At 37.0% G+C, this 72,089-nt stretch overlaps 2 protein-coding genes across 4 annotated transcripts in view; one reads left to right on the top strand and one right to left on the bottom strand.

Moving 5' to 3' along the window:
• Positions 1-6,858, top strand: part of SPATS2L (spermatogenesis associated serine rich 2 like) — a 235,957-nt gene extending 229,099 nt beyond the window's left edge. For both annotated transcript variants that reach the window (XM_027865958.1, XM_027865959.1), the window contains exons 10-12: positions 658-760; positions 4,251-4,468; positions 5,981-6,858. In XM_027865958.1, the coding sequence (XP_027721759.1) occupies positions 658-760; positions 4,251-4,468; positions 5,981-6,376 (717 nt within the window). In that variant the 3' untranslated portion in view covers positions 6,377-6,858. The remainder of the gene's footprint in view (positions 1-657; positions 761-4,250; positions 4,469-5,980) is intronic.
• A 6,909-nt stretch (positions 6,859-13,767) lies between these two features.
• Positions 13,768-43,009, bottom strand: KCTD18 (potassium channel tetramerization domain containing 18). Of its 2 annotated transcripts, XM_027866016.1 has the most exons (7): positions 42,913-43,006; positions 39,256-39,459; positions 36,761-36,972; positions 34,951-35,138; positions 25,233-25,327; positions 22,951-23,053; positions 13,768-18,676 (listed from the first exon to the last, which is right to left on the bottom strand). In XM_027866016.1, exons 2-7 carry the CDS (start codon positions 39,410-39,412, stop codon positions 18,163-18,165), a joined length of 1,269 nt encoding a protein of 422 aa, XP_027721817.1. In that variant the 5' UTR covers positions 39,413-39,459; positions 42,913-43,006; the 3' UTR covers positions 13,768-18,162. The 2 variants fall into 2 exon arrangements, with proteins under 2 accessions (XP_027721817.1, XP_027721818.1); XM_027866017.1 differs by lacking the exon at positions 39,256-39,459 and having other exon boundaries at positions 42,913-43,009.
• Between the last annotated feature and the right edge of the window lie 29,080 nt (positions 43,010-72,089).

Genomic DNA, 72,089 nt, shown 5'->3' with positions numbered 1-72,089 from the left:
AAGAGAGGACTTGAAATAGTTCCAAGCAAGGCAGATGAGCTGCCATCTTCAGAAAAGCTCATCTCTGCTCAGTTTACCATAAGCCTAGTTTGAGAGAAGACTCTGGGAGGAATGAGAATGTAACAGTTTTCTCCCCGCTTCTTTGGGTAGGTATGGCCTTATAAATAGGGGAGTCAGGACCTACTAATATGAGGTCATTTGAGGGGCATCAGGCAGAGAATATCAGCAAAAACGTATCACCTAGAGCCTGTAAACGTTATTGAAAGTCTTCTGTTAGTGATTCATCCTGCTGACTTCAGAGAGCTTTTAGAATTTCCAGAGTCCCTAATTAAAATGCAGATTCTCTTGGAATAGGTAGTAAGAGTAAGGATCAGCTGATCCCAGCTGAGGGTAGAGAATCATAAAATTCCAGACAGGAATCTGGAGTTAGGAAGACAACTGGAAGTGTTAGGAACAAGGCGGGGGGCCGGGGATGGCGTGGGGGAAGCAAGTTCAGGGAAAATCAAAACTAGTGTCTCCATGGCATCTTATTACAAATGAGTTGGAGTGTGATTCATCATTGATGACTTTACTATTCTTATACCTAGAGACACTGAAGAATATTTCCACTAACATTTTTTTACCTTGATGTCTCTGTTTAATTGTCCATGTCTTAAGCACTTTGTCAGTGAACGCAAATACGATGAAGAGCTAGGAAGATCTGCCAGGTTCTCCTGTGACATCGAACAGCTAAAGACCCAAATCATGCTCTGTGGAGAAAGTGAGTCTTGCATACTAAATGAGTTCTGTGAACATACTTTATGGTCTTCTGTTATCTACAATACCCACTGTCCTCCTCCAAACAACCCCAAAGCGTAGGTCAGTATTTTAATCATCCTTTTACCAAAGAAGATTAAATTGTAGTTGGTGGTGGGGAATATATGTATGTGATTGCATATGTATAAAGGAACTTACATGCTAGGTACCCATTTAATCCAGATCATCCCCTAAAAGCAAAATGAAACAGATTTAACAGCATTTCTATAGGAATCTCTTAATGTAAGTGAAACCATAACCACGTTTGGACTCAGACATCCCTAACATACAGGGTGTTACATGATAAAGTAAAAATTACATGAATGAAGATGAAGTCAGGAGGAGCAGCTGCTGGACCCAATTATGTATATACAGAAGAAATCAAGCACGAAGTTAGCAAAATTTTGGAGGCACTCAGGGATCAGTTTTTAAGATATCTGAAAGAGAAGATGATTTCAAAAGAATGGAAAAAAATCATGGACTATTTAAAAGGATGATCTACATACATATTGATGAAGATATGAGAAGGAGAAAGAGAAGGGTCTGATTTCCCACTGCGTACTATGTCTTCAGAGTCACCTGATTGACTGATGTGTATAAAAAATACAAAATTCCAGTGAATTTATTGTTTGTAAATGTTGTATCTGTTCACTAGAGTACACAATTTAGCTCTTCTTTCACAAGGTGTCTCCTATGCATATATTACACGCCTACAAGATTTCTTGATAGATGTAACAACACACATAACTGTTCAATAGTCCTCTGTTTCTGAATATCAAGTGAGGCATAAAACAGGTCAAGATGTGTGCAGCTGTCAAGGAGGATGTCTGCACAAACACCAAACCGAAAAGGGATACTGTGTGATTGGTAAGGTACTTCAGATGCTCCTATTTATAAATTACATTGTGCTGACTGCATCAAACTCAGAATACATATTGGGACTTTCCACAAATACTCAGAAGGAATTAGCCTGACAAACCACATAGGAGAAATTAAGTGGATGAAAAATGCCTATTGCCCAGATCATGGTATGCAGTTAGATGGGCAGTCCAATGAGTTAATCCATCTGTAAATATCTTGAACAGATACTGAAGATAGATAATGAGTTGGGCTGGAAATTAAATAAGATGAAAAGAACCAGCTAGATTTTGGAGATTGAGTATCAGTTTGAGGATCCCAGACTGCATACACACACACACACACACACACACACACACACACACACACACACACAATTGTTTAAACACAGACATTTAGCTAGTGATATTAAATGGCTCCCAAAAATGGATTACCACAATCTCCAGTGAACTAAACTGCAGCTGATGCAACAGACAATAGAGAAAAAAGCATGATCAATTTATATAGGATACATGTTACCAACAATGATTTGTGTGTTAAAAATGGCATAAAAGATTTCTACCAAAAAATTTATAATCAAGAAAAGGTGTTCCAATAATGTAGCAGGAGTGAGGGAGAACAGAGGGACACCTGGAGTGCTGACTGCTGCTCAAGAAATATATATACACACAAATACATATGCAGAGCCATTAAATTATTATACCAGTAAGACCTGTAGAGATTGTTCTGCTTAAGATCCTATAGCAGTTCCCAGAAATGCCAGAATTTTAACTCAGGATCCCCAAATGCCAGTATGCCATGGGGAGTTTTTATGACTAATTATATGGAAAATAGACAAGTCAACTGAAGTTTGCACCTTGTGATGTACATTTTTTTAAAGAACAGAAAGTTAAACTATTCTTCTGATTTAAAACAGCTGAGATTCTGCATTCGACATACGATGTTGCTTAAAGAGTAAGACTTCCTAGTAAGTCTGATAATAATTAGTTGTGCTGTAAAGTGTTCCAGCTGCTATCTGTGAGCTTAGAGTCTACTCTTTTCTGCAGTCAAAGGCAACCTACAGCTACTATTTGTGAAGTCCACAAATAGCTCAAAGACTTCATTTCAGATAATTAGCTTGCCTTGTCCCTCATTCTTGACCTAACAGTCAAACTTTATACACTGAGTTTCCTAATTTCAGCCCACTCTCCAGTGGAAGTGGGAATAAATATTCCCACTTATAAGTAATTCCCACAATAAATAAATAAAGGGGATCAAATATAGCAGAAGGAGGGAAGAAGGAAAGCAATGACCTGGAAGATCTACAAACTAGTAAATTTGCACCCAGATAACTGAGAATTGACTGCACCTTCAAAAGATTGTCTTCTTTTCTTTATTCTATCTAAATTTCTTATAAAAAGAATCTACCTCCACTCTCCATCCTCTTTCTGGATTTTTTCCCTGAAAAAAAATGAGCAAAGAGTATAATTCCTCATTGAAAGCTTGACCGTTTGTCATAGTTTCCACCCGGGCTTTCTGGATAGAATGAAGTTAGTGCTCAGTGACTGTGTCTTCAGCCTTCTGAATCTCCAATGATTCACAGCTCTGCTGAGGCATCATCTTCACTCCAGTGCCATCTAGTGGGGAGAAAGATGCCCTTGCCAAGTGGTCAAGACAAGAATCCACTCTCAGTGGATGGGAGTGCTCCTTTCTTTCCTCAGACCCAATTAAAGAAGGTTCGGCAATAGTATGCTAACAGTGGTATTGTGAAGTTCTCACATTGTGTATGACAAGGACTGCTAAGAAATACAGATTTTAAAGGGAGCATAGAAAAGTAACCAACATGGAATGTAACGACTACCACTCCTGTGGGTTTTTGTTGTTGTTGTTGGTTTCCCGTCTCCAAGATTGAATCAAAACCGACAATTATCAACCCCAGGGGAAAGTTCTAGGCTACGCCATTCCTCATCGAAATCAAGATCTTCTAAAATCTTCGAAATCATATCTAAGAATGAAAGAAAAATCTTATATTTTAAGGTCTAGTAAATGTGTCCAGAATAGTTAATAAAAAAAAAAACTCATGTGAACTCTGAGTTGTAGAGTACTGCTATTCTTGCTCTCTTTCCTAGGACCTATAAGAAAAGTCACCATTATTTGTCAGAAAAGCTACATTTTGGAAAAACATCAGGAACTACAAATATTAAGTGTCTAGCAATCTTACCTAACTCCAAAGAGTCTACCAGCTTAGTTTGTGCTGTTTAAGTGAGCTTTGTAATCAGTTATGGTTACTGGATAGACGCTATATTGGGTGGTAGGGTACATGAGAAAAGGAATTTCTCTTTAGTAAAGTGCCTGATAACACGGCATTAGTAAATTTAAGATATTTTAGAAATACTGGTCATTCTGAACCATAGCATCTAGAAATGGAAGGTGTGCTGAAGGTTGAGAATTAACTCCTAACAGGTCCCCTTTCCACCAACTGACAGTTTCTTCATCTACAAAATAAGCAAGAGAAATATATAATTCACTGGTGAGTTACTAAGGTACCAATACTAATTTCATGCCCTCTAATACCAATGTTATTTATTGTTGTTGTTGTTGTTGTTGTTGTTTTTCAGTTTCACATCCAAAAAACAATTACTCCTCAAGAACACCCTGTAGCTCACTGCTGCCTGTGGTGAATGCACACACCACAACATCTGGAAAACAGAATACCTATAATCGAAAACCACCAAGTCATAAGACCTCTGACAACAAAGCAGCTATCAATAAAATGCCAAGTAATCCTCCAAACACCAATGAAACCTCTCCTCAAGTCATACCAGCTACCAAACAGGTAAGGCTATATAGTCAAGGTCATTGTTATTGTTGTTCAGTCATGTCCAGCTTTTTGTAATCCCATTTGGGGTTTTCTCTGCAAATAGACTAGAGCGGTTTTCTGTTTCCTTCTCTAGCTCATTTTATAGATAAGGAAACTGAGGCAAACAAGAGTAAGTGACTTATCCAGAGTCACATAGCCAGTATGTGCCTGAGGCCAGATTTGTACTAAGATCTTCCTGACTCCAGGCCTAGCACTCCGACTACTGCACCAGCTAGCTGCTCTGTCAAAGTCATCAGGTATTACAAGTCTCCTAGTATCATCTAGTCCTTTACCTAATATCTAGTGGACTAGCTCATTCTTTTCGAGTGGTAGTGGGAGCATCAACTGCTAGACACTAAATTCTAAAGTCCCTGCCTCCTTAACTCACCCTTCAAGTGGTATGACCAATTTCCATTATTCCTGTCTCCTTGAAGCTCCATGCAGCAGACTGGCATCATGGGAATTTTCCAGAATTTCCTATACTCAGAAGGCCTAACTTCATATGTGCTTTGACAGATGGGGGTGGTGAGAAGAGAGTATCTGCATAGATTTGAAAAAAAAACTGTTAGCAAAGAATCCATTCAAATATATATTAATTAAGTTCCCAGTTACCACCATAATTTGGCCTCTAAACTTTTTCATAGGTGAAAGAGGCTCATGCAAATGCAGGATGGGATTGTAACTAGGACCACATATACCTTATTTTATTTGATTATTATGTACCCATTTATGTCTAGTTTATGGATTATAAGCCATACTCATTTTTCCTTTTGTTGGATATAGAATTTTCAAGGAGGATCACATATCAAAATGACATGAGCTGTTCTTATGACTTCTACCACATAAGCAAATGGTCACCTCCCCATTCCTATCTAACACAACATAGAAGCCTTAAACACAGTTCCAAGGGGTTGTCTTCTTAAATTTCCTCCTGCTCCTTTAGTGTCTCCTTGAGAGATAGTGTCTATCTCACTTTCACAGTGTAATAAATGTAATTTAATATTGATGTTAATCAAATTCAGTCAAAAGGAAAAAAAGCACTGTTTCTTGTTATCTTTAAGAAGGCTTCTTAGAACTACATAATGCTGTATCTCTTACACCTGCTAAATTGACTTATTAATTTTTGTGAGCCTGTTCTTACAGAATCCTTATTATCAACTAAAAACAGGTCCTCTTTTCCCTAAATTTCTTCACAAGTTTTAAACCAGCATATTAACCTGAGACATTTCATCTAATCATTCTAAAGGATACAGATTTTTATTTGAATTTGTCTAATTGTGCTTTAAATATAGCTCAACAGCTAAAAGTTTTGTTCTTTGAGAGCCAAGATTTTTAAGCTGTCATATTCTTCTAGGGAAAAAAAGAGAAAAAAAAAAACATGTGTTGACTTAGAGATGATACTCATGGTTTGGGTGTTTTCCCTGCAGAGTCTTTAAGCTTACACAAAGCCAAAGCTATCTAACAGCTATCTGTTTTCCTTCTTGGTAGAATGGCCCTTCTAGCCAGAGACGAAGATTTAATCCACAGTATCATAACAACAGGCTGAATGGGGCTGCCAAGTCACAAGGCAACATTAATGAAGCAGATTATCCCATAAAGGGCAACCCGAGGCATGATCATAGAAGACAACAGCACAATAGCTTCCGGCCGAAAAATAAGGGCATCACCAAAAACCAAGAGCCACCCATGGCAACCAAGGCCTCTGAGAACCTGGCCCATTCAGAAAAGCCCAGGCGAAAGCAGCATGCTGTAGACACCCCTGAGGCCAGGCCTTTCCGTGGGAGTGTTGCTAGGGTTACTCAATGTAATCTCTGTCCCACAAGGATAGAGGTATCAGCAGATGCTGCAGTTCTCTCTGTGCCAGCTGTGACTTTGGTGGCCTAAACTATCATTCCTAAGAAAGAGAAAAGCAGCTTTCACCCAGTTTTGGTTCCCTGCCCAAGGTGCTGATCTAATTGCTGCCAAGAGAGTTGATCAGAGTATGCAAATCCTATTATCGTCAAGACATCTTCTCTTGATAATTTGTACCCATTCTAATAATCAGCTATAGCTTGCTTCATACCTTTCATGGCTTTGCTTGATGCGTTGAAGCTTCTTTTCATCAAGACATTGCAGCATTTTAGCCAAGCAGTATTTACTCATTCGTTAGGAGAATCAAGATGTAAACTAAAGATCAAATGCCCAGTAGCAACTTTATTATGTCGTAGCAGTTGTATCAGTATGTTGGTTGTTTTTAGAGAAGTTAATGTTGCAAAACAAATCCTGAAGATCAGGCAAAAGTGATCCAAGATATGCGCTTTTGTAGAATTTAACATCTGGTGTTTTCTGAAAAATTATATACATATATTGCTTTATTAAAATTGCTACATTTGACATTTGCTTGGGTCTTATGTGAATGGGTATTCTTCTGTCAAGCTTACTTTTTACTGAAAGCACTATACATTATGCTCTGTTGGCAAACTATCAATCATTTGAGACACCACACAAAGTTACATATAATATCTCTTGGAAGAATACACTTACTTTCTGCAAAATAAACTCCCCTTTCATGTAGACCAAGATATCTCACACATAGAAACACAGCTCAATTCATATTATCTTGGCCACCCTACCAGGTATGAAGAGGGGAAGCTGATCAGTGATATAAGCTCAATGATGTATTTATTGAGTGCTATAGTCTGAACAAACTCATCATTCACTTAATTAGACCGTCCTCTCATCATTTCCCAACTCTAACTATACTGCTTCAGTCAGACTTTGGTGTATGCAGAGGTCTTTCTGGTCAACCTCTTTGCACAACTTCTTGCTTTCAGTTCATGGTGATCCACAAGCATTTCAGCATACCAAGTTCACCAGCTCTCTTCACAGAAGCATCATGCACTCAGTGCAGCATCAGAATCCTTGCTTTGCCAAGTACAAGAGAATGTTGGCTCTCTCTGTAGAAAGTTTTTAGAAGCACCTGGGACACCCATGCATTTAAAAGGAATTCAAAGTGTCAAATCACACTCAAAGAATGAAGAATTGTTTATTCACGCACATAAGAAAAATAACCAGCACCACAATCAGTGTTTTCCCATATTAAATTTCAGACCCTCGAGTCATAATCTTTGAAGGGCTAAGTCCATATAAGACAAAAAGATTTCACACAAGTCTGCCTACACTTCTGTAGAATGAGACTCTAGTCTTACAATGTATTCACCATCAGCATTTTGCAGCATAAAATTTTCAGCCTTGAAGATAAATCAACAAATTCTAGGATCAAAGCAAAAAATGGGTTTACCAGATTGTAATATATACCAGAGTTCTCTGCCAAAAACCTATGAACCTACTTTCTCCTACAGTTCCTTAGATTAAGAGCAAAAACTGGCTCATAATACTGCAATAAAGTCCATATACACACACATATAAACATGTATCAGTATACACACATATATACAGGTTGCAATGTATGCCAGTGTTGTCTGCCAGTACTGTACAAGCCCACTGTCTCCTACAGTTCCTTAGATTAAAAGCAAAAACTGACTCCTAACAGCAATAAAGTACACATATATACACATATGAACATATATATGGGTATATACATATGCATATATAGAAATGTTGAAAAGTAGCATAATTGATTACATTTATTCTCAGATTTGATTTTTAACCTGTAGCTTGTAAACTTATGCTAATTTGTTCTTACAGTAATTTCAACAATTTAATGCAAAAGTTATTTTATTAAAATACATCCTTAAATGACTTCAACTAGTAAAAATTATTCATATGACACTGGGAGCCTTTGCCACCCTGTGTGATGTTAGAAACTTTAACCCACAACAACCAGTCTAGGGATGGTTTAAATTTTTATTTTTGTCTAGTTCACAAAGGGTTAAAAAATTCTTTTAAAAATACCTATGAATCTGGCCTCAGACATATAACACTTACTAGCTGTGTGACTCTGGGCAAGTCACTTAACCCCAATTGCCTCGCCAAAAAAAAAAAAAATACCTATGAAGATATAAATGAAAACAATATGTATTAAATACCTGTTGTAAGCTGAATACTATAATAGGCATTGGAGAATAATAATCATAATCATAATCATAATCATAACTAGAATGCTGGACTTGAAGTCAGGAAGACCTAAGTATAAATCCTGACTCTGACACTTACTAGCCATGCGACCCTGGGCAAGTCATTTAACATCTTTCAGTCTCAGTTTCCTCATATGTAAAATGGTGATAATAATAAAATGGTGATAATATAATGATAATAAAGGGTTGTTGGGAAGATCAAATGAGATATTTGGAGAATGCTTTGCTAACTTTTAAACACTTTATAAATTACTATTAGATTACTAAATTACTATCACTATTATATAGCATTTTTAAAGTTTGCATAGAGCTTTACATATGTTATTTCACTTCATCCTTATAGTAAGTCTGGAATATAAGTACTTTATTACCTTCATTTTATTGATGTGGAAACTGAAGCAGACAGAGGTTAAATGACTTGCCCAGGATCAGATGGCTAGTAATTATATCAGGCAGGATTAATATTCAGGTCATCCTGACCAAGTCTAGAATTGAGCTACTCGGCTGTCTAGATTTAAAATTTAGATAAGATGTGATCCTTGCTTTCATGGAACTTGTGGCCTGGGAGAATCAAATAACCAATACTAATTGATAAAACATGCAATATTACGTAACAAGTGCATTTGAGTTACAAAACAAAGTGTAGTATGAGGTCTGAAGCAGAGGAGCAGGAAAAACAAACTGAAACCTTCAAAATATTAGAGTATAATTCACCTATAATTAAACAGATTTTTTTTTATCCAAAGCTCCATCTGTGAAATTTAGGGGTCTTCTGAATTCCAAGTTACCCCTGAGGTACAGTTACAATGAGTTAGAGAATCAAGAATGTCACTCATGTTCCTGTTACATTAATATTCAAACTGTACCCTTTTAAACCTGGTCCAAAAAAACTTAATAAGGCTCAACAAATTAATGCAAAATTCACTGCTCTTAGAGGACAACAGTTTGGATAAGAAAATGCAAACATATCCAACAATATATCTTTAAAGGGTTTAATTTACATGTCAATTACCCATACTAGCATCAGCAAAGTAAACATATCTGTCCATGAGGTACCTATAGGGAATCTGATCCAAGTGAGACTAAGGCAGAGCTACCAAATCAGAGACTAAAAGTAATTAAACATCTTGGCCAGGATATTAACTGTGTGATTCCCGACTACACAAAAGTTAGGGTTGAACTTAATCTTAGTAAAACTACAAAAAGTTGAAAGTGGAGATCTGGTCAGCTTTTTTACCTAGATCATGGGTTATCAAGCAGATAGCTAAGATTCATCAACAAAATGTTATAAAAACAATAATAAAAATTTTTAAACTTTAATAATAATTTAGTAATTCTAATTAATATAATGCTAGTTAGAGTCCCATCGTATGTCTCTGATGTTGGAATGTTAGAGTGCTAATATGATTTGTGATGGTAATCCTTTCACACTTGTTTCTAAAGCAACATAGAGCTAGCTCTAAACAGTCATAGGTGGATCAACAGCAGCAGGTTTTACATCCTCATTGCTTAGTTTTGGTACTAAGAGAGCATATAGCTAAGAACTATGATAGCAAACATAAAATAAAAGTTGGGAAATTTGTGTTAAGTAAATAAAGGTAAACCAAAACTAAAATTTTGTAAAAGGGAAAATACAATTCCACAAATATTAAGCACCTCTTCCTATGTGTAATACACTGGCTAAGTGCTGGGGAAAGATGCAGCTATGAGTAAGACACAATCTCTGCTCTGATGGAGCTTGTCTAACTACAATCTAAAAGGCTTAAACTTCTAAGAGATGTATATTTGTTTTTCCAATTTATGACTATCAACAGCAAAGAATAAACTAGTCTGCCAGTGATGAATGCATTGTTTGAATATGCTACCAAAAACCTTGATTTTTAGCTGCAATTCTTAATTTTGCAGATAAAATGAAGAAACTAAATTATTAAGCCTCACCCATTGCTTCCCTCATGAGTTCAATCTACTCACATTTTAATATTCTTCATAGTATAATATGACATTTTCCCATCCTCCTCTTCCCTGAGCCATCAATCTCACTGACATTGTGTCCATTTTTTACTTTACTATCAGTAACTTACTAATTCTTAGTTGTTATGGTCTTGGACTGCGCTACTAAAGCAGTCATCTAGATAAAGGCTCTTTGGGAAGACTCCAGCATTTTTTTTTCTGAGAAAACCTTTCATGTAAATCTTATTACAACTTATTCTTAAAAGATAAATTAGTTCTTTCATGGCATATTTTCATCATATTTTGTTTGGAGAATCAGTTTTCATAAGCCCTTTGGATTGTGGGCTCTAACCCTTACAAAAGCATAGGAATAGCCCTTTTATGTGACAAAACAGTATTCCAAAGAAAGTAAATTTTAATAACATCAAGTAAGTTTCAAAAGAGAAAATGCCACCATCTTGGAACTGGCTTTTCACAAGATCATCGGAAAGGGCTGTGGCCTTAAAGATCCTCTAGCAAAAGTGGAGAATCTGTGGCCTCAAGGCCACATGGGGCCTTCTAGGTCCTCAGGTGGGGCCTTTTGACTGAGTCCAAGTTTTACAGAACATATCCTTTTATTAAGGGGATCTGTTCTGTGAAGTTTGTATTCAGTCAAAGGGCTGTACTTCAGGACCTAGAGGGTCCCATGTGGCATCAAGGCCACAGGTTCCTCATCCCTGTATCTAGGCCAACCTGTTGTGGATAATTAAGTGAAATGAAATAAATTAGTATGACAGAGCAAGTGTATACATTTCTTGAAGAAATTTTATTTCATTGTAGATGATCACTATACTAAGCAAAATTAGTACTACTACACATGATTTTTACAGAAAATTAGAATGCAAAAAATCACTTCTTGGTAACAGAGTCTACATTAATGGTTTTCAAGCCTCAGTAACACAAGGCTTTTTCCTAGACTTCTGATATAACACATTTTTAAAAGTCTTGCCAAAAAATCACACACAGGAGAAATTGATTAGCCCACTTTCAAATTCTGGCTCTTCAAAAACCTTTCTGAAAGACTTTGAAGGCTTGTAAAAAGCTAGAGTTCAATTAGAATGAACCCATGCACTAACTCCAGAGAAGAGAGACTCCCATCCATCTAATCCAACAAACATATTATTAAGCATCTCCTATGTTCAATGAACAATGTCATGGGCTAAGGATATAAAAATGAAGTTTGAGAACAATCCCTTCCCTCATGTACAATCTCAGCAAGTTATGACATACAGAAATAACTATGAGACAAGGCATGGTTGTGATAAGTGTAAAGAAGAATACAGTGCCAGGAAAAAGTTGAGGAGAGGAGGGTCATCTCTAGCTTTGGGTTTTTGAAAGGACTTGCCTTTTTAAAAGGCAAGCGGAGAAAAGGGGAGGAAGGAAGATTACCTTAAGTCCTCTCTAGCTCATAACTAAGGAGTGATATGGATGGAGAGCATGTCTGTGTAGCATTTTTGCCATAAATGTTCATGAAACAGTATCTAATGTGTTAGGGAAGGCAGAAATTTAAGTATTGCCTTTAATAATATATTTTAAAAGGCCCAAGACTCCTTTCTCTCCCTTCATTTGCATCTTTAAAATACCAACCTTGCTACCTTGCTCACCTGAAACCATTAGCTGTCTTCCCTGTCATTCACTTGCTGAACCAGAGGAAGTAGTGACTGAGAGAGGAAGGTGCTAAGATTGTTTTGCTTAGAATATTTCATCTGATGGGGCTTGGACATATGATGTGGAACAGTCTATGAGTGGGAGAAAGAGATGAGAACCTTCAGGAACAGAAACAGAACCTCTAAGAGCAATGGTAAACAGGCCAAGCAATCAAGAGTAATAGTCAAAGACTATTTTGTTGTACTTCAACCATACCCTGCTGACCTATTGAAAATGACCATATATCAGATTGATAGCTGAAACGGTTGTCAGGAGCTAACTAGTCTAATCCCATTGATCATATATCTGATGAAATGGGAGCTGAGTGACTGGCCCAAAGTCACACAAGTCAACGGGAAGACATGGACCCAGGCCTACAGACTCCACAGCCAGTGCTACCTCCACTATTACTTCCACTTCATTGATTCAGCTACAGTCCTGAACATCTGAATTCAACCACATAGATTAAGCACCTACAATTAGGTCACTGTCCGAGGTGCTAGGAGAAATAAAGGCAAAAACTCAAGGAGCTCATCTACTGGATGAGCTTCCTTCCCTGCCTCCTTTAGTAGAAAAAACTATTATTTCCAAATGTTTTAGCTGCAGTGACAAAAATAAGAGGTGCTGGATATCAGTATTCTCCCCCCACCTGATGCAAAGAAATTGTCATTTTAAAAAAATCCTTGTCTGAAGCCCTCAACATATTGGGGCAACCCTTGGTTCTCAAAAATTATGCCAAGAAAGCACAAGATCTGGCAAACTGAAGAGACTTAAGAATTATGAACTATCATCTAAGAGCCCACCTAGTTAAATTTTCAGAATGTCATTAATTCTAAGGCTGGTCACCTGATTTTTTTGCCCACAGTAATTCAAGAACCTACCAATGGGGCAAGGAAAGGCTGTGATACACATCAGTGGACTCAATATCCATAATAATGAAATCATATTTTTGATGTATGATAGAAAAATATATTCAGTATATATACTCTCTCCTAAGACACTATACTCATTAGTTTTACATGCCTAAGGAGGATTTTACTAGTAGAATGTAGGGTTTGGGATCACAACAGGAAATGGATTAGTAAAACAAAGCTACAAAGCAAAAAGTCATTGTCATAGACAAGTTAGTATACAACACTGAGTGATCGTTCGTATGAAAATCTATTGGCTTAAAATGCAGCTGCCTGCATCAACTTTCAATGTAGAAAATTTTAAATACATATGGTCTTTTTGGGGCAACATATGTTGAAGAAAGACTGTAACAAAGAAAAATTAGGTTTTCTATAGCAATATATACTGTATGTATCTCGAGAATTTGACAAGAATACAACTGAAAATGTAGCCTCATTTTACTAAAGACTGCATCATCATCCAAATTCTATGAATAGTGAATTCTGGAAGCAGCTGGAAACAAAGCAATTTTTTCATTAGGTATTCATGTTTCCTTTTGACTACTGAATGTTCAAAATTCTATGTACTAAATGCAAAGCCAACTTAAAGAATCATTCACTCACTATTCAGTAAGAAAAGAACATATAGCATTTAATTGATGATATTCAATGGGTAGTTTCAATATATAAATACATATGGAAAAACCTTGCCATCATTATTAAAAGTTCTTAGACAACTAAAATACACCATCTGGAATAGACTTAAATACTTATAAGCATAGAAATATACATGAAAAAACCTCACCATCACCTTTAAAAATCCTTAGTTACCTGATAAGCACAATGCCTGAAATAGATAAGTCATTTAGAATATTTCTTCTCATATTTTGTACGGCTTTTCTCTCCTCATTTCACTAAGTACAAGCTTGCAGAATATAGTATTCAGATCAAGATCATGTACCAACTGTTTCAATGTAAACAATAAACATAAATCCTACAGTTTCTCTCTTTACAAAGTGATTCACCAGTAACTTCACTTAATGAGTTCACTCAGTACACTTACAATTTTTGAAACTTTTTTTTTGATAAAGCAAGGTATACTTATATAGTTATTCTCTCTCAATTTTTATTTAAGTAGAGCCTGGCAAGTCTGTAAATCTTTTTCGAGCATCAATACAATGTAATTTTGTTTAACTTGTGGTGAATAAATAAATTGCCTCTGGGAAGGCTTCGAAGACAAGAGCCTGAGCTTTTATGATTATCATAGGGAATATGACACACTGAATGGCCTGCCAACAAGTCCCTAGAAGTATCAGGTTCCAGTTTTTCATCAATAAATCAGGCCTATGTCACCTACCTACCTCATTGAGATGTAGAGATGAAGCTTTAGAGGTCTCTACATGGCTCTAAACAACATGGGGGAAAAATGACACCTGAGTATTAGTTATGTATCAGTTCTTACTAGTAGTAATTATAATAACTGGCAAAAGTTATAATAAAGCACTATCACATATAAATGCCATTGATCCTTACAATTATGTAGATGTATAGCTGCCTTAACTCAATCCCAATCCAACCACTGTCACATTCATCCTCAAAACTCATTTTCATCATTTCTCTGCCTACAAAATAAAGTTCAAACTTCTTAGCCTGACATTCAAGGCCCTCTATCTCTGGCCCTAACCTTTCGCAAACTTACTGCTTACTACTCAAACCCTCTGCTTCAGAACAAGTACTCTCCTTTCTCTGAACATAGCTCATGTCTTTCCAGCTTCTTGTCATTGCTACTGCCATGTCCGCAAAAGAAATGTCCTTCCTCCCCATTGTTTCTACAAACCTTTCCAATCCTCCAATGGCCAGCTAGAAATCTCATCTCTTCAGTGAAACCTTCCCTAACTACCTGCAGGTGGAAGTTATTTTTTCCTTGCTGGTAATCCCTGTAGGAATTATTGCTCATACTAATCATTTGGAATTTACTTTTTGCCTGTTTGTAACTGTTCAATTGTCATCTCCCTAGCCATACTGTAACCTTTTTAAAGATATTTCCTTGTATTGCCTTTTGCAGGAGACACTAAACAACTATCTGATTCCCAATTAATAAATGGAAAATCTGCACTGCACAGAAGAGTACTAGAATTCAAGTATACTAAAACTCCTTGCCCAATGCTCTAGACAATGAGTCTGAAACTAAAATGTTTTCATTCTATGAGATGTGTTGTTGTGTTAACCTGACTTGAACACCAGTTTGAATCAACACAATTCACTGGGTCAGCTTATATCCAGAACTTAGTCAAAAGTTATCTACCTACTTTATCTAACCCTATCTACTTTAATTCCTCCACTTAGTTTATACTGGCATAGCATTTCTTTTTTTAATCTGTTGTGCAGCTATTTGTTGTGATTACTTCAACTAAAGATGCTTTTATTTATAAAGAACAATTTAAGGACCATGTTGGTAATAATTTGCAATCTTTTTTTTTTGGCAACTCAAAAACGAATTTTTTAATCTTGGTAAGCATACCCTTTTCAGTCTTTTTTACTGAACTGATATAATATACTTTAAATCCAACTTAAGGTCAGACCTCAATATACCAAAAATTACTATGATTTTCTTAACTTTTTTTGACTAACTCCAAATCCTCTCCTCCAGTGGAAGTCTTTATTTTATCTGTGTAAAATCATTCCTCAAAATATAGATTTCATGAAGAAAACAAAGTAAATTAAGATTACTTTTGGCCTGAAGGACATCAACATATGCATGTCATTGATATAGATTCCATTACCTGACCAACTGCAGGGCTACTGGAGAAGCATGCAAAACAAAAATATCAATAACCCACAATCTATAAGACGTGCTTTCAGGTCATTTTCCCAGGAATGGCAGATTGTATCAAGCTATCCACAAGCTTACCCACTTTCCCTTATAGAGGTATTTACATTTGTGAAGTTATATCAGATTTTAATTAAGGATCTTTGTACTTTGCTGTTATGGGAATTTATTTTGTTTTGTTTATGAAACTAATGATCATGTCAAGATAGGAAAACAAAAAGCTTAATAAGACCAACACCTTTCATTTGACTTTGTTTCCTGGCACCAGTTTTAACTATCCCTCCCCAATCATGGTTTCTTCAGTTTCCTTTACATTTTGCCCCAAATAAATTCTCAAAGGAACCCAAATAAAGGATTGTTAAGCTAAATTGATTTCATTTCGCATATTTAACAAAAAAGGCACAGGATTGCTAAACAATTCAAATTATCTTTTGTCTTGTAAGCAAAAGCCCTTCTACACAGCTGCTAGTTGCCTTTATTTAAACATACTGACAACTTGTCAACAATACAATCTACCTTTCTCTCCCAATACTGGCCCCTCTGGATAAATATGAGAACTCAATATATTCTTTAAAGTTCTGAATACCTATATTCTGATGTATATCTTTTCAATAGTATTTGAAACCAATTGTATTTTTTCAAGGACTGCATGCTTTAAACACATAGAATATGGGAGACTGTTACTTTGTGGCAGCACTGTCATAGATCTTCAACATTCTACACCTATTAAAAATTCTACACCACGAAAACTCCAATTCAAAGGCTTTGGTATATGTAAATATAATCTATTGTGATAGCATACTTCTCTATTTATGTTTAATTATTTTCTGCATTATTCAAAGTCAAAAGAAAAGTTCCCAATCTACATAACTGCAAATGTGATTACTATCAAAGGGCAATGAGACCTAGGAAAATGCATTCACAAAAAAATCATCACAATTTCTTTTTCTGGAAAAGTTTTATTTTATTTTTGTAAAATTAGTCCTCTTAAGGATCTTTAGCTTATTCTTTCAAATCGATCCGAATATTCTGATGAGTAGTGAAGTAGAAAGTATTGTTTTATGAAATTAGTTGTAAAAACACAAAAGGCATACTATCCCTTGAAGGTAGAAAGACTTCAGATATAAAATAAAAAATGTAAAAGGTAAAATATATGCAACTGAATATTCATGGAAAAATAGATGATTAATCCAAATATTCTGTAAAAAAATCTTAAATTCATCTTCCCATGTGGAAAGTTATATGCATACAAATTATGTTGTGTAATGAGTGCCTTCCTTTAGTGTTTGGTCATTTTTTGAAAAATATTAGCTTTATTTTAGAAGACAGTTAAACTTCCAACTTCTATTGTTTCAAAGAGCCTTTAAAATGTAAAAAAAAAAAAAAAAATTCCTGTTAACCAAAATAAGAGAAAACAACCTCTTATCAAATCATTCTAAAGAAGTACCCTATAATTTATGCCCTAATAATTCCCCTTACATTAAATCCAAACAGATATGTAAAAGGAAAGCAGTAAGAAAGGTCGTGTGTGTGTGTGTGTGAGAGAGAGAGAGAGAAAGAGAAAGAAAGAAAGAGAGAGAGAGAGAGAGAGAGAGAGAGAGAGAAAGAGAAAACACTCTTTAAAATTTTAAGAGTCAAGGTATGATCTCAAAGTATTGTCTTATATGTCCTCCCTTCCCATATTTTCCTGTCATACAGCCTAGACTGGATGGGGGTTATTTCCACTTGAACAAACCTAGGAGTTCTACATTTTGTTTTCCAATCTTTTAACTAACACAGAATATAGTAATATAGATACCAACTGCTGTCCATTAACACTGTGACATACTCCAAGCCCTGGCTTTCAATAAATATGAAAATATGAAAGTGCTCCAGTCCCAATCAAAGTTTAGATTTATCATTTTTTTTTGCCTGAATTAGTTAGGACAAAGATTATCTGATGACTACTTTGCTTGCCTCTGTGTCATAAAAAAATTAAAACAAATCCAGCAATTCTTTTAAAATTTGAGATTCATAACTATGCCTATGTAAAAACTAAATGTTGCAAAATTTCAAAAACAACATATCAGTCCTAACCATTTAATCTTTCAGTCAAAACTCCTATTGCCCACAAACTCCCCAGTAACTCTCAAATTTGTAGTTTCCATGACTACCGTATCAAATGATACTTATTGTACCATACAGGTTAGAAGTTCTAAAAAATAAAGACAAGAAATTTTAAGTCCACACTGGTTACTGTTAGTTATTCTCATTCTTCACATTTTGGGCCCACACACTGGAAGTATTGGGCATTTCAGCAGACGGGGCTTCGGGATGGTTTGTTTTATTCATTCCTGGAGAAGACAGGTGAGGTGTTGCGGTACACAGAGGAGTCCGCTTCAGTTTGATCACTCGAGTAGGGGTAGGCTTCTTTTCTGACAGGGAAGCCTTCACTGGAGATGTATGGGTTTCACCATTTTCTGCACTTCCAGTTCCATAGGGTGTTTGTGAATTCACAGCCACTGAAGAAATGCCAGGGTCAGGTATGGTTTTTGACCCTGCATGGCATCGAACTAAATGACTGCCACTACTGGGCCGCTTAATTGTCATCTGGGAAGAGGTTTTTGAAGTATTAGATGTAATCACCTTTACTGAAGAAGAATTCTTGACTCTGATATGTGTGCTTGTTGAAGGACCCAAAAATCTAATGGGTTTAGGTCCTGCTTTACAGTTCACACCATCCTCTTCTTCTTCATTCAAGGCTATCAAGCGCCTGTAAATATAAAGGACTGTCATTTTCAAGATTTTACACAACCCACAGTAATGAATTAATGTCTCCAAAGTTAATCTTCAGGCTACACAAAAAGGTTTCTTTCAAGCCCAAAGATTTTTTAAAAATTGGTAAAGCTAATCTCCTGTATAAAACCACACACTAAATAAAGTTAACAATCTCATAAATAACTGTCATTACTTTTATAAGAAATGTTGTTTTACTTACTAGCTGTGTGACCCTGGGAAAGTCACTTAACCCCAACTGCTTCACCAAAAAGCCAAAAAAAAAAAAAAAGAAATGTTGTTTTAAATGACAAATTTCAAACAATATAAACAACTGAATTATGAAACTGGCATCGGGGAACAAAGAGGCTACTCAGTCTGCTGTTCAATTGAAAGAACTACAAAATATATCACTACATACCTGAAACAGGATTTGATCCTCAATTGAACCAAACCCATGGTATGGTGTGATATATAACAGAATCACACATTATGGCAAGTCAGAGATGGAACGGGCCTTAAAAAACATTTGAAGATCACTGAAGAAGCAATACAGTATGAAGTAGAGAACATTAGACTCAGGTCAAGAAAAACTTGAGTTCAATTTCCACTTGCTGATAGAGACAAGCTCTATAACCACAGACAAATCATTTCACATCTCACAGCCTCAGTTTCCACATGTGTAAAATGGAGATAACATGCAGACTACTTTCTGACTTCAGGACTGTTGTGAGGAAAGAGTTTCATAAATTGTGGAGTGCTGTACAAAGAGCAGCAATTATCAGTTAGTCTTAATTTACAGATGAGGAAACCAAGATTCAGAGAGGCCATATGACTCATCCTTGACCAGTTCAGTGGCTGAGCTAGAACTCAAGTACTGCTCAGAATCTTTCTTTTGTACTCTTTCCACTACACAATGATATTCAGGGAAATATCAGACAAGTTTGGGAAAGATAATAAACTAAGAATAAGGATTATCATAAAACCAAAAATGGAACAAGAAAAGCAAGATGAAAAAGGTAGAAAACAGCTACCTAGTGCTGTATGCCTAGTCTTCCCACTGTTTCCATCACTTTCTTTTGTATTTAGTTTCTCTTCCTCTTCTTTTAGAAATATTTTTTACTCTATTAATTTCTTCCTATACATGAAGTAATTGCTTATCAAATATTGGATTTGATAAGATTCCTCTAAATCTTTCAACTAAATTTACTAAACTATAAACTTTTTAAGAGCAGGTATTATGTTTTATCTTAATTCTCCATCTACTCCAAGCCTAGAATAGCGATCTACATAAAAGAGACATATAATTTTTGCTATATTGTATTTATTATATTTAAACAAAATTAGCTTCTAAAACACAAGAAGATAAAGAGTAAACTGTTATCTGGAAATGTCAGGAATGAATCTAGTTAATTAAATATTCTGGTTAATAAAATTACCATATATATCACATATGGATTGGCAATACTCAAAAAAAATCAAAAAATATTAAAATATAATTAACACTAAGAACTATGATAAATATAACATAAAAATATTCTGATGATTCAGGAGGAATTTCAGAATTTTCTACAAATTCAGATTCATCATTATGAATTGGTCAGAGGTTAATAGAATCTCAGTGAATGGAACACTTGGATATAGCGTAATATACATTCACCCTAAAATTTAGCCCTATTGACTTTTTACTTATCTATATTGCAGATTTCATTATTTTGCCCCTACTAGGTAGGGAACCGGTTACCTTGAGTGCAACCCTTTGACTCAATCCAAACTTCGTAGAACAAATTCCCTTAATAAAAGCACTTCTTCTGTAAAACTATGATCAAAAGGCTGCACCCAAGAACCTAGAAGGCCACATGTGGCCTTGAGGCCGCAGGTTCCCCACCCCTATGCCTAGACCTTCTAATAATTTACTAATTTTAGAAAGCATGTTCAAAAAAACAGTTAAAAAAAAAAATAAGAGGTTCTAAGAAATAGGAGATAACATATATAGAAAAAAGAGCTAACATAGGTCTGAAATAAATCCACTCTGAACATCTGTGAAAGACAGAGAAAGTAGATATTAGAAGACAGACAAAACCTTAAAGGACACTAAAGGAAATAGAAATCTCACTACACTAAGTGATCAAGAAATCAGGAAATGTGAAGGAGAACAGCATTCACAGAACCAGATGACATCTAGCCCAGAACCGGAGGAAAAACACATAAAAATATGTTTTAAATACAGTTGAATTCAGAGCTGTATGAGAGTGGATCTAATGCTAATTTTTAAATGGATAATTTATTCACTCATAAAATCCTACTAAATAAAAAATTTTGAACTATTTGATGATAGAAGCAAAGAATATTTCCGGATATATCATTAAGAATTTCCAACATTCAAGATGCAAAAATTATTCTACATGTATATAATCCAAGAGATATGACCAGGTTTTTCATGTTGTACAAAAACAAAAAATCACTCATCTAAACTTCTATTATATCAGAATCTTTAATAAAAAAAAAAACCAACATATTCTTCTATCAAAAACATATTGTAGACATAGTTTAAATAAATCAAATTCAATTTCCATAAAGCTGTATAACCTCTTTCGCAGTAGTTTTATATCTATTTCTAAACCTATGATTCAACTGGTGTGAGGAACTTCCACCACCAATAAAGACAGGTAACTAGAATCATGATAGTTTGTTATGTACCCAGAGACTAGAAGACCTGAGTTTAAATCCTACCTCATATGCTTATTAGCTGTGTGACCCTGGGAAAGTCATTTAATCTCTCTCTGCCTCAGTTTCCTCATCTATAAAATGGGGATAATAATAGCACCTACCTCCCTGGGTTGTTGTGAGGATCAAATGAGATAACATATGCAAAACATTTTGAAAACCTGGAAGTACTACATAAATGGTAGCTATCACATGATATGAAACAGGAATCCTAGAGAGCTGCCTGGGACACTGAGAGTTGAAGTGACCTGGCCAGGGACACACAACCAGTGTTTTGTCACAAGCAGGACTTGAACCCCATCTTACTGGTGGCAAAGTAGCCTTCTATCCACTAAGGTAACACTGATTCTCATCTATTTCAATGATAAATGGAATACATAGGTATACTGTTTAAATACTTTCTTTGATTACAGAGTATATACTTATAAATAAATGTATTTATTAAAATAAGTGCCAGTATATGCCACCCCAATAATGACGTTAAAATTTTAGGATAGACTAAAACAATTCCAAAACACTCATGATGGAAAATGCTGTCCACATCCAGAGAAAGAACTATAGAGTCTAACTGCAGATCAAAGCATCCTATTTTCTCTTTTCTGTTTGTTTTTCATGCTTTTCCCCTTTTGTTATGTTTCTTCTTTCACAACATGACTAATGTGGAAATATGTTTAACATGATTGCATATATATAACCTATATCAGATTGCTTGCCATCTTGGGGAGGGGGATGAGAGAAAGGGACAAAAATTTGGAACTCAAAATCTTACAAAAAAAAGGAATGTTGAAAACTATCTTTACATGTAATTGAAAAAAATAAAATACTATTCACAAAAAAAAATTTAGGATAGAAATCTTATTACTGAGACAGGATAGAGTAGAGGGGATATAGGACTTAGAGTATGAAGATCTAGGTGAATCCCCAGCTCTGTCTCTTAATAGCTTTGTGACATTGGGCAAATTCCTAATTTTCCTGAGCTCCTCATATATAACCTGGGAGTGATTGTATTTGTAATATACATTTCACAAGACTGTTGTTACACATACCAAAAGATACAGTATACATAAAGCGGTGCACTACAAAACACTCCATAAAAATAAGATGCAATTATAGTTATGTGATTTTTTAAACCAACTGAATTAACGTATCTTTAATAACAATAGCTACCATTTATTACAGAACTTTAAGGGTTACAAAGTGTTTCACATATATTATTTCATTTGATGTTTGAATCTTTCTTTAAATCTGATCTTTAAATCTCTCTCCTGATTTCCAATACTCTCTTTTTCCTTTTCCTGACCCTTAGTGGAGGTGGACCAAATTTTGTTCAGTTAAAATAAATCTAAATGAATGTGACACAACATAGGTAATTTAGTAATAAATACAAAAAAGTCTAAAAGATAATAAGAGAAAACACAAATTATATTTCAGTCATTTCAGAACTTATCTGAAGAGAAGCAAGGATTATTTTCTCTTTTTAAAAAAAACAATAAAAATGTAGATCCTTGACCAAGATGGCAAAGAATAATCAATAAAGGAAATAACCTTTTTCTAATTGGAGCCATGTGACGAAAATTTCCCTGTAAAGGTCGCTCTTCAAGAGTCCAGCATTCTATCAATTCCTGTGGAACACGCCAGTAGCTAACACCTACAGTACAAAAGCAAACATTAGAATGAGATCCCATATTGAAATACTGAGCATCAAGAAGCCATATAAGATCAAGCGGAATCGTTAATTTCGCATATTCTACTACAACAGAAGCACAAATATATAAATGTAAATTGCACAACAGATTTACAACCAAATCATTAGGGAGAGGGAGGCTGGCACAACAGAAAGAACACTGCATTAGGATTATGAACATTTGGGTTCAAATTCCAGCTCTGACACTGTGCCACCTTGAGCAGATCACTTGCCCTTCTCTAGGCCTCAGTCTACTCTACAAAATGAGGAAGTTGAGCTAGAGGGTCTTTAAGGTCCTTTCCATCAAAAAGACTGCCATAAGGTACTATTATCAGTCTCTATCTAGAAGGGAAATACCATAAATGTTATTTTATAGTAATCACTGAAGAAAGGGGACAGGAATTCAGCATAAAACATGTAGGCTCTATGAAAATATCTGAATATTTCCTAAGAGTAAGGAATATGAGACATAGCATGGCAGAGAAGATAGAGAGCTGGCCTCAGAATCTGATCCATACTGGCTGTAGGACACTAGGCAAACTCTCTAAGACCATAAATTACACAGAAAGTGCGAACCTCCATAATAGAGAAAATTTCATCATCCAGAAGTTCCATAAAACAATGAAAATGCAGTTCTAGTTTCTTTCTCCAAGGAATATCAAATAAAATTAGCTCTTCAAAAAGTATACATAAAACACTCCTTTTGTTCTACCATCCACATACCAAAGCACAGAAGTGGGCAGGAAGAACCACTAACACATTTGTTTCATTTTCTATGGGCATACATGTAAGAGTTAAGATTCAATTATATTATATATTGTAAAGATAGTAAGTTCCTTTTGTTCACTAATGATTCCCCTTGATCAAAAAACTAGGCCAGGATCCTTTTTAGAATTCTAAATCCTAAGTGGTCAAACAGGATGAAAAAACAGATCTCAAAAGAACTGCAAACCAGGAACAATCATATGAAAGATTATTCCAAATCATCAATAATAAGAGGAAGTGCAAATCAAAATAATTCTGAAGTTCTACTTCACACACAGTCAATTGCTAAAGAGAATATAATATAGGAAGAGTCAATGTTGGAGCAGCTACAAAAAGATAAGCATACTAATACACTGTTGGAGCTATGAATTGATCCAATCATTCTAAAAAGCAATTCGAATTTCTGCTTTAAAAAAGGACTAAAATGTCAGTACCCTTTGACCCAGAGATCCCATTGGTAGGCAAAAACCCCAAAGGAGTCAAAAACTGAAAGAAAAGTCCAATAAACATTTAAATATTCATAGCAGCACTTGAGTATCAAAGAAGTGGAAATAAAGAGATTCCCATAAATTAGGGAATGGTTAAAAAAAAACAAGAATGTAATGTAATATTTACTGTACCATAAAAAATGATAAATATAAAGAAATCAGAGAAACATGGGAAGATATATATGAATTGATGTATAGTAAAGTAAGCAGAACCAGAAAAACTACATACAACAACGAAGGGAACAAAAACAACAAAAAAAGGAAACTAAACACTGTGCAATTATAATGACCACACTAAGCCCAGAAGAAATGAGGAAATGCTCCTCCTGCCCTTCTTTGCAGAGCTGAGGAACTAAGGATATGGAATACTATATATAATAACACTTGGTTGATGTGTTGGTCTGTTTTGCTCAACTCAATTTCTCCCCTCTTCATTATTCTTTGGTACAATAGATACTTTGCTAGGTAGGGGAGAGGGAAGGACACATTTGGAAATAAAAGTGAATTCAAAAACAAAATGTATCAATTAAAATTAATTTTTGATGAATCCTCCTAAAAAACAATCTAATTTCAAAAATATGTTTTACAAATTGGAATGTGTCATTAAAATATTAACTGGCTTTGGATCACATTCTCTAAAACCAAAACAAATTGCTGAATTGAACTGAATGATAAGGTAATAAAAATAGGCTAATAATGACAACAAGCAACTCATGACACATGGCCTTATAACTAAACCACCTTAGTATATTATCCTGAACAATCTGACAATTGCTTGCTGGACACATTCTGAGAACTTCCCTAACAAAAGCACCATACTATTAAAACACACTTTGTGGTTCTAAGAAAAGTTTAACTGCTACTATGGAAAAAAATCACTGACATCATACCTTCACCTTCCCAAGTATCAAATGCATCCATCATCTTCTTCAATTCAGCTACTGAATAATAGCTCCAAATGTACTGAACATTATTTCCAGCCTCTCTAGAAATATTTTTAAGAGAAATAAAAATAGTAACAAAGTAAGAAAACAAAAAGAATAAGAAAAACAGTACATTTAATACACTGTATTAATATCAGCTTACATTTTACATATGTATCTACCTTAGTGGTTCCCTACAAAGGGACTGAGGAATTCTGGAAGAAGCTCCCAAATCAGTATAAATACCAAAGCATTATTATCACTAAGGTCATTATTTAGTGCTAACAAAATGTGAATTATAAACAATGAGTTCCTGAGTAAAGACATGAATGATCAGTAACCCTTCTGTGAATATTAATAATGCTATAGTCCCATATCTGACATCAAAAGAAAAAAAAACACTAAAAACTGTCATGTCATAATTCTTTAAAACATGTCTTCATGGAAGATGCAAAAGCAAGATGGGAGAGTAGCAAGAAGTAGTATAATAAGCTCCATTATCTCCCCTTGCCCCCAAGAAAAAAATCTCCTTCAAATAGACCTAGAAAATGCACCTGACTGAATCCTGATAGGGAGATCCAAGACAGTCACATTTAGTCATGTTACAGACCAGGTTGGCATAGAGACACAGAGAGTTCTGCAGATACTGAGGATGGGATGGCCAGAAGCCATACAGAACATTCCAGCACCCAGACAAAGACCACCAGGGCAAGAAGAGGTCCCAGACTTGTATCGGGACACTGAGATCAGGACAGGTGTGACCGGGCAACTTTGTTGCTCACTACCCAGTTCCTGGTCCCAGATCTAGGGCAGACTGACAACGGTACCTACCTTCCACTCCTCCCCAACTCCCAACAATCTTAAACCCTGAGCTGTATACTAAAAGAGAAGTAAGTTCAGAATCAAGTAGCAGCAATGGTGCTCAGATCCCAAAAGCCAAGCAGGGGCTGAATTCCAGCCTTCAGCCTAGTCTGAAACCTGCAGAGGAATAACCAAGGCAGGAATCCCAGACTGAGAGGAGCCTGCAGTTCTATCACTCTGAACCAATAGAGCTTTCCTTCTGGCTGACACCAGTCTTCTGTTGCTCAGACCCAAACCCAGGTCAAGAATGTGCAAAGCTCAGACCAGGCGGAGTAACAATTAGACTATGCCCTGGAACAGACCTTTTTTGGGAACATTGAAAGCTTGCAGGCTCCCAGCCTGTCCCTGAGATCCTGAAACAATGTAACACTAAATGTTCCAAGAAAGCAGCAAGAGAACCAGCTCACTTCTGTCCAGAAGTGCCACAAAGCTCCACTGTACACATCAAGTCCAAAGTCAGGAAGTAGTCTGGAATAATGAGCAAACAAAAAAAATCCCACTATAAAAAGTTATTATGGTAATAAGAACACTGAAGATGCAAACCCAGAAGAAAAGAATGACTCCAAAACATCTACAAAGCCTTATAAGAAAAAAAAAAAAACCAGCTTGGGCACAAATTCAACTACAATTCCCAGAAGAGATGAAGCAAGAGTTTTTTGGGTTTTTTTAAAGAGTTAAAGTACTTTTATAAATTAAATGTTATTACTGGGGGAAAAACTGGAAAAGAAAGAGAGCTATAGAAGAAAGGTTTAGAAAAAGAATTAATAGCTTGGCCCAAGAAGTACAAAACCTTACTCAAGCAATAAACTCCCTGAAAATCAGAAAGGAACAAACAGAAGTCAGCTCTAGGAGGCAACAAGAAACATTAAAACAAAGTCAAAACACTTAAAAAAAAATAGAAGAAAACATAGGATATCTCATAGTAAAAACAAATGACCAGGAAAACAGACTGAGGAAACAAACTACCTGAATGCCATGATCAAAACAAAAACCTAGATATCTTATTTCAAGAAATTTTAAAAAGAAAACTGCTCAGATCTCTTAGAACCAAAGGACAAAGTAAAAGTAAAAGGAATCCACCAGTGACCTCCTGAAATAAATTCCCCAAAATGAAAATTAGGAATATTAGACAAAATCAAGAGGTTCTAAGTCAAAGAAAAAAAAACAAAAAAACAAAAAAACCAAAAAAAAAAAAAAAACAAAACAAAACACTGAAAGCAGCCAGAAAGAAAGATGTCAAGTAGCCACAATCAGGATCATAATCTAGCAGTTTATAGAAGGCTATAAAAAAGTAGAGCTCTTGGCATACCATATTCCAGAAGGCAAAGGATACACAGGCATACAGCCAAGAACTACTTACCCATCAAATCTCAATATAATTCTACAATGGAAAAAAAAATGGACTTTTAAATGAAATAGAGGATTTCTAAGAATTCCTGATGAAAAGAAAGAAACCTTATAGAAACTCTGAAGCTCAAACACAGGAGTTGAGAAACATAGAAAGGTAAAAGTGAATAAATATCATAAGAGATTAAACAAGAATAAACTTCTTATATTTGAATATGGGGAGATGATACATATGTTCCCTGTAAGCCCTATCATCACCAGAGGTCACAGAGGGAGTCTAATTAGACATAAGTGGTTGAGAGCGGTTCTATTATGTGCTAAAGATCTTAAAAAAAATATAGAAAGGGAGGGGGGAAAGAATACACTTGGCAGGGAGCCAGTGGAAGAAATTAGGTTGCGGAAAATTCTCTCACATAACCGGCGTATGCAAGCAGACATCAATTCAAACAAGGATGAAGGAGTAGAAGGGAAGAGGCTGACACCTGAACCTCACTCACATCTGAACTAGTCAAAGGAGAGATGGAAAACACACACAGCTAGATACAGAAACACATTTCACTCAACAGAGAAATAAGAGGGAAAGGGGAGAAGGCACAAGGAGAGAGTAGAGTGACTGAAGACTAAGAAACTGATTAGTCCTAAGCAAAACAAATAACAAAAATGTACAAAAATTTTTATAGCTCTTTTTGAGCTAGAAAAGAATGGGAATCTGAGGGGGTGCCCATAAACTGGGAAATAATTATAATATATAAATGTAATAGAATATTATTATGCTTTAAGAAATGATGAAGGCAGGGGCAGCTAGGTGGCACAGTGGATAAAGCATCAGCCCTGAAGTCAGGAGGACCTGAGTTCAAATCTGGTCTCAGACACATAACACTTACTAGCTGTGTGATCCTGAGCAAGTCACTTAACCCCATTGCATAGCCAAAAAAAAAAAAAAAAAGAAATGATGAAGGAGATGGTTTCTGAGAAACCTATGAAGACTTACATGTACTAGCGAACAGAACCAGGAGAAAAATTTAAAGATGACAATATGGTAAAGACAAACAACTTCCAAAGAATTAGGAACTGAAAAATTAATGACCAACCACAATTCCAGAAGAGTAATGATGGAACATGCTACAAGGTAAAAAACTCAGAGTGAAGAAAGAGAGGGGGTGTGTGTGTGTGTGTGTGTGTGTGTGTGTGTGTGTGTGTGTGGGCATGGTCAAATGAAAATTTGTTTTGTATGACTATATATATCGATAACAGGGGCTCTGTTTTTCTTTCATTCTCAACGTAGGAAAAAGAAGGGGTGGCAGAGAACACAGACTTTTACTGATTAAAAAAATATGTAATATAATTTTTAAAAAATCAAAATAACACTAGACTTCACAGCTAAGTGTGGTAACCCAGGTCAGTAATCACTGCTACTGTAGAGGCTAAAGCTGGTGGATCACCAGAGCATGAAAGTTCTAAGCTGCAGTGGGCTTAGCCAATCAGGTGTAGACACACAGCGTAGCACCAAATAATGTGATTCCCTGAGAGAGAATGGGGTACCAGATTGCCTAAGGAGTGACGAAGTGGCCCATAGCAGAAATGGACTAAGTGAGAGCTCCTGTGCTGATCAGAAGCAGGATCAAGTCCCTGGGTGGCTGCTGCATTTCCAATGAGAAACATACAGGGAGAAAAAAGATGGAGGGGACAGGGGAAGGAGGAGAGGAAGACAGGAAGGAAGGGAGGAAAGTACAGAGGGAAGTCTTCATCTAAAAGGATCTGGCTCACTTCTAGTTACTTATTCATTCAAAAGCCCCAAAAATATTTGATAAAACTGTGAAGTACCTTATTCCTTTCCCCGTAAAATACATTTGTAAAATGGATTTTTTGCACTTATAATCACAGAAATACAAATACTCCAACAAGGTGGATGTGGTACCAGATTTAAGGTTGAAATTTTTATCAATCCAACCAGACTTCTAATTTTCAAAAGTAGTTGTACCAGAAATTTCATTAAATTTCTCAGTATAATATGTAAAAATGCTTTCTACAGACTGAATAATGTCTCACATGTATATGTATTACTATTTTTCAGATGGGTTAAGATGTTGTTATATAATGAGACAGAAATTCATTTTAAAGTATTACTGAATTCATGGTACTTTTTGGTCACCATGTATTTTTTCAAGAGATGCTACCAAGAGTACAGCTATCAACATTTGGGAGTATATGAAAAATTTTTAATATTAAAAAAAAGGTCTAGAATATACATGGAAAAAATCAAGAAATCTTTCAAGTTAAGTTTTCAAAAAGTATTCCATTTCAAGTGCAACTAAGAAAGACCGAAGGGCAGCTAGGTGGCACAATGGATAGAGCACCAGCCTTGGAGTCAGGAGGACCTGATTTCAAATCCAATCTCAGATCAGACACTTGACACTTACAAGTTGTGTGACTCTGAGCAAGTCATTTAATCCCAACAGGAAGGAAGGAAGGAAAGAAGGAAGGAAGGAAGGGAGGGAGGGAGGGACGGAAGGAGGACAGAAAGAAAGAAAGAAAGAAAGAAAGAAAGAAAGAAAGAAAGAAAGAAAGAAAGAAAGAAAGAAAGAGAGAGAGAAAAAGAAAGACCAAAGTGCGAAGAAAGAAAGAAAGAAAGAAAGAAAGAAAGAAAGAAAGAAAGAAAGAGAGAGAGAAAAAGAAAGACCAAAGTGCCATTATATACCTTAATGGGGAAAAAAAATGAATGTTTACAAAATTCCTAACCATAACCCCCCCTGGTATATGCCATAGGATACATAAAACAAAAAACAAACAAAAAAATGAGAGAATGCCTGCTCACAAAGGGCTTGTGACCACTCAGTTAAAGGTTGCTTTAGGCCTATGCTTTCATTAACCCCCTCTACCATTGCAGACTATCAACTCCTTTATAATTTAGGATCTTAAGGCACTAAGGGATTAAGTGACTTTCCTAGGATTGATAGGTAATATGTGACAGACGGGACTTGCACCTAGGTCTTCCTGACTCATATTATGCCACACTACCTTTTTAATTGTATTATCTCTAAGAGGTATGCTAAGCTAATCAGTAGCACAGATGGTAAAGGAGTTGAACAACTGGTCAGAAAGAGATCACAGGGGTCTCTTTGCTAACACTGGGGGTAGGACTCTGTTGCAATGCCTATACTCAGATCCAAGTCACAACCCTTAGTCTCAGGGTTACGAGGAGCACTAGCATATCAGAGCTTGTGGCTGCAAGGAAGCAGGGACCCTGGTCACATTTCCAGGGCAGAAAAGAGTGCTTGTGGTCACTCACAGACCACAGCACAGGCCAGGAGAGTAGTAAACACACCTCTCCTTAGATCATACCACCTTATAAGAACTGAAAACTTACAGACCTCTCAGAAAACAGCTACACAAAAATCCTGAAGCTTGGGACACATCTCCTGATACCCAGGGAGCAGAGGCCAATGTTAACATAAAGTTAAAAGTCAAGAAACAGACTGGGAAAATGAGGGAAAAACAAACAAACAAACAAAAAAAAAAAAGAAAAAAAGAGAACCTGACCATAGAAAGTTAAAAGCCTGACAAGGAAAATCAAAACACAAACTCAGATGACAAAAAAGGTCAAAACTGCTACATTCAAAGCCTCAAAGAAAAATATGAATTGGTCTCAGGCTCAAAAAGAATTCCTAAAAGACCTCAAGAAGAATTTTAAAAATCAAGTAAGAGAGGCAAAAGAAAAACTGGGAAAAGAAATGAGAGTAATGCAAAAAAATCATGAAAAAAGAGTTAACAGCTTGGTAAAAGAGGTAAAAGAAAATAATACCTTAAAAAACAAAAGAGGCCTAAGGTAAAAGAGGCACAAAAATCCAATAAAGAGAACTCCTTAAAAAATAGAACTGGACAAATGAAAAAGGAGGCACAAAAGCAAAAGCTAATGATTCCAGGAAACATAAAGAAACAATAAAATAAAATCAAAAGAATGAAAAAATTAGAAGGAAATGTGAAATATCTCTTTGGAAAAAACAACTGATCTGGAAAATACATTGAGGACAGATAATTTAAGAATTACTAGACTAACTGAAAGCCATGACCAAAAAAAAAAAGAGCCTAGACATTATCTTTAAAGAAATTATCAAGGAAAACTTCCCTAATATTCTAGAACCAAAGTGTGAAACAGAAATTGAAAGACTCCATTGCTCACCTCACTCAGCTACGTATAGATATCTGTCTTACCCTACACGAAAGTAGGAGGGGAAAGGGATAAGAGAGTGGGAGGGGGCTGACAGAAGGGAAAGATTGGGGGGAGTGATAGAAGCAAAACACTTCAGGATGGAAAGGGTGAAAGGAGAGAGAAAATAGGATTAAACAGGAGGGAAATAGGATGGAGGGAAAACAGTTTATGATCATAACTGAAAAAAAATCTTACAACAAGTTTCTCTGATAAAGGCCTCATTTCTCAAGTAAGTAACCCATTCAAATTTATAAAAATAAATAAAATTTAAATAAAGTAAAATAAAATAAATATAATAAATAAAATTTAAATATAAGAGTCATTTCCCAATTGATATATAGCCAAAGGATATGAACAGGCAGTTTTCGGATGAAGTAATCAAAGTTATCTGTAGTCATGTGAAAAAATGCTCTAAATCACTACTGATTTGAGAAATGCAAATCAAAACAACTCTGAGGTACTACACCACACCTATCAGATTAACTAATATGACAGAAAAGGAAAATGACAAATGGTGGTGATGTGGGAAAACTGAGACATTAATGCGTTGTTGTAGGAGTTGTGAATTGATTCAATCATTCTGTAGAGCAATTTGGAACTATTCCCAAAAGCCTTTAAAACCATGCATACCCTTTGACCTAGCAATACCACACTACCAGATCTGTACCCCAAAGAGACATAAAAGCAAAATGGAAAAGGATGTATGTGTACAAAAAAAATTTATAGCAGCTCTTTTAGGGGTGGCAAAGAATTGGAAACTGAAGGGATGCCTATGAATTGAGAAATGGCTAAACACATTCTGGTATATGATTATGATGGAATACTATTGTTCTACAAGACATGATGAGCAGGGTACACTCACAAAAACCTGGAAAGACTTACATGAACTGATGCAAAGTGAAACTTTGAGTTAACAGAGACCTGGGGCAGAACCAGGAGAACACTGTACATAGTAATAACAATACTGTATCATGATCAACCGTGAATGACTTGGCTTTTCTCAGCAATACAATGACCCGAGACATTCCAAAGGACTTATGATGAAAAATGCTATCCATGTCCAGAGAAAGAACTGATGGAGTCTGAATGTAGATTGAAACATACTTTTTTAATTTTTTCTTGTTTAGTTGTTTTTTTTTCCTTTTGAGTCTGTTTTCTTTCAAAACATGACTAATATGGAAATGTGTCTTGCATGACTGCACATGTATAATCTATATCAAATTTCTTGCCTTCTCAATGAGGGGGAAGGGGAGAGAGGGAGAAAATTTGAAACTAAAATTTAAAAAAAAACCAATGTTAAAATTGTTTCTACAAATAACTGGAAAAAAATTAACTTAAAAAAATCTGAGTGCCAAGCACAGTGCTAGGCAAAGTGGAAGATAGGAAACATAGATAAAAGACCTTATTTTCATGAAGCTCACAGTCTAGAAGAGGGATAAGATGCCCAAGGTAAGGAGAACTGGATTTGGAACTGAATTCAAATCACGGTTCTGCTAGTTAGATGACTTTGGACAAGTCACTTAACTATCTTGGGCCTTAGTTTCCTCATCTATAAAATGAGAAACTAGAAGACCTCTAAGGTCACTTCTAGCTACAAATTTATTATATTATGATTTGATTAACACAAATACAGATAACCATAATATACAACATTACACGACAAGTACGTTAGAGAGTTGCAAACAAGCTCTATTTGAGGTTCCAAGGGGAAGGTTCAGAGCTGATATAGGAGTAAAATCAGGGAAGGCATTATGGAAAATGTCATTTGAGCTGTATTCTAAAAGATGGGTAAGAATTCAACGGACTAAGAAAGGGGGAGCATTTGAGACAAATAGAATAACATAAGCAAAGACACAGACATGGAGAGAATCAGAGACTATATGAGTTAGGGCGGGGTGCAGTGCATATGAAGAGGAACAATATGATATAATGCAGTACCAGATTATAAATAGCCTTCAAAGATAAAAATAGATCTGAATTCTATTCAAAAGGCAAGAAGAATCCAAAGAATTTTTATCAGAAGAGTAATATGGTCAGAATAAGACATAAAAAAATATTATTCTGATCACAGGTATTCGATCTGAGGGATGGATGGAAAGGGAGGAAAACAGGAGTTGACAAACCTAACATAAAGAGACTATAAGAAGTCCACAGGGGTGGCAACAAGGACCTATAATAGGATAGAGGCAGTAGAAAATAGCAAAAAAGGTATAGAAGCTAGATGTGCTATGAAGGTAGAATTGATAGGATTTAATAACTAAATAATTATGGTAAGTATGAAAGGGAAAAATTAGAGATAACCTTAAGACTTCAAACATGATAGAATGAGTGAATGATGGTGCCACAAACAGAAAAAGTAAAGGCGAAGAAGAAAATAAATTTAGGTGGGAAGATAAGCTTGATCTTGGACATGTTGAGTTTGAGGGGTCCATGGGAATTCAGGTATAGATTCCTAAATGCAGCTGGAGATGTGGGTCTAAAGGTCACAAAGTTAGGAGAAATGAAGATTTGAGAGTCATCCGCATAGGAATGGTAGTGGATACTATAAATTGAATGAAATTATCAGGAGAGAGAATGTAAAGGAATGAGAGATGAGGGTCAAGGATAGACCCTTAAAGAACATCCATATTAAAGCATTTGGTTAAGAGGATAAAAATTCTCCTTGAAGGAAGGTTAAAGAAGAATTAAAAGAAACAAGACAATGCATTAAAATCACTTGCCCAATGACATATAACAAAGTGAATGGCTTAGAAAAACTCTCCTACTCAAATTTTGTCTAAAGCCAGCCTAAGGAGAGCTATGATTATCTAGATTTCCTGATTTTTAATCCTGTATTCTTATATATCATGTGACCTCCTTAAGACAAAACTGATAACAATCACACACTCAGTTTCTTTATCTTTTGGAAGGGGGTAGAGAGGGTTACATGATCAGAGGCCTATTCTCCCTTTAAATCTTGTTATAACATGATTCCCAAAAATCAAAAAAAGTAAGGCTAATGACAAAGCACTTGCAAAAAAATTACATCAATATAACTGTTCTTCAATTATAAACATTTCTTAAAGTATCTAGAACACCTATCCCACCTTACAAGCTCCTTTAACTTAAATATAGAATTTTTAAATGTTTTTCATGGTTCTGGTAAAAATACAAACTATGAAGTGTGATGTTATTTACAGTCAATGTCATTTTCCGTAACATGTATTGAAAGTATTTAATGTTATGAAAATTTTACTTCTTTTTTTCCACAATCAAATCTGTACTTACCTTTTGTAAATGCTACGAATTCTTCCTCCTAGCTGTTTATCAATTGCATCAGTTCCATCTGCTTTTGTGGCATACACACCAATAATTCTACTCTCACAGCTTGCACCAGATGTGCTGAGATAGTGTAGAACCCAAACAGTAGGTTTGTTACAGGCTAACCCATAAGAATCACAAAAGTCTGTCAAAGCCTGGAACAGACATCAGAAAATTTGAATTTAATTCAATGAGAATGATTTTGCCATATTGACTTTTCTCTTCAGAAAGCAATATGGTACAATCAAAAGAGTACTGGACTTTGAGTTAACAGAGACCTGGGGCTAAATGCAGCTTCTAACACTTAATGCTGAACATAATGTAGACACCCCAACAGCTTAACCTACTGAAGCTCAGAACTTCAGAGCTTAAGAGTCCCAACAGCCTTGGCCTTCACAATAACAGAGATTACAGGAATTAGCCACCGTGCTGGGTTGTCTATATTCTAAAAAAAAAATTTTTAATGTGTTCATGTCTTGCCTATCCAAACCATAGTGAAATCCTGGACTATCGTTCATGTGTGTGTGTGTGTGTGTATACACACGCACACATGGTCCAGATAGACAGATTCTTCTATAGCTCCTAATACTGTGCTATCAATATAGTAAACACTAAATAAATCTGTGCTATATGAATGTGCATGTGATAATTTCCTTCCTAACTGTCAATTGAGAATAAAAGAATCACTGAATATAAATCTTAAAGTTTTAGAAGAATTTCAAAAGATTATCTTTTCCAGCAGTCAGCTTTCAAGCAGGTAAGGTTTTTATCCCCATTTTATAGAAGAAGCAACTGATAGCCACAGAGATTAATTCATTTACTTTAATCAATTCCTAAAACAAATTCAAGAGAAAAACAAGGACAGCCAGTAAGAGGCCAGTAAGAGGTTGGTGAAAAGACACTCAAATGTCCTTCCTGAGTATTATGGCCTCAGGTCTCCTACAGCATTTCTTCAATTTCATCATACTACAGTTATGGACTATTAGCTTAAAGTCTCTGACACATACGCTAAATAAAGCAGATTAAACAAATTAATCTTACTCAATTTTAATTGGTACCAAATGCCTGTTAAAAGGTATAACATCTACCACTAGAGTGAAAGACAACTAACAAAGCTCACTAAGTCATGTTAAGTGCTAAAAACACAGTCAAAAAAAGTGTATTGCAAAAAAAGCTCTAATGGTCATAAAATGACATAAATTAATCCTCAAATTTACAAACTGTTACATTCACTAAATTTGGTAAGATTAGTGTTTGTATTCAATATGGCAATTCTCCTAACATAAGGAGCAATTATGATAAAGAGAACATGACTTCACATGCCACAATGTCACTGTTAATTTATAAACAAATTCTGTAGCCAGAATATTCCTAAAAAAAAGTAATCAAGGAATACTATATCTTTAATGTGGAAAAGAATCATAAAAATATATACATATATATATATGTGTGTGTGTGTATATATATATATATATATGTAGTTTGTATGTTAAAGTAATCTCTTTCAAATTAAAAAGGAAAAACATTAACCTTATGAGAGGTCCCAAGATCTCTTACCAAGAGGTAACAAGTTTATATGTTTTTTTGTTACAAAGAGTGGTTATTTTGGTCCAGTGCATAAAACATGCACGAATTCTCCATTCTAAAATTAGGAAAATGCAATGTCTTCACAATTTTTACATAAAACATGCTATTAAAAGTATGTGCTTTCATTATTTTGTGCTGACTGATATACGTTAATAAATACTTTAAAAGAAACTTAAGAAAATGCCAAGACCTTTTTAAGTTCTATATTTGACCTTAAAGCATATGTCTCCATTTCATTGGCCAAGTGGTCAGATAAACTGTAAGGATAAGGGATGCCAAAGTAATCAGCCTCCTCCTGCAGTGCAATTCGAGTTTGCTCATCTTTAGGAATCTGAACTTCCCCATGAAGATAATCCAAAAGATATTTAAACAGATTTCCATCACGATCAATAAGACAAGCCCCTAGAAATATACATAATACAAAAAATGATTAGACACATAAATCAGACCTTCAACAAAATTTCACCAAGCCAAATCTGTACCTAGCCAGTCCATGGATCTTTCATGATCATTTGGTGCTTATGCTGTATTTCTTAATGGGTACTTTCTACAAAAGTAGTTATTTGTTTTTCCTAATTTTACCTGATAATTATTTCACCTAGAAAAAAAAAACTTAAAAGACTCACAAAATCTTATGGGTAAAATCCCTTCTCATTCTAAAGATGAGAAAACTGGGAGCAAAATCTATTTGCTCAAGTTCATAAAACAAGTAGCAGAGCTGGGGCTAGAATTCTAGTCTCCTTACTTTCTTGACATGACTGTTTATAAAATAGATATTTGCAAATAAAGAGCTACAATGTAAATCACAATAACCAATAAATCACTTACCTAGAAATAGAAATTTCTTTATCAGGTAAAGAGAAAATATAGCAAATACACAGTCCCTAGTTTACAAATGGGGTGTTATAAAAGTTCATTTGCAAGTCAGTGGCTTGATGTGGTGGTACTCTAACTCAACTAGATTATGGGTTAAATAGACTTTTGTGAGCTGGCCTGGAAAACTAACCACTTTTTATAACATTGTTTCTATGGGAAAATGCATTCCAAGTTTCAACCTGGTACTTGGGACACTGAACACATTTCCCCACCAGATCTGGACAAAGAAGACTCTAGTTGCTGCTGTTCTACAAGGGAACTTGTCCCTCACCCTAGGTAAGGAAGGAAAGGCATAAGAATAGATGATAGTTTTATAGCACAGTGGGGAAGGAAGAATCTTCTCTAGCCATAAGGCAGGGACAGATTCACTAAGGACAAGAGACTGACTATGGTAATGATTTACATGCAAGAGACATTTTGTGCTAGATACTAAAATATCTTAAGAAATGTCTGTATTTTAAACCTAAGTCGGGTCATTTTTGCTGCTTAAACTGAAAAATACAGACAATACAACAAGCCAAACAATGTTTCTAAATATTATACTTTAACAGACCAACAGAAAGAAAATGCCTTTTCTTCACCAATCTAACACACTTTTGGGATACTCCTTCCTAGTAGTCGCTTAGAAAACAGAGTACAACAGCAGCACTTTGGAGGAGAACTGATGAGAGGGGAAGTTTCAGTCTCCCTGATGTTGTCTGTTAACTGGAATCCTATCTTATTCCTAACTGAGCACTCTAGGCCTGAGCCATCAGCACAGAGTGACAGCTTTGTGGAGGGTTTTATAGTCTTTCCCAGCTATCGTTCAGCTGGGAAAGTAATTACTTTAGACTTCACTGGCATTAGCATCAGGAATACCTCTACTCTTTATAATCATCCAATTCTTCTGATCTAACAGGAAACATGAAACAGGTTCCATGGGCCCCAAGAGGAATCAGAAGATGGTTAAGAACAGCATCAGAGCCCTGGAATTGTGTTTTTAAAGTTTTCTTCTGTATCTAGCAATAACTTTTGCATCTTTCTATTCTTCTGGATACATCACTGTATTGAAATGTTTCCTCAGGCATATGTCAGGTCATGTAACAAGACTATGTAACAAGTCTAACACTAATTCTACACTTATATTAGTTGCTCTTTGTCAGTTGTACATCAGACAGCTGCTCTCTCCACAGAAATAAGCGCTCTACTGTGAAGAACACAGGGAGAGACTAATACATCTAATCATCCTAAATACCTTTATCCATGAAGTTGCTCTAATGTAAATTGAGTTTCCAAATAAAATTAATCACATTTTTAGATCTTTATTGGCCTTGATGCTTTCTCATTTCTTCCCTAACTGAGCCAAAGCAACATGGATTTTGGACATTGACCTAAACTGAATTTAAAAAGGTGCACTTCTTTCATTTTCATATAAAATAACAAGAAAATGCCAAATATGATTCTGTTCAATGACATTATTCATTAACATACTTGTTATTATTATTAGCTAACACTTATATAGTCCTTTAAGATTTGCAAAGCACTTTACAAACATTAATTCATTTTTAATCCTCACAACAACCCCAGGAGGTAGTTGCTTTTATTATCCCTATATTATGGATAAGGAAACTGAGGCAGACAGTAGTTAAGTGACTTGCTCAGGATCACACAGCTAAAAAGTGTCTGAGGCTGGATTTGAACTCAGGTCTTCCTGACTCCAGGCCCAGCACTCTACTACACCATCTAATTTCAGAATGTTGAAGAGCAGTTAAACTGGAAACCCACTTTAATGAAGACTTATAACAATGTTTATAACTTTAATACATTTACCAGATTCATCCACCTTTAGAGGAAATCGTCCACTGAACATAGATGCAAGCATCGACTCCTTAAAGCGGCACAAGGACTCACGCCTGGCTGTATAAATACAGCCTCCCACATTAAGTCTGAGAATATCCAGCACCTCTTCTGCCTTGCTGCCTTCCATTGCTCCCACCAACTGTCCTAATTATTAGGTCACAGTACTATCCAAATCTGCAAAACAGTTGTGCTCATATGAATTTCCATGAGTGAATAAAAAAGGAATATACAACCACTATTTCCTATAATACATGAGAAGCAATCTATTTCCAGGGTTTTAAAATTCACCTTAAGTGACAGTAACACTGAATTAAAGTGCTTTAACACATAAGACAGCTCAATATATGCTAAAATGTGCAAGATCATAAGGGTCTTTTTTTAATTAATGATTCTTAAACAAATATTTTCTAACTAAATGACTTAAATTATAAAACTAAACTGAAATAAAAATAATGAACTACGGAATCATTCCATTTTCATGTATATTCTAAAGTACAATAGCTGAAAGTTAACCCTAACAGAATCAAAAGTTACCATTTAAATTCAATTTAATAAATATTTACTAAAGCCACTATGGCTAAAATTAAAAAAAAAAAATAAGCCAATCACAGTGAAAACTGAAGATAGTTGATAAGTCTGCATGTGTCCAAAGAACTCACAGAAGTCTTCTAACACATTGGGAAGGGCCCCTCTACCACGGCAGATTTATGGGACAACATAAATATACCCAGAATGTAAAGGAAATGGATGGGCTACAATTTATATCACTGGAAAAAGTATCTACATCCTATATCAATGAGATCCCAGCTCCAAAACAGTTTTGGACAATACACTATGGCTAAACACTGGGGATACTAAGAGGAAAAACTACATGGTCTCTGACTCAAGAGACTGAGGTCCCTATATTTTAATAGGTAAAGAGATGAGTCAGACATACATAAAAATAACTATACTAAAACTTACAATATAATTAAATGCACAGAAAAAGATCAAACAGAAGTATGAGAGGTATAAAGCAGGACAGCTGACAGAAGGGGAGAATCAGGGAAGGCTTCATGGAGAAGGTGGCACTTTAGTCTCTTAGGAAGAGAAATATTTCAACAGGTAAAGATATTTATGCAAAGAAAAGGGAGAGGGCAAGATTAGATTGGGGAATGGAAAGAACTCCACGTGGGGACAATAAGTGGTATGAAATAAGGCTTTAAAGATATCAGTGGTCAGCTTCTCAAGAGTTTATTATTTGTTGAAAGAATTTAAACAATAAAGTAAATTATTCAGTTAAGTAGCTAATAATTACTGTTGGACAGATAAGGTTAACAGTGGTAACCATCATTTAAATTTTACTAAGGCTTTTTCTACTAAAACTCTACTTTGATGCTTAGCTCCAACACAGAAGTGACACTAGATCATCAAAAACGACACCAATATTTTGCAAGCTTTGGCAAGTCCTACCAAGCTGGAAAGGCTTCAAGTACAGACCCAGTGATGTCTGTCTATGTCTGTCATAGAAGAATTAGCTTTATTACCAGAACTGGCTCATCACTGGAAGGTTACCACCTGGTAATGAATGCTTTCAGCCACAGTAACTAATAAATTTTTTTTTCCTAAGCCTAGAAATCAGTGAGAGTACTCACACATATTTAAGTATTAAATTAAGAAGAACCTAACCCTACACACTTTGTCACTTAAGATCAAAATTCGGAGTATACCAGCAGGCAACACATCCTCCAAGTCCTATACAGAAAATATTTAAGTCGGCTTCGTACTAAACTGGCTGAATTTTCTAGATGGTGTTAAGAGGGACAACACTTAAAAACCATTTTTAAAAGAATCAAATTCAAGAAGTCAATAAAATATCACTGACCATGGTTAAATTTATGAACCCTAAAAGGTTCCTTGATGGAAGTCATTCCTGGTTCCAATAATTAGATCACCTAACATTAGGGACCAAATTTAAAATCTCTACTAAGAGGTTCAAAAGACAACCCTGCTTTTTTCCTTACACTTTTTTTGTTTAGTTATAAATTGCTTTTGGACCTCATTCTAAGAAAAATCAAAGAGAAGCCTGAGGAATAACCACATTGATTAAGACCAACTACACCATGTCCCAAATGTTTAAAAAAGGGATAGGACCTATGATTTCATTAGTATAGGAACTACCTAAGTGAGGAAACACCATCTACCAATCAATGCAGGTCAGCACCTTCTCTGCAAATTATACTCTTTAGAGAGCTGTCTGCAACACTGAAAGACTGAGGCACAAGAACAGTGTCAGAAGCAGAACTTGAACCCAAGTTTTCCAGGCTTCTAAACTGTATCTCGCCAAATATTCACATATCCACCTAGCATAACTAACACTATCTCTCTCTCTCTTCTCCAAGCAGTCTACAAAGTAATACACCTTTCCCCCGATCCTCACTCCCCCCACACACACAACACATCATAGAATCATAGAATCACCTCTGAGCCAAGAGAACATCCCATTAAAGCCTTTTGGCCATTTGGTATGGGGGATGGTAAGAGAGTAAAAGGACTTCATCTATTTCTTAAATATCTTAGGCTCAGGTGCTACCTCTTCCAGAAACCTTCTCTGATCTCTCTCCCTAGTTGCTTGTGCTCTCTACTTCCTCAAATGTTTCAACAGCACTTTGTCAGTTTTCTCTAGGGCAGGGTTTCTTAACCAGGGGTCTGTGAACTTATTTGTGCTTTGTTTTTTGTTGTAGTTTTTTTTTAATGACTATTTCATTACTAGTTTCTGTTATAATTCTATGTTTTTATTTTATGCATTTAAAAACATTAATGAGAGGCGTTCATAAGCTTCGCCATAGCAACAGGGGTCCAAGGGACTAAACAGATGAAGAACCCTTGCTCTCAGGTTTCCCCACCCTTACTTACCAGATGTCAGTTACCTTAAGTAGTCTTCTCTCCGCCTCTACCCCCAGGAGAAAGTACGCTCTTGGAGGGCAAGAGAAACTATTTCATGTCTGACTTGGCATGTTCACCTAGTAGGCGCTTAATATTTTCCGAATTTGAATTGATAGCTTGAGTCAATACCCAAAAGATTCCCAACAGTGGAGTCCATCCGTCCGTCCACCCCCAAGCATTCATTAAGCGCTTACTACAAGCGCTTACTATGTGCCAAGCGGGGGATGCAAACACAAAGGAACCATCCCTACTCGCAAGGAAGCTCGACTCCCTCATTCTCCCCAAACCCACCAAACCCACCAAACCCACACTGTGGATCGTCCTTTCTAACCTATTCAAACCACCATTCCGGGTCACTGCAAACACCTCCAGCCCCGTCCCGGCCGAGGCCCCCTGCGGGGCAGCGGGGGGCCGAGGGGGAGGAGTCGGCTCGCGGACGGGGGCGGTGGAGGGGGTATTGTGCTCGCTCGCGCCCCCGCAGCATCGGCGGGGGCGGCTGGCACTGGGAACTTTCCCTGTCACGCAGGGCTCCCGCAGACGGGCGCTGGGGGCCACCCTGATCTCCGGGCCGGGGAACTGAGGGTGAACCGCTTCCCTCACACACCTCGGCGCGCTCCGACCTCGCCCCATCACCCAGCCCGGGGTCCCCATCCATCCTCTCCCCCCTCCCCCCTCCCCCGTCGCCGCCCCAGCCCTCCTTACCTGCGTCCCCGCCTCTCCCGGGTCGCCTGCCCCGGCCCGGAACCGAGGCCGCTACTGGCTTCGGAATGGGGGCCCGACAGGGCGTGGAGAGCTGAGCCGAGGCGGGGCAGCCCGGGACGAGGCTTCCCTCCCTCCCTCCCCTACGTCGACCTCAGGCCGGCGGCACAAAGCCGGCCCAGACACGGAAGTGGAAGCGGCGACGGCGGCGGCAGCTTCGGCAGCGCCTCCTCCTCCTTCTCCGACCTCCAGGCTGCGGGCTGCGCCCCCGTGCGGCCCCCGTGGGCCACTGCTAATGGGGGCTGGCACGGAGGGCAGCCGCGTACGGTCAGGGGCGGGGGCGGAGGCCGAGGCCGAAGCCTGAAGCCCCGCCCCCTGGCCGCGCGCCTGCCCCTCCCCCAAGCCGGGCCCGAGGCTGCTGGGAGGGGCCGGGACCGAGTGTCGCGTGCAAAGTGTTCTGTAGGGAAACTGTGAAGCGAGGGAAGGAACACGCCTGGGCCTCGCAGCCCCACCTCATCCAACTTTTCCTGATCACCCAGACCTATCTTGCACACAGGTGCATCCTCTTGGGCTACCTAAGGCATTCCTTGGACCCTCACACAAACTGCTCAGTAGGTATCCTCGTCTTGGAAAACTGGTCCCATTATGTCTTTTCCAGCCTTGTCTCCCCACTTATCTCTTAGAAGTAGGGCTTCTAGCCTTATTTCCCTGTGAGTCTTTCTTAAGGTGACCGATATCACAACTGAAAAATATAGGCCATAACTAAGCTCATTAGATCATTAAGATTTAGATCTGGAAGCAACTTCAAAGGTCATTTCTTCAAGGCCATCTTTATTTTATAAGGAAACCTAGGCCCAGATATGTTAAATGTTAAATGACTTGCCCCAGATTACAAAGGTAGTAAAATAATACCGGGATTCCAACTCAGATTATCTGACCCTAGATCCTTGGTAACAAGAAAGCAGTTCCTCCCATAAAATATTGACAATGTCTACTATGCTTATTTCAAGGACAGAAAAATCACAGTATCATGAGATGTCAGAGCTGGAAAGACTCCCCAAAGTCCTCCTCTTCATAAGAGTGCTCTCTTCACTAAGATGGAAATAGGAGCTTCCTCCAGCAGGAAAGAGCTATGGGGACTGCAGGACTGAAAAAAAGAAACAATGATGCCATATAAAGAAGAGGGAGAACACAGGGCAAACCATGGGCCTGAAAGTGAAAGAAAATGTAACTCGGAAAGCAAGTCAAGGCAAAAAAACTCTCCAGAGCCCACCAGTGCTCCTTGGCACTGTGTAACTTGTCATTTTTTCCCATATTTACCTGTTTCTGTAATCATCAACTAGCCATCCTTTAAGGCCTAGTTCAAATCCACCTCTCCCCTGAAGTCTTTCTGGGTACCCAAGTCAGACATGATCAATCTGTGCTCTAGCCTCCTGTGTTACTTCTGCACTTTCTTAGGGTGCATAGTCTGTCTGCCTTGACTTATGTATTACTCCCATTCTTCACTCTATCAACTAGCCAAGCTGACATTCTTGCTATTTCTCAATCACAGAAATCCATCTTCCAAACTACTGCCTTGGCACTTGGCATTCCCCATGCCTGGAATTCCCTCCCTCCTTATCCTCCAAGTCAAAGAATCCTTTACTTCTTTCCAAATTCATCTCAAGCACTAGTCCCTATGTAAATCCTTCCTGACTCCTCCCTCATCTGCTAATACTCTCCCTAAACTATATTGTATTTATTTTGTAACTGTTCTGTGTAGACATAATGTGTACATATTATCTCCTCTGATAAAACTATAAGCTTACAGAAGACAGTGCTGTTTATTTTTTTGTCTTTGTATTCCCAGTACCTGACACAGATCCTGGTACATTGTAATTTCTTAATAAATACTTGATCAATTATTAGAATATAATAGATTTCACAACATTTTATAGAATATCAGAGCCAGAATAAACTTTGAAGGTCTAACTCAGTAGAGTCAAATTCAAAAAGAAACTGAGCCACTAAGCAGTACATAAGGATCCCTGAAGGCACATCTTGACTCAGAAAACTACATTTAGCATTATCTATGTTCTACTGTATTTTTATGTATTTTGTTAAATATTTCCCAATTACATTTAATCCCCTTCCAGTTGTGCTCAGGAGCATTCCAGGTGTTAATGTTGCCCTCGAGTCCAACAACTTCCTTTTTAAAATGAGGAAACTGAGGTCCAGAGAAGTAAAGGAACTTTTGTTCAAGTGACAAAGCTAGGACTATAATGCAGGCTTCCAAAAAAGCCTAATTTAGTGCACTGTACACAGTGCAATCTCTCCATCTAGAATGAAAGCATTTTGAGGGCATCGTAGTCTTATTCACCTTTAGACATTACATTACCTTATTCATAATATGAGCTCAATAAATCAAAATTGTTGAAATACCTACTTCATCAGTTACCTATGAACAATATTCTTTTATACTTCATTCTCATGCTTCTAAACTATGCCACTGATAAAGGGACTATAATCAAGTGAGTTGTAATCAGTGGTGCTTGGAGAAAGACAAGACAGTTAATGAACGAATAAGCCCTGTTCTCTAATTTCTTTTCTGAAAGGTATAATCTATAATTCCTTGAGTTAACTTTCACAGTAAAGTACAAAGCCCTATTTTTTATTCCTAGTGGGTTTCTCGTTATTCAGTTATTTCAGTAGTGTCTAACTTTTCATGACTCCATTTAGGGTTTTCTTGGCAAAGATACTGAAGTGGTTTGCCATTTCCTTCTCTAGCTCATTTACAGATGAGGAAACTGAGGCAAACAGGCTTAAGTGACTTGCCCAGAACAGACAGCTAGTAAGTATCTGAGGCTGGATTTAAACTCAAGAAGATGAGTCTTTCTGACTGTAGGCCTGGTACTCTATCCATTGCACCACCTAGCAGGGTTAAGCCAGTATTTTGGGGGGATGGAGGGGGGAAACACCCTATCCACAAAGTCTTTCATGCTAACCTCACAACTTTGAGTTGAAGCAAGTGAAGGAAAGATCTGGTCTAGATCAAAGTACAGTTGGGTAGTTTCACAATTCACTTAATGACTGGACTCAAGCCATAGGCACTGAGGAATCAAACTGACTTGAAGAAAAAGAAGTCTCTAATAGAGAACTTCAGGGATCTGTCCTTGATCATAGGTTAGTTGATTATTTTTTTTTATCAGTATCTCAGATAAAACCATGACACACTTGTCGAAGTTGCATTGGATGAGTAAAGAGTTTTTCAAAAAGATCTCAGCAAACTAGAATGATACTGAATCTAATAAAAATAAAATCTAATAGAGACAAACATAAAATTCTACACTTTTTTTTAAAGATCAATTTCTTAAGTACAAGATGGGAGAGCAATAGCTAAAAATAGTTCATGTAAAAAAGATCAGGAGTTTTTAGTGAACAGTGGAATGTAAACCCAAGGAATTGATAATGTGACATGGCAGTAAAATAAATAAATAAAATAAAACTAACCTGATCTGCATGGGAGGCATAGTTCCCAGAATGTGGGAGGTGATAAACTTGCTGTCCTAGTCATATCATATCAGTGGTATTCTGTCTGATTACGAGTGCCCTTTAGATATATTTAAGGAGGACACTGAAAGTCTGAATGTGTCCAAAAGAGGCCAGGATGATAAGGGAACTGGAGACCGTGCTTTTGCAACTATAGGTTGAAGAAGCTAAGGATGCACATAGCCCTTGTTTTTCTCCTGAGCTCCAATCCCACAACACCAACTGCCCAATAGACATTTCCAGTGGAATGTACCACAGACATCTCCAACTTAACATGACCAAAAAAGAACTTATTATCTTTCCCATAAACAACATACTTCTCTATTGGACTTTGTAACTTCTATTGAGGCCACCATCATCCTTCCATCATTCCATGATCATAAAAATTTTAGGGCCTTAGGAGGGATATGATAGCTGTCTTCAATTATTTAAAGTTCTATTATATGAATGAGGGTTAGACTTGTTGTTTAGCTCTGAGTGGTGAGGTAAATGGCAGCTGTAAAGAAGCAGATGTTGGTTTGATGTAAAGAAAAACTTTCTAACAATTATAGTTTGCCAAGTGGTATCATTCAACCAACAAACATTTAAGTGTTTTCTATGTGCCAGTCACTGTGCTAGGCACTAGGACACAAAAGCAAAAATGAAACGATCCATGCCTTCGAGGAGTTTATATTCTATGTTGAATGGGTTGTTTTGATAGGTTGTATTTGGCTGTATCCACTGAGCCACTTTATTGGAAGAAGTCACAAAACTGAGCAGACTGGATTTACTACAAATGTTACCTAACCTCAACTGGGCCTTCACTGTCTGCAAGATAATCCACTTAATTCTCGCTAAAGTATTCCTTATCCCACCCCACCTATCACAGAAATTGTTTCATAACGCCCCTCTCTACAAACTTCCTACACCTCCTCCCTCAAACCTCTCAGCTAGAAGATCTCATCTCATACTTTACCGAGGAAATATAAGCCAATTACCATAGCTTATTCTTCTCTCTTTATCTGAAAACCCCTTGACATCATCCCTTTCTCTATCCTCCTTTATTCCCATCTTTGATAATAATATAACTCTTTTTTCACAACAAAGCAAATGTTTCTACATACACTCTTTGCCCCATCTCTCCTCCGCTCTTCTCCAGCAGTTACCATCTCAATAATCCCTGCTTCTGATTCTTCAATCTCTCCTCGTTTAATGATTCCTTCTCTGCTTCTTTCAAACATTCCCAAATCTCCCTGCCCTTAAAAAAAAGTCAAAACCTTCATTAGACCCTCATTCCCCTCAAGCTACTATCCTATATCACTTGCTTCTCTCAACTGAATTCCTAGAAAAAAAAACCCCCTCAATTTCCACCTTTTGAAATCCCACCCATTTTTTAAGACCTGAACCCAATTCTAGGTCATAAGACTTTTCCCCAATTCATTACTTTCCTCACCCATTCCCCAACTCCACACAACACTTTATTTGTATCTTTCTTGTGTTAACTATGCTTTTAATTATCTACTTCAATTCAACAAACTTATTGATAGGATATGAAAAACATTATGAAGCACCTACTATGTGTCAAGAATTGTGCTAAGTGCTGGGGATACTAATAGACAGGCCCTGCCCTTAAGGAGCTTACAATCTAATGGGGAAAGATAATATGCAAAAGGAAACTCAAAAGGTGGGAGTTGTGCCAGAGGGGACTCAAAGAAGCAAGTTGAAGAAGATGGTGGGAATCTAAAGTGGTGACTGAAGAGATGGTTGGGATTTAGGGCCATCTTCTGCTCCACTTTCCATACCTCCAATCAAGAGGCAGAAGCAACTGAGTGTCCTGATGAGGTAGGAGTAGCAAAACTGAAGCAATCTCCATGATAATGAGTTTCCTGGTGATGAGTTTACCTGGTGATGAATATATCTTGGGGCCCTACTATACGCAAGGTAATGTGCTAGAAAATTTTTTTAAATGAAATGACACACTTCCTGCCCTCAAATATCTTACAATGTAAAAGGATAATTCAACAGGTATGCAAATACAATAGAACATGTGAGAAAGGCAAAACTGAAGCCCAGAGGACTAAGAGAAGTTTGAGGGGGGGAAGGATTGTGTTCTGTACAGGAAGGGAGAAATGGGAAGCAGAAGATCAAGGAACTAATTAAGTGCCACTAATTAAGTGGCTCTACAGGTAGTCTTGCAGAAAGGATTTCAACTGGTGAAAACTGGACAGTAAGAAGAATGTATTTCAAACATTCAGGAAGACAGGAGTAAAAATACAAAGATAGGAAAAGGCAGAACAAGAAAAGAGGAGAGAAAGCAGTTCTTGGTGTTTGGAATATAGTGTTAGATGGATGGGTATAGTGTGAGATGGCTGAGAAAGGTAGTTTGAAATCACATCGGGTAGACCACCAAATGTGGGACTAAAGAGTTTAGACTTTAAGAGGAGCCAATGGAGAGCCACTAAAGGGTTTTTTAGCAGGAGTGATATGATCGAAACGAAACTCTGGATCATTATTCAGATAGTGGTATAAGACTGGACTAGAGAGGGTGAGTGGAGATAGGAAGACAATGTGGAAGGCTATTAAAACTATATATAAATTTGTCCTATCATATCCACTAGACTATAGATTCCATGATAGTAGAAACCATACATAGTAGGTACTTAATAAATGTTTATTTAAATTGAATAAAAATTGAACTAGGGTGGTAAGAAAAAAGAGCTATTATCAGACTTCCTAATCCTACAGCTAGGAACTATTAATAAGCTGAAATAACATGCTCACTCTTACAGTTACAAGGCAGAGAGCACTTTCCTGTAAGTGAAAAGATTCCACATCTTTAACTTACTAAAGAATTTGTTTCAAAAAGCTCATAGAAAAGGCCAAAGTTAAGAATATCCTTTACCAAAACAATATATTTTATTGCTTTTCCCTAATGTTTACATTATAATAAAGTCCCATTTATTTGGGCTGTGTACGTTGAGGGGTAGAGAGTAAGGATATTCAATCTTAATAAAAGTGAATTATGGAATAAAAAGGAAATGCAATTTTATTATTTTCAAGTACATATATTAACTTGAATTAGGGTAGAATGAACTGGCAAGTGAATAATGTTCTGGGATCCTGCTTTAATGGACAAGAATAATTTAGAATTAGCAGAGTAATTGTTTATATGTAATTGATTGTTTCAGAAGGATTTAAAGCAGCTTTTTCTCTGAATTTGGTCACACTTTTCACTCATTTAGCACTTGTGCATGTGTGTGCAGATAGAACCAAGGTAAACTTTAGTGAGTCTCCCTTCAAATCACAATCAATTCCAAATTAGTTAAGGCTTTATGATAATAGTTTTATTTACTTTATTTAAAAAAAAGAGAGAGAAAGTACACTTAGAAGCAGTCCTTCCACACATCCCCAGTTCAGCACTCAAGCTAATTAACCTCCTGATTGCAGACATGCATTTCTGTACAAACACACTTCGAGTGTAGTGAGGGGAAGGAGCCCAGCAATGGGGCAAGCCAGTGTCATGAAGAGGAAGAAGGAAGTTAACAAAGCAATCCAAAGAGAGGTAGCTAAATTTGCATTAAACATTTAGATCTCCCTGGCCCTTTTGAGGAAGAAGTTAGGATGGCAGATAAGAACAGAATTGCAAGGTAAGCACGTGAATATAAAAAGCTTAGCAGATGATTGGGGCAAAAATAAATTGGACTCTGAGAGGCCACCAGGAGGAATTATTACAGTAAGCAGTATATTGACCTTCTTGGTCCTGTGGACCGGCATCAGTCCAATTGTTAACACTTAATTCCCATCTACAGGTTTAGTTCTTATTCACTCAGGCTCTGGGACCAATCCAGCAACCTACCATCACTTCATCATGGGCTATCCTGACAACTCTGTGTTTATCTCCCTGATATCGGACTGTTCCTATAAATTACTGTCAGGTCCTCCCTGGCCTTTGCATTTGCTTACCCCTTTGAACTCTGAATTAAGCTGACATGGTATTCTATTTACTCTTCCTAAATGGGACTTGAACTACGCCTTCTTTTCTCAGAAAATTATTTCCCTGGGGCCCTATTGGTACATTTCAGTCCCATCCTCCACAGGCAACTGAAATTCAATACCAGTAACAGGCCTCTTGTCTTATGACTTCTGATTAAATTGCCCCAATCAACACCTCATACCGTGGTTCCTTTTCTAATTCTTTTCTACTTTTCTAATTCTTCTGTCCCTTCCTAGTTGCTCTGAGACTGGGGTCCTGCTTTATGGTCATCAGTCTTCCCAGCACCTGGAATGCTTCCCTGAAGGCCCAGGTCCTGTGGTTAGTGCCCTAATTTCCACTTCTGGCTATCCCTTGTATGGTCCTGGCTTGCTGCCATCTGAGTGGCATATTTTGGCTGAAAATGAGGAGTCAGGAGAAGATCAGTGAAATTTCAAAGTAAGAAATGTAAAGCCTGCTATTAATTATATAATAATGACTATATTGCATGGAGGTCCCACTCTGATGCCTCCTTTCAGCACAGCACAGTCACAGCACACAATTGGCCCTGGGTTCCAAGAGATTATACCACACCACAAAAGATCTGGTGGATCCAACCCAGATGTAAAGGCTTAGAATTTTCAATAACTATACTAGATAAATGTGGAGTATCTCATCACCAGAAGGATGACTATTGAAATATGATTTTTTTTTGGTCACAGCAATTTGTCAATCTGCTAAGGTGTAGAGAGATTGCAACTTGGATTAGCACTGATGAAATCATAGAACCGTGAAGTAAATATTTATTTGATTTATCTTCTTATCTCACAACATTCATACATCTTCCTCATCTATATTCTCCTTCACTCCTGTCTCACTTGAAAAGTGGCTCATCTCCTTGCCAAGGCAAACCATGATAAGTTGGCCCCACTACTATCCCTACTCTCTTTCTTATCTTCAATCTCCCAATCTCCTGGTTACTCTGCTGTTGACTACAAATATGTCTGTCTCCACATCATTAAAAAACCCTTATCCGATTCAACCACTGCCTCTAGCTATCATCCTATACTTCAGCCCTGACTGTGGCCAAACTCTTTGAGAAAGCTATGTACAATGAGTATCTCTACTTCCTCTCCTCTCTCTTTCTTTTCTTTACTCTGTAATTTGGCTTCCCACATCACTCAATTGAAATTGCCTTCTCCAAAGTTACCAATGATCTCTTAATTGCCAAACGTAATGGCATTTTCTCAATCTTGATCTTCCTTGACTTTTGTAGTGACATCTGTAGGGGACCTCTGATCATCTTCTCCTGTTTCCACTCTTGTCTCTAGGTGTTTTTTCTCTTCTCTCTCATAGTTCTCCTCTTTTCCTGACTACTCCTTTTCATCCATGTCAGACCCACTAACCATGGGCATTACCTGATGCTCTATCCTGGACCCATTTCTCTTTTTGTTCTATACCATCTCACTTGGTGATCTCATCAGCTCCCATGGATTCAGTTATCATCTTCATTCAGATGATTCCTAGATCTATATACCCAGTTCCAGATAGACATCCCAGTAGCCCAGTTCCAGATAGACATCCCATAGGCATCTCAAACTCAACATATCCAAAATAAAACTTGATATATTTCTTCCTGAACCCTTCCCTCTTCCACACTTCCCACTGCCATATTCCCAGTCACTCTGCCCAGAAATTTCATTCTTCTCTTTGACTCCACACTCTCCCTTACTCCATATATACCACATATACCATATTATCAAATCTAGCTGTTTTTACCTTCACGGCATCTCTCATCCATGTCCCCTTCTCTCCACTTACGTAGCCACAAACCTAGTTCATGCCCCCATCACTTCTCATCTGGACCACTGCAGTTGTCTTCTAATTAGTCTCTCTGCCTCAAGTGTCTCCCCACTCTAGGACAACTTCCACTCAGATGCCAAGGTGGTTTTTCAAAAATGGATCTCTGACAGAATTATCTGCCTGCTAAATGAATTCCAATGGCTCCTTATCATTTGTGGGATCATATATAAAGCCTTCCATTTGGCATTTAAATATACTGCTGGGACTATTCTTGAAACCATACCTGCGTGGGACAGCCTACCAAGGCTTCAACTCCTTTGGCAGCCTTCAGGAACCCTGGGGGACATGTTGAGAGTGAGGATAACCAATGGATAGTATATGCTTGTTGAAATAATCAAATATATCAACACAACAAGCTGAGATCACAGAATCACAGATTTGTGTTATCACAGAATATTATGCCTTGATAACTCTCAAGATGAAGCATGTCTCATATCAAGTTAAACACTTCAAAATCTCATATGAATAACAATTTGGTCTTATTTGGGTTTTGCACGGCAGAATCAATTTTTAGTTGGCACTGGATGCCCTTCTTGTCATGGGAATTCATATTTTAAAGAAAAGGGAACAGGAATAAGGCATGACTTGCTTTAAGAAAATTCAGTATGTGCAGTTTTAAATTTAAGAAATAGCTGGCCAAAAGTTGGCTTGAAGATAAGTTATTTGAAACCTAGAATGTATTTTGCCATAGAAATATATATTATAAATTATATATATATGTGTATATGTATATGTATATAGTGGTTAGATTCTCAAGCTATCTCATAGAATCCAAACCAAACACTGAAGTATAGATCAGCAGAACTATAGAACATTTACCAATAGGACTATAGAGAAACTAAATACTCTGTTTAACAATGTCTCTTTGAGGAAATGCATTCAGGGTTCCAATTTAGAGCCCAACGATATATACGTTGCCCTATAGACCAGGCAGTGGGATTAGAGCAAGGGCATGTTGGAGCCAGCTCGTACCAATTCTCAAGAACTGATTGCTTAATTTTTCATATGAACAATTATACCAAGGAAATTTGTAAATGGTACAAATAAGGGATTGATTTATTGTTTTGTTGATTTTCTAGACTTAATAAAGGGATTGATAAAATGTTAATAATGCAGATTAAGCTTGACAAGTATCTAATGTTCCCCCCCACACACACCACACATACACATACACATACACAGAAAGCTGGTTGTTAAACATGTACCAGCACACCCTTGGATCAGAGAGAGACTCCTTGTCTCCAATATTTTTTTTTACCTGCCTGGCAACAGAAGTAAGGACTCCTTCAGCTCCAAACCACTTGTATACTTGGGACTGGGGGTACTGCAGAAGACAAGCAAGGGGATTCGAGAAAGCATAAAGACCTAGTCTCTAGGGTATCAAAAAGTGTCAGTTTTTGGAGGGCTGAAGTTTCCTGTCTAAAGAACAGATGACCTTCCCTGTGACTCTCTTCTTTTCTTCTTTGAGCCCAGGGGTTGGCCCACCTTCTCCTTATTTCATCTGACAAGAGCTTCTATCTCCTAGGAAACTAAACAGTGCACTTTACTAAAGGCTACTGATTTTATACTGGAGAGGGCTCTCATACTACTTCTAGAATCATGGACTTTGAAATTTGGCCTGTGGCCACCTACTCCAAACCATACCTGAAAAGAGTCCAGGCAGCTAGGTGGCACAGTGGAAAGAGCATCAGGCCTGGAGTTAAGAAGACCTGAGTTCAAATCTAGCCTCAAGACTCTTATTAACTGTGTGACTCTGGGCAAGGCACTGTTTACTTCAGTTTCCTCCTGTAAAAGGAGAAGTAAATGGCAAACTACTCCAATATCTTTGCCAAGAAAAACCCAAATGGGGTCACTCCAACTCATACCTAAAAAGAATCTCTACTGCTACATAATTAACAAGTGGTCATCTCTAGTCTCTGCTTGGAGAGTTCCAGTGAAGGAGAATCTGACACCTCTTAAAGAAGCCCAATACTTTCAACGGTTAGGATATTTTTCCTCACATCAAGTCTAAGTTTGTCATTTTTCAACTTCTACTCATTGTTCCTGGTTTTGCTCTGGGGTCAAAAAAGAATAAGTCTATTCCTTCTTCAAAACAGAAGCCTTTCACCTACCTCAATATAGTCACTATGTTCTTTTCTCCAAGCTCATCCTCATTTTCTTCAGTTACTCCTCATATTTGATGGACTCAAGGTCCTCCACCATCCTGGCTGCTCTCTTCCAGCTGCCTCCTCAATGCCTTTCATCACTGGCTGCATGCTTTGATTCCTCCCCACACCTCCCCCCCAAAAAACCTGCTCTGATTATTCCTCAGTCAGGGGCCCTCCACTATAAGTGGAAGTTTAACTGATAAGGTTGTTTTCTCTGCCTCTCCTAACCCAGGGAAAGTAGATGAAAATGGTTAACAAAATGAGACCATAGCTAATTATCTATAATCATGAAAGTCAGGAAGTCAAGCTGAGTTTCTATTCTTTTGGGGAACTCATAAGAGCAGGAAGGAAAAGCAATTAAAGGCATTCAGGGTAACAAATGTGACTGGATGATAAGACATTCAACATTAGGTCAGGGGGTTTAGAATAAAGTACTATATATGTCAGGTTAGCAACCAAGCTGATTCAATGTTTTTATTTTTCAAAATAGTTTACATTTATATAGTGCTTTAAAATTTACAAAGCACTTTCCTCATGGTGCTCCAAAGAAGAATACTTTGGAGAAAAAAAAAAGAATACTTTGGCAAGTGTTATTATCTCCATTTTACAAGCTGTCTGGAATTTCATAGACAGACTTTTAAAATTTCTGGGGTTTGAGTGAAAGGGTGACAAAGAGGTGTTTATTTGCATAACCTTTTTAAAAGTCCAGATCTGTGATTTTATTAATATAAGGACCTACCAGGGAGGAAACTCCATCCACCAATGGGCAACTGTCCTGCAATTTATAGTCTTAGAGAGCTTCTTGGAGCATTGAGAGGTTTAAGTGACTCACCCTGGACCACATATGTCAGAGCAAGGACTTGAACCTGTGTTCCTGACTCTGATATGGGCTTTTCTATTCATTATGAAGTACGATATCTCTATATAGAGAGGAACTATATATAGTTCCATAGTGGAATTTATTAAAGAAAGCTACAGCTAGGTTGGAGATACAATATTTTCAAGGTTGATATCATGGAACACAAACATAGCCTATTAGAAAACATTCCTTAGTACAACTGTTAGAGAAAGAATGCTGGCTAGATTGAACCCAGAATGGCACCTGATCCATCCTGATTCATGACTTTTTATGTGTCTGCATCTTGATCTAGGATGGAAGTTCTCTAGTTCTTATGAAGAGGCAGAAGAGAAAGTACCAGGGGGCAGTATTATGATCCACACATAGAACTGACGGCATATAAATGACATGCATCATGGACTGTTGGTCTGCTGCTATATACAAGATCCAGAAAGTAGGGCCAGAGAAAAAAAGGAAGTACAATCTGCAATTGGCAAAACAAGGAGGCCCAGCTGGTGATGGATGGTGGCCAGAATTTCTAAATTAGAGTTGTCTCCTCTACCCTCCTTTCATGCCACCCACTTTCCCACACCTACACCCCCAAAAGAAAGTCTTCTTCTCTTCTCTCTACAGTACTTGTTAGTTTCTACCTATCCTTGAAGTTCAGAACTTACCTTCTCTTGGAAGCCTTCTCTGCCCATTGTAGCTTGCACTAATTGGCTCCCATCCTCATATCACTTAATGACTTATCATTCATTTGTTAGTTATCACATACTGCCTTATATTGTTAATTGTCTTTTTTTTATGTGTCTATGACTTGTTTTCCCAACTGAAATATAAGCCATTCGAGCACAAATACAATCATACTTTGTATTCCCTAGAATACTTCGCCCAGAGCTTTGCACAAAACAAACACTTCAGTTCTTTTGGGGACATATGATCTCTTCAAAGTGTCTACTCCCTTCAACAATGAGACTATACCCCATCCATATCTTCTCACTCTCTGCCGTTCTTGACAGGAGTCCACCTAATATGATGTGGCTTTTCCTTTAAGTCTCATAACACTGGCACCATTAGCCTCTAGCTAGCATTTCCATAGAGCTTTACAGTTTATAAAGTGCTACATGATATTATTATACAATACTATTTATATAAATTGTATGATGTCATATATATTATATAAATATCTACCAACATGAATATATAAACAAAAATATCTAATCACATATTTATGTAGTGCTATATTATATGATTATGTAATATAATCATACTATTATAATATGACATCTCATTCTGTCCTTACAACAAGTCTGTTATTATTGTTGTTGTTGTTGTTTTCCCCATTCTGCGGATAAGGAAAGTGAGGAAGACAGAGGAGTTGTGACTTGCCCAGGGTCACGTTGCTATAAGTATCTGAGGTTAGATTTGAACTCAGGTCTTCCTGACTTCAGGTCCAGGTGCTATAGTTACTGTACCACCTAGCTGTCAATAGTGTAGGTATCAGCATAGTACAAGGACTATTTATGTTATCCCTTGCTCTGGCTACATGACCAGCCTACCTCCTCTAGTGATGCATCTCTTTGACTGTATCTTTAATGCCACTTAGTATAAAATCAATGATACAGCCTATTTATACCAAACATAGGTTTCTCCCTTGCCCTCTAGGTGACTAATAATTTCTCCCCTGCCCCACCCCTGAGATTGTGGTGTGGTTTAATGATTAGTAAATAGATGCTCAATGATTGTTTATTGATTAAGAGAAATGAGCATAAAAATACAAATTAGAATTGGAAATGACCTTAATAATCATTTAGTTCATCCCTATCATTTTACAGGTAGTTTGGAGCTTCAAATTAAACAATATAAGAAGGGAAAAGTTGGGGATTAGGGAGGGGAGAGGCAAGGAGGACAGAAACAAATAATCAGCATTTAAAACACCACCAACTTCAAGCAAATAGCTATAGTGCTACTTGTATAGTGCTACTTGTATAGTGCTACTATAGTCACACATGATTTTCTTTTATAGAGTATCCAAAAAAAAAAAAAAAATCACCAGGCACTGGCACAGATGAGGAGGGTGGTTAAAACACAACGAAAGAAACTCAAGGCCCAAACATATGAAGAACCAGTTCTGTTTAGAATAAATATAAGAAAAAAAATTTAGTTGGGAGCTACCTAGTCCATATATGTATATATAAATATATACATATATATACATAAACACAAATATGTATATGTATGTGTATGTTCGTATATTTGCAAATATAGTTTAAACACACACATACAGATGTGTATATGTATGTATGTATGTACCAGGTTTCTCCATCTCGCCCAGGCTAGATGTACAAGGGGACTAGTCACAGGAATGCTCAACAGGAGAGCTTTGAGCTAGTTTACCCCTCCTTAGGCAATCTGGTTCTCACCACCAGCTCAAACTTAATCCCATCACTAGCTCCTCCCTCCTCACTCTCTTATTCCTTCCTCTCCTCAAATAAGGAGAGAATGAAAAGAGGGCCAGAATCCATCACGAATAAGGGAGATAGAATGAAAATTATATGTTGAATTTATTATAGACCCAAAAAAACCGAGCTCTCCATAATACAGATTTGCAGTTTCATATACAATTCTCTTTCTGTTCTACAACATACATAGGAATTCTCATTTTATCTGATATTTGTTAAATTCAAAGAAATTTTAAAAGAAAAGAAAAAAATGAGAGAGAGCCAGAGAAACACCTAGCCAAGACAGCTTTGCCAATGGAAAATATAAACTTGAAGTGGGGGCCATTTACTATGAAACATAATAAAGACGCTGAAAGTCTATGAAAAATCAGCCTCTCACAGCCAGAACACACTAAATGACCAGAAAATGAATCGCTAGAAAAGTTATTATCCACAAAGAGTAGTTCTGAGGAAAATAATGTAAATACTGATGAAGTTATCAGCATTCTTCTTCATGTCCAGGACCATCACTTACCTTTTAATGGACTGCTGATTCAAACTGGCATAGACACTACTGCTGCAAAAAAGCCTTATTAAAAACTAAACTGAAAGCAGTCTGTGTTATGTTCTGGCACCTCTTTCAGTAAGGACTGTGCTTCAAACACTGGAAGTCAATTCTACCTTTCTACTAACACCTTCAACAAGTGAAACAAGGACTAAACGTCAACTTAAAATTTACCAACCACCATCAACATCAGGCATGTGTCAAACCTTTTACAATTTACAAACACACTTAGATAGATGTAGGGAAGGTATTGTTATTTCCATTGTATAGACAAAGAAAATGAGAGAAGTAAGATTTAGTCTTCTGACTCCAACTCCAGTTATCTTCCTTGGACTTAATAATCTTCTCTATGTAGGATAGAATTGGGACAGAGACTAGATTGGTGATTTCATTGGTATCGGGAAATCCCAGAAGAAACTCCCTCCCCTAGTGCAGGCTGGCACCTTTGCTGAAACTTAGTCTTCAAGATTTGCCTGGGGTAGAATGATTTCAAAAAAACCTGGAATGACTTACGTGAACTGATGCAAAGTGAAGTGAACAGAATCAGGAGAACATTGTACATAGTAACGGCAATATTGTACAATGAAGAATGGTGAATGACTGAGACATTCTCAGCAATACAATGATCTAAGACAACCCCAAAGGACTCCTGATGAAGCATGCTATCCACCTCCAGAGAAAGAACTGATACTTTTCTGAATACAGACTGAAGCATGCTATTTTCACTTTCTTTCTTTCATCCTTTTTTTTTATGTGAGTCTTTTTGTACTAAATGACTACTAAATGTTTCACATGTTTGCACATGTATAAACTATATTGGATAGCCTACAGTCTGGTCTCAGAGAGGGAGAAGAGATAGAATTTGGAACTCAAAACTTTTTTTCAAAAAGTTTTTAAAAATTATTTTAACATGTAATTGAGGGAAAATAAAATATTACATACAAAAAAGTTGCCTAGAGCACTGAGAGGTCAAATGATTTTCCTAGAATCACACAGCAAAGTATGTGTCAGTGGCAGGTCTTTCAGAGAGCCCCCACCCCTACTTCAGACCTTCAGACTTTGGTGGTGGCCTCCTATTCGGTCTCCCACGATCCAGTCTCTCCCTTCTCCAAACCATCCTCTGTACCAGTGATGCTCAATTCAAATAGAAATGGGGACCACTAAACCCACATAAGTAAGGATCCCTGTGGGCCACATCGATTTTCGCATTACATTTTCCTCTGGTTTGGGCCAACCTCAGGAGTGCTGAGGGTCACAAGAAGCCTGATGACCTTGCTCTACACAACTACCAAGTTGATATTCCTAAAGTACATTGTGATGATGTCACTTGCTTTCTCAAGAAATTCCAATAGCTCCCTAATGACTTTGGGATAAAAGATAAACTTTGTCTAGCATTTAAAGGTCTTCACGCTCTGGTTCCAACCTAACCTCCCAGATTGATTTCACGTTACCCTCCTCACGCACTTTCTATTTGTCCAGACAAGCAGTCAAGCAGCAGTTCCTGGTATTTAGCAGCATTCCATCTTCCTTTTGCATGCCTTTGCACAACCTGAGTCCCTTGCCTGAAATGCTTTCTTCCTCACCTCCGTTTTGTATAATCCCTTTGTTGTTGTTGTTCAGTCTGTTTCAGTCATATCCAACTCTTCATGACCCTTTTTGGGATTTTCTTGGCAAAGATACTAGAGTAGTTTGCCATTTCCTTCTCCAGCTTATTTTACAGGTGAGGAAACTGAGACAAACAGGGCTAAGTGACTTGCCCAGGGTCACAGTTATTAAGTATGTGAGGCTAAATTTGGACTCATGAAGATGAGTCTTCCTGGCTCCATGCCCTGTGCTTTATCCACTGCCTCACCCCTTGTTTCTTTTAAAGCACAGTTCACATCCTACTTCATATAAAGGCCCTTCCTGATCTAATTTTTAGTGCTCCTCTAACCTATCTCCCCCAATTACTTTGGATTTACTAGGTATATAATGATTTCTCTTTTTAAGGGCAAGATCAGCACCTGCCACATAGCAGATGCTCAATAAATCCATCTTAAATTAAACTGAGTCACCAAAGAATGGTGGAGTAAATGCTATCAATTTGGAGGTAAATTTCTGGTGGAGTGCTGTACAACATTATTTTCCATGAGAGTGGAATGAATGCTGGATTTGGAGTCAGGGGCCTGGGATTCCAGTTCCTGTTCTCTTACCTAATTACTGCCCGGGGGACCTGAAGCACTTAACAACTCTAGACCTCAACTTCCCCATTTGTAAAACATCAAGGAAGAAGTCTGATGACCTCTCAGTTCCAATTTACCTCTAGATTCTTTACTGTGACTTTGACCACTAGGGTTTGAAGTTAACTCACAATCACAGACATTAGCTAAAGACCGTTTACTTAGGAAGGTTGTGGGAAACATGTATTAAGTCAACTCAAAATCTTTGTTCCATTACTCCTTGTCTCACCAGAGGCAAACAAAAGCTAAAAGGAACTTCCCTTAAAGGTTCCAAACAGGAACATTTGAAGTAACTCTGAGATAAAGCATTAAAGCCTAAATGGAAAGGGGTAGCTGTGGTCACCCTTCTATATCTTCTTTTGTAACATATTTAAATTCAGGCTCTTTACTAGTGACTTCAAATTCTATTCAGTGCAAACCAAAAGAAATGCCTGGATCCAAGTTTTCAAAGCTTCCACTATAAAAACAGACTGATTTTTTTTTTGTTTCATTGAATTCATCCATTCATGATTAATTCGTTAGTTAAACACTCTCAGTTTCATGAGGAGCTGGGAATTTCTCCAGCTGTCAGTAACTTTACCAAAGATTCAAATCTTCCATTATCATATATGGAAATGGAGTTGCTGTTACCCTTTAACTCATCAGAATCGAATGATGACCTGTCCTGCTATTGGCTGATAACTGCAGGGTTTATAGAAACTCCCCTTCTTGCTAACTTCAGCTATTGGGTTACCATGAGGTCTGCCAAACCAGGGCATGTTCCAGGTACCTCTTGTTCTCTGCTATTAACAGGGAGTGGGTGGGAGGTGGGGGGAGGAATCCATTTAGAGCTCATAAATTGGTGAAGCTCAATGCAGATATTTCCATATAATGATAATAACAACTGTTCTTGTCTGGTTTCTGCCAATTCAAAAATAATTGAAATGAAGAATAAACTCCATTGGCTTCAAAATTTATCTAATTAAAGATATAGTTACATTGCTACAGCAAAGAGGTTGGATGGCTACAGTAATGGTGGAGGGAAGCTGTGTAAAAATTGTCAATCAAGTAGAAAGCTATTTTAAAGTTTTGTATAGCCTAATTTGGAAGAAAAAAAAGAAAAGGAGAATGCTTTCACTTTTCCTCTGGTTCTATAATCAAATAATGAAGCAATAATATTTCCCAGCTCATTTTGGATCTGTGCCATGTAGATGTATTAGAATGAACTCTAGGCCACTGTAATTAAATGCAGTACAGATTTGAAGAGGGACTTGAAGGAGTCAGATCACAGCAAAAGTTCAAATCTTATGTCTATGGTAATAGCCTCCTTCTCAAAAAAATGGTACATTATCACTAACCTGTTGATTTTCATCCTGTTGTCAAAGTCAATAATATACCCTATCTGTTTATCAGCAGTTTCTTTGCTACACACTGACATGGCATAAATTGTGCCTCTCCATCTTCCAAAATAAAGATATACTCTCCAATGTGAACCTATCTCACTCAGGCTAAAATACTAATTTGATGTTTTCATCAGGAAAAAATGATAAATAAATTCACTAATAGAAACCTATCATCAAAATTTTTATTCATTTTAGGTGGCTGATGTTTTCATTAGTATTAAAGGTACCCATGAGTAGGTGATAATGTAATCAATGTTCCATCAATGTGCTCATATTCCACAAATCTAACACTGCAGCTGGAATCCAAGCAAAGTTCATATGTTCAGATCTTAGTTCTAAAGCCATGGTTATTCTTCATAATATATGCATGTCACACCACACGTGGTCAAAAGGCAGTAATAATCCCAAAACTAGGGATTGAAAAAAATACTAGGTAAACTGGAGCAAAGGAATATATATCTATGTGTATACATATGTTTATATATACACACAAATTTATATATAAATTGTATTATAGGTACATGTGTATGTTCACATATTGCATGTGCATGTGTATTGTGTGCATTATATACATGTTTACATATGAATTATATACATGTATATATGTGTCTGTGTATGTATACACACACACCCCTTAGCTCCAGCTCACCTACAATTTTCAGTTCCTAGTTCTTCCTGATACATTTCCTCATATTATAAATAATATATGTATCTCATATTATAATATATATAATATATTATAGCATATTATAAATATATAAATATATTATATCATATTATTTATGCATGTATATATTGTAGCATGTATACATATATGTAAATATAGCATATTATACATATACATAATGTATGCATGTTATAGCATATTATACATATACATGTGTATATTATACATATCCATAATATATGTATATATTATATAACATATGTATAATGTTATGCATCAGGAGCCAAATTGAAAAATTCAATTCAGAAAAGATTTATAAAATACTTATCATTGCTAAGTGCAGTGAATACAAAGACAGAGAAATTCTTTCCCTCAAGGACATTTAAATTCAATTGAGGGATATAATATGTATATCATAAAGGTGATCCATGGCCCAGGTCCCCCCTAGGAATCTAGATATATATGGAAAAGTTTTGATCCTGGGGTTTTGATCCACAAGATAGTTTCTTTTTTTGACGTAACATAGAATTAATCCAGGATAATAAACAAATTAAAGTTTAATAATGGCTTGTGTCTAAGTTTTCAGGAAAAAAAAGATCAGAAGCTGGTCATTTGGGGTCAGAACATTTGATCACTGGATAGCAGGGACAGGAAAGGGGAAAGGTTGCAAATTGCCAGAAATTGGTAGAGCAAGCATCCAGACAGAATTGCAATAGGAATTAGTGAGACATCAGATAACCATGATCAGGAACAGAGTATGGAATCAATAATCCATTGTCACAAGAGGTAAGACAAGGCTCCAGCAATCTAGAGTATGACATAATTCAGGGGCAAAGGTTGTTTTCTCTGGAAACTGTTTTTATATTTTCTTCCTGATTAAGAAACTATTGCCAATGTACAAGTGAGGCAGGCCCACAAGTGTGAAATGGGAAATTAGAGACCTGATTATGGGTTCTAAGAAAATGGCCACATGTTAGTCCAGATGTTGGCTAAAGAGGAGGGGAAGTTACAAGTAGGTTCCTCAAAATTATAAGTATAAGTTGAATTTGTCCGTAGCTTTTATATGATTCATATGCTAACTGTTGTTCAGACTTCAGCCATAATAAACTTACCCTACCATAGAAAGAATTGGCTTACAAGTATTATATGTCATCTGATCTTCACAAAACCCAATAGGTAAATAATGTAACAATAAAGCAATGCTTTCAACTACTCCATATGAGTAACTAACTTATCAGCATCCTAAAGAAATATACCTTTACCTTAGTAAAACCAAACTTTTAAAATGATGTGGATGGGAAGCCCTTGCTGTAATTGTCTCTATGCTGTTTTGTATTGGTCATGGCCAAAGTCCACGACCCTATAGTATTCACCAATGATCATCAGTGGATTGAGTCTTTGTTGGTATTTCTGTTTATTTTCTTTGGAAAAATCTATTTTATTGTTTTTTTTTGTTTGTTTATGTTGAGCTAGCCAGCTCCTGGAGAGTCATTCCTTATAACAAAGAATGTGGTACTTTTATTTTCACAAGATAGTTTATGTTCTCACTAGAAGCTGTTAGCACATTAACATGCTTCCTACTCTCCTACATTCCCCATTTCTGCTCAGCCAAAATTCACTTCCTTCATGAAGGTCCTTCTCTTCCTCCCTTCACTTCAGTGATCTCTGGTGAAATGAAAAATAATACCTTCTCAATAAAGTTTAGGGACCTCTGAATTAGCAAATATTTGTTCAAATATTTGGAAAGAAGGCCCCACATTCAAATAATAATATCATAAGAACGTAGAGAAAGAGGTGTTGGATCTAGAATCACAGAGTCATAACTTTAGGGCCAGAAGCAATCTTAGAGACCCTCAAATCCAACTCCTTCAGTTTACAGATAAGGAGACAGGGTCCAGGGAGGTGAAATGAATTAACTGTCAGGGTCACACAGCTAATAACGATCTCAGGCAGGATTTGAATCTAGGATTTTGATTCCACATCCAATGCCCCATTCACTATGCTATGCTGCCTGTATAAAAATGTCTCATGACGTTTTTAAAACAGGTAAGAATAAAAGCCACGTGCCCTACGATTATAGATGCAGGATACATTTTTAACCCTTGTTGATACAAAATGATGATTTGTTTCATTTACTACAGCTTAAATGATGGTTTATTAAGCCTTTGTATATAGAATCTTAAAGGCATTAACAATTCTTCCCTCCGTGGTTCCATCTCTCTAGTCTCTAGCAAAATAACAGAACTTGGAGAAAGCAGATTGGAAGGCTTAAGGTCACTCCTGGCTTTGACATAACCATAATTTCCTTTCACAAATGGCTGCTCCCTTCTTCAGTTGAAAAGTACTCAGGCAGATAATAAAAATAAGCACCTAGACCAAAGGGAAAGAAAGTCAAAATGACATCTCTTAATGTAGATGCATACTTTGTTTGAAATGAAAATGCTCTGGACATCTCAATTACCACTGAATCACTGGCCACTGATATTTTTCCACTTCTAAAATTTGTTGATGCTGTTTAAAGAAAAGTGGAGTACCTAGCTTAAGTCTTGATATTATCATCATTACCAATAAACATTGTCGAGTGTGTGCAATGCATGAAGCACTATGCTAAATAATGTGGCCCCAAACACATACCAGATGAGTTCTCTATCCTTGATGATTTATGATCTAGGTAGGGACATGGGACAAGTATATAAAAAGAGAAGTAAAAAATACAAGATGAGGGGGCATCGGCTAACTGGCATATAAATAGTATGGACAGTAATGCTAAAGAGTTCAGAAGAGTGACCCATCATTAAGAGATATTGCCATGAGAGAAGAATTTTAAGAGGAAGAAAGACTTGGGTGGCATCAGCCTAAAAGTACAGGAACATGTGAGCAGGGACAGGGCATTCCAGGCAAGGAAAAAATGAGCAAAGGCATGGAGTTAGGACAAATGATCATTGGATTATTGGAGTTAGCTCTGGAAGGGACCTTATTGGTCGCATAGTCTATCCTCCTCATTTTATGTATTAGGGAACTGAAGCCCAGAGAGGTAAAATGGAACAAAAACAGTAAGACCACATACATAGTGAGTGTCATAACCAGAATTCAAACCCAGGGACTCTGACTTCAAATCTAATAATAATTCCACAACATCATTAGCTAGTCCAAATCCCTCATTTAGCTGATAAGGAAATGGAAGCTCAGAGAAATTCAAGGACTTGCCCATACAGCCTGACATCATATGTCAGAGTCAGGATTTAAATCCTGTTGTCCTGGCTCCAAGTCCAGTTCTTTCTACTGCTACATCATTTTGCCAAATGAGGAAACAGAGTTAAACAATATGCTCCATTTATTTCCTGCATGTGGCTCTTCTTTTCCTGTGAAATAAGCTTGGTTCCATAATTTATTATGAAGGTTCCACCTTCAGTCAGTAACCTTTATTTTCCATTCACTATTCAGTTCTTTTATCCAGGCTCTTGCTTTGCAGACTACTAGGAAAGCAGAGACAGACAACACAAATCCTTTAAAAGGAAATATTTGCTTTTCTTCTTTCAAATAATGACAGTGCAGAATAAGAAAAAAATGACTTCAGATTAAATATCTCAGATGCTCTTCCAAAATTAATCTATCCCAAGAATGGTAACCTTGCTTCCTTGTCTTTCCAATAAAGAGAGAATTCTCTATCAGTGAATTTGCTAGGTATGAATGTTCATTCATGTGGGCCAAGAACATTTCAATTAGATCAGTCTATATTTTCTAAATAGGAAAAACAGAGAAAATGTAGAGATGATTGGCAGAGAAGAAAGCATATGATAAAAAAAAAAGGCCCTGAGTTGGTTTCTCAAAGTGGTACACACGTAGATCAAAGCAAGTGCTTGATCTTCTTAATGATATTGCCATGCATTTCTTCTGAAATACAGACTGACACTGAGGGTTACAAACAGAGCCACAGGAGAAGATTCAGGATGAAAAATGAAAACGGGCATCCAATGTTGAGAGAGAGAGAGAGAGAGAGTGTGTGTGTGTATGTGTGTGTGTGTGTCAGAGGGGCCTGAACAGGAAAAATACAAAAGGAAAAAGCACAAAAGAGACTAGAAGGGAATCTAACTTTGAAGTAACTGTTAGATAGAAGATATGAAAAATAAAAGCCCAGGCACAGACGGCACAGAAAAAAAAAATAAGGATTTCATTTGTTATGTGTTTCAGAGACTTATAAGATTATTGGGAGAACACTGGGAAAAAAAGAAAGGTGATGATCTGATTGCTTTGGAAAGTATGGAGGTAGATGGCACAAAATTATAGCCAATAGAATATTTTTGCGGAAAAGAAAAGCTCAACTTTGGGGCAAGGGTCAATGATAAAGAGAAAAAAACCTTTATTTTTAATACAGGAATGGTCCAAAAAGCCATTGAGGTACTTGAATATAACAGATGCCCAAACTGTAGGAACTATAAGATTCTTCCCAATTTCCTTAGCCCAACATGGCCCTAACTAAAGAACAGCTCTAGGTTCCATAAAGAAAGTAAAACAGAAAACTGAAAACTGAGACAGAAGTTATAAATAATGACAAAAATATTAAGAAGTGTGATTATTCATTCATTCAACAAAAATTTATTTAGCACTTACCATAAGTAGGCCATTATACTAGGTACTGTTAAAGATATGAAGATAAAAATGAATAACTCCTTCCCTGAAGGACTTTGCAGTCTAGTTAAGATGAACACAAGCATATCTTACACAAGGAGGAATGGCAAGCTCACTGAGAGGTAGCACCAAATTTTCATGAGAGGAAAATGTAAGCTCTTTGAGGACAGGGACTGTTTCTTTTGTCTTCATGTAACCAGCACCTAGTATAGTGCTTGGCATATAATAGGTGTTTCACAAATGCTTGATAGATTGCTTACTGCAACCTGGAGGGGTCACAGAAGGCTTTGTTGAGGAAGTGACATGAAGGGCAATCTAACAATATCTTTCAAGTATCTTATGTAGAGGATGGTAACCAGTGAGAATTAAGAAGAGGTTGTTCATTTCAGCACGGAAGGTCTCTCCCACTAGACTGAGCTCTTTGGGAGCAGAGACTATTTTTTATCTTTCTTTGAATCCTCAGGACTTAGCATAGTGCCTGGCACACAGTAGGAGCTTAATAAATGTTTACTAACTGACTGATATAAGGTAGAATTTCTTGATAGTAAAGGCTATTAGAACCTAAAGGAGGTTTATGAAGGAGGTTATGGAACTATACGCTCTAGGGGTCTTTGCAAAACTTATTTTTATGTAGTGACTTAGGGATGTTTTTGCCCACATGGGGGGATTGAAACCCTTGGATTTTCTTCTAGCTGTATATGTATATAAAAATGGAAATATGTAGGGCAGAATGATATTTTGATGGTGTTTTCATTTAATTTATATTCAAAAAGGAGCAAAAGTACGTTTTTAGAGGAAATTGGGAAAAATACACAGAAAAGCAGAAAGGAACTTGGGTTAAAAACAAGGCAATTAGAGAGAAACATGGGGAGAGGAAGAATTCTAGATAAGTTTTCAGACTATTCATCTATGGTTTCTTTTCTTTTTTTTTAAAATTGTCTTTCTACTATTCAATGCTAAAGTAAATCAATCTAATTCAAACAACAATTATTAAGTACCTACACTGGAATACATATTATTGGAGTAAGGGGAAGAGACCAAAGATGTAGAAATTGTCTCAGGCTTTATTAATACCAAAAAAAAGATGACTGAAAGACCATAACCACCACCAACCTATACTTCTACTCTCCTCTCTACACAAAATCTTAATGAGAGTTACCTAGACATAAATTGATGACATCTTTGATAAAGATATTAGGAGGGAATAAATAGACTTTCCCAAGCTACGTTCAACAATGGACCATATCGTTATCATCTCACAATCATATCACAATGTATAGAGGTATAAGAACCTATTGTACTTATCATTTGTTGATTACCAAAAAAAAGCATCTAATATGGTAGAACAAAACGCAGCTAGACGGCATAGTGAATAGAGTGGCAGGCCCAGAGTCAAGAGGTCCTGAACTCAAATCCAGCCTCAGACACTTCTGTGTGACCTTGGGAAAGTCACTTAACCCTGTTTACCTCAGTTTCCTCATTTGTAAAATGAGCTAGAGAAGGAAATGGCAGGCTACTCTAGTATCTTTGCCAAGAAAACCTCAAAAAGGGAACACAAAGAGTCAGACAAGACTGAAAAATGACTAAACAACAAAACAGTAGCACAAAATGTCTCTTTTACAAGGTCATTCAGGATTCCTTGAAAGGTAGAATAAAAACAACAATATTCAATAAGTCCTAATAATAAAAATAGTTATCAAAAGTAAGAGGTTTGTTCACCAAAGGTACCTTCCATGGTGAGAGAACAAAGTGCAGAGCCCACGTTGAGGATGGATTCCCTGTGGATACTGACATCAGTCCTCCAGAAGCCTTTATTTGCCAATGATGTATTGCTTATTGCAGCAAGGCTCAGAACATTGCAGAGCCTCTTGGAAGAGATCTGTAATTACTCAAAGGAGCTTGGTCTATCCATCCAAACAGGAAAGATTAAGTGGATGAAAAATATCTATTGAACAGATTTCAACATGTATTTGGAAGGACACTCTTTAGAGTTTATCCAACAGACAATAGAGAAGGACAATGAGCTGGGCCCAGAGTTCAAAAGGAGGAGGAGAGTGGGCTGGATAGAAATTGCAAAGCTCTTCTTCTAACTAAAAGTTTTCAACAAAAGCAAAGGACCATATTTTCAATACTGACATTTTACTGGTGTTAGTTTTATGGCAGCAAGATGTGGGGCAGCATTACCTCTGAAGAACTTTAGATGAGTATCCTAAAGGACCAGGGAGAGACTGGAAAGGGGGTGTGAGCAGGTTGTAACATATAACCATTCCTATAACCTCAACTCAGAATTCTGAAGAAGAGTAAAAGACATCATCAAACAACTGTCTGACAAGAGGAGAAGATGGGCTGGCCATGTGGCAGCTTGTTGTTCAGTAGTTTTTCAGTTGTATCTGATTCTCCATGGCCCTATTTGGGGTTTTCTTGGCAAAGATACTGGAGTGGTTTTGCCATTTCCTCCTGCAGCTAATTTTATAGATGAAGGAACTGAGGCAAATAAGGTTAAGTGACTTGCCCAGGGTCACACAGTTAGTAAGTGTCTGAGACCAGATTTGAACTTGGGAAGATGAGTCTTCCTGACTCCAGGTCCAGCACTCTATCCACTGTGCCAACTAGCTGCCCCATGTGGAAGGAGCAAAATACAAAAGATGGACAACTAGAGCATTCCATTGGTACTCTCGTGATACTGAGAGAAATGGAGGAAGGCCTCCAACATATTTGATGGACCACCTAGTTCAAGCTTTTGGGAGAACATGGACAAGAGCTGCACATGATGGACAACTATGGATGGATGGGTTATTATCCATGGGAGGAAACTCCTGAAAGGATGAGATCATAGATTCATTTCAATATTTAAGTAGAAAGCAAAAGGTAATTTGCTAGGCTCTGGTTGTTTTATTCTTTCATCAGAATAGTTGGGATGTATGGTTTCCCCTCCCTCTGTGTTCTCTTGGCACTATCTCTATGAAGAATTAGTGATGACTCCAAAAATAAACAAATAATTTATAACAAATAATTATAATATCTCAGAAAGCAAGGAAGCTATTAAATTAGACCAATTTGTTTTGCCTTATCTTAAGACAAAGAAAAAATAGAAATGTTGTTATGGCAAGGGTAAGACTAAAGTCTTTCTGCTTAAAACATTTTCCTGTGAGAAAAAGACAAGAATTCATTATTAATCAACATTCAACGTATGTGGGGCTAGTAGAGTTAGTTCATAAGACTACATAGGATCCAAGTAGTAACTAGCACAGGGACATGAGGGCTGTACTGAAGGGGCTAACCTTTGGGAAGGTATACTTCTTCCCCTACCCTCCAAGGAATATGTTGGCCATGGACTGGCCCACTCCTCCCACCCACTACATTGCCAGGCTTCTACTCCTCAGAGTATATAGCCTCCCAAGTACAGCCTTTCTTTACTCCTACTTAGATTTCTCTCTAACAGGCCACTTGCTCTAGGGTCATAAGCCACTTTGTCAATGTCATCAACAGCTTGGAATCATTAGAGGGTACAAAGAATAAAGGCATCATGTGCAGGCTTCCTCTCCACCACATTCCATCAGTAGAATATGTAACTATTGTCTTTCCAGTCCCTATTCTACTCTGCTCTCCCTTTTCACCATTTTCTCTGTAACCTTCCTTTATTATTAACAAACTTCCCTTGATCCCATACCCTTTCCACCCTAGGTTTCTCCTGAAGACATTACAAGTGTTGTTTTGGTACATACTACAAGGCTGCTTGTTTCTTCTCCCATATGCCATTACACTAAGAGCCAAGAAAAGGAATTGTGTGAATTTCTTCCCAATGTCACTTTCAGAACCTCCACCAGCTACAATCCCTTAGCAACCACCTCCCCTCCTTTAAAGTTTCTTTCCATTCTATTCAAATCCTGGTTGCTATGATCTATGAGAAACTCCAAGCCACTCTTTCCTTCCAAGTAAATTCAGTACTTAGTTCATGGTACTCTTAGCTCAAAACCTATCTTCAGCCTCAAACTCCAATGACCTCTCTTTCCGGTCTACCTCAATTTTGACCATGAATGATCATCAAACCTTAATCTTCTTCTCAATTCATTGCCTCCAGTGGTAGAATCACAGATTATGGCACAATACAGAATCATAGGATTTAGGGGGCTCCTTCAAGTTATCAAGTACAACCTCCTCATGTGATGGATGGATACTGAATCCCAGAAAGATGAACTGACTTACCTAGTGAAACATGACTAGTAAGAGGTAGAGTTAAGATCAACCTAACGCATCTGACTCCAAATCTAGTGCTCATTCTACTACATCTTCCTTTAGGGTAAGAAATCTGATTTATTATTACTATGTTTCCAATTACAGCAGCTAGGAGGCATAGTGGAGAGACCACCAGACATGGAGTCAGGAAGACTTATCTTCCTGAGTTCAAATCTAGCCTCATACACTTACTAGCTTGTGACCCTGGGCAAGTCACTTAACTCTGTTGGCCTCAATTTACTTATCCGGAAAATGAGCTGGCGAAGGAAATGGAAAACCACTCCAGTATCTTTGTCCCAGATGGGGTCAGGAAGAGTCAAGACACAACTGAAAACCAACTGAAAAACAGCAAAATTACAAAGTACCATCATAAGGATACTAAGGTAATAGCTGTTCATTCATAAATTTAAAGGACTATCCTGAATCAACACAGAAAGCCAAAATACTAAATAAAGTCTTGCTTAACCTAACTACAGGATTTCAAGTGGAGTTACCAGATTTCTGTACTATTGCAACATATGAGGCAATTTAACCATGGTCTTGGACTCATCAGTTCTCCTTAATGAGCAGCTAATTTCTACAAAAGATAAATACATAATTAAATTGATATTTTTAGAAACATGTTTGCGTTTGTCTGATTACAGAGAAAACTACCGTACCAGCCGATAGGCAGCATCTTCCCTTTTTTACAGCAGATGCTTTAGTAAGGAGTTAGC

Source organism: Vombatus ursinus, unplaced genomic scaffold, assembly GCF_900497805.2.
Source record: "Vombatus ursinus unplaced genomic scaffold, bare-nosed wombat genome assembly UNPS02014779.1, whole genome shotgun sequence".
NCBI lineage: Eukaryota > Metazoa > Chordata > Mammalia > Diprotodontia > Vombatidae > Vombatus > Vombatus ursinus.
The sequence above is the reverse complement of the archived record's forward strand: the minus strand, read 5'-3'. Positions and strand labels throughout refer to the sequence as shown.

Bases quoted from the DNA above. Each gene is read 5' to 3' on its own strand.
- KCTD18 (XM_027866016.1), bottom strand. From the start codon at position 39,412: ATGGAAGGCAGCAAGGCAGAAGAGGTGCTGGATATTCTCAGACTTAAT. The intron at 36,973-39,255 runs GTAAATGTATTA...GTATATTTCTAG, and splicing joins TCTAAAGGTGGATGAATCTG to GGGCTTGTCTTATTGATCGT. The intron at 35,139-36,760 runs GTCTTGGCATTT...TGTCTGTTCCAG, and splicing joins CAAATATAGAACTTAAAAAG to GCTTTGACAGACTTTTGTGA.